The sequence below is a fragment of the Urocitellus parryii genome, unplaced genomic scaffold (assembly GCF_045843805.1).
Source record: "Urocitellus parryii isolate mUroPar1 unplaced genomic scaffold, mUroPar1.hap1 Scaffold_226, whole genome shotgun sequence".
Lineage (NCBI taxonomy): Eukaryota > Metazoa > Chordata > Mammalia > Rodentia > Sciuridae > Urocitellus > Urocitellus parryii.
In genome coordinates this window covers 23,258-95,346 of record NW_027552360.1, presented here as the reverse complement: position 1 = coordinate 95,346, position 72,089 = coordinate 23,258, and positions in this window count along the sequence as shown.

The following is a 72,089-nucleotide window of genomic DNA, read 5'->3' as shown; positions in this document are numbered from 1 at the left end:
AGTATGATATCTTTATAGCATCTAAAATTAACAATATCTGCTTAATTGCCTTAAGTTATATGATGCACAAACTATACCATCTGAAGCTGATATAATAGTTGCCCTATAACATTTAATATTAATATGAAATACACACTAGAGATCATCTAAATCTAATTTCTGCCATCTGATCCTTATACTAATTTCTGTACTATAGCATCTAAAATTAATAAAATAGCTTCCTGTGGTTATTAATAAAATGTCAATATTGTGGCCTCTAAATCTGAAATAATACCTGCCCTGTGGCCTTTTGACACTAATATTCATAATGTAGCATCTAAAACTAATAAAATAACTGACCTATGCAGTTTAATATTAATATTATAGCTATAATATCATTTTTAAAACTAATATAATTCCTCTACAGTAGCCTTTAATCGTAATACAATATCCATCCTATAACATCTAAAACTAACATAAAAGCTGTCCTGCGGCATTTAGTATTCACATGTTATTCATAATATAAAACATAAAGCTAGTGGGTCGGGGATGTGGCTCAAGCAGTAACGTGCTTGCCTGGCATGCGCGGGGCACTGGGTTCAATCCTCAGCACCACATAAAATAAAATAAAGATGTTGTGTCTGCTGAGAACTAAAAAATAAATATTGAAAAATTCTATCTGTCTCTCTATCTTAAAATAAAATAAAGCAAATATAATTGCTCACTATGGCCTTTAGTGCTTATATGGTACCCACACATAGCATCTAAAATAATACGATAAATCCCTTGTGAAATCTAATACTAGAATGTTATCCATATTGTGTCATATAAAAATAATACAAGTAGTACTGGAGTATTTAATATTAATGTAATACCATACTCTTATCATCTTAGAGTGATAAAATAGCTGCCCTGAGCCCTTTAGTTCTAATATAATATTCATATTATAGCATTTAAAACTAATATTATAGTTTCTCTATGGCTTTTGATCCTAATATGATACCCATACTCATATTTAGATGCCCTTAAAATAATATAATATTTATATAATAGCATCTAAAATAAATATAATAGCTGCTCTGTGGCCTTTAAATTCGATGTAATAGCAATTCTATAGCATGTAAAACTAATTTAATAGCTGTTCTATGTCTTTAATACTCAATAATATCCATACTATAGCATGCAAAATTAATAGCTGCCCTGTGGCCTTTAATGTTAATATAAATCCTTGTCATAACTTTGAAAACTAATGTAATAGTCCATGTAGTTTATTTGTGGTAAATGATATTCGTTATTGAGCTCAAGCTATAATATAGTTACACTGAGTTTTCAATACTAAAGTAATATCCTTAATATAGCATCTTAAACTAATATAATAGATGGTCTGTGAACTTTAGTATTAATTGAACATCTTAAACTAAATAGCATCTTAAACTAATATATGTCCTGTGGCTTTTAATATTAATATGACATTCTATATTAGTGAATCAAATACTAATATAATAAGTACCCAGTGGCTTCATTATTAATTGATATTTATACTATAGCATGTAAAATTAATATAAAACCTGCCTGGTGGCCATTAATATTAATGCAATAATATTATAAATGTTATATATATACTATATATATTATATATACTATATATACTATATATATTCAATACAACTGTATCTGTACCTAATATAATATCTACCCTGGGGCCTTTAATATTAGTATAATTGAGCATACTATAGTGTCTCAAACTGATACAATAATTACCCATTGGTTTTGCATACTAATGTAATATGCATAGTAAACCATCAAATATGAATATAATACCTGCCTGTGACGATTAATATTAATGTAATGTCCATACTACTACAACTGATACTTATATAATATCTGCCCTGTGGCCCTTATTATTAATGGAAATCCATACTATAACATCTTTTACATTTTAAAATATTTTTCTTAGTTGTAGATGAACACAAGACCTTTGTTTTATTTTTTTATATTTATGTGGTGCTGACGATCAAACCCAGTGCTGCACATGTGCTAGGTAAGTGCTCTACCACTGAGCTGCAAACCCAGCCTCTATAATATAATATCTTAAACTAATAAGATAGCTTTCTTGTGGCCTTTAATATTATTAATATATTAATATACATACATACATATTGTGACTTCTTCTAACAATAGAATAACTTGCCTGTGGCCTTCTATATTAATATTATATCCATACAGAAATATAATAGATCTCTTGTGGCCTTCAATATCAATGTAGCATTCCTACTACAGAATCTTAAAACTAATATACTCCCTGTCCTGTGCTCTTAGTACTAATATGGCATCCATAAAATAGCAACTAAATCTTATGTAATATCTGCTATGTGACCTTTAATACTAATGTAGCATACAAAACTAATATAATAGCTGCCCTGTGGCCTATAATAATAAGGTATTAATACTATAGCATCTAAAACTGAAAGAACAGCTGCCTTATGGCCTTTAGTACTCATGATATTCATATTATAGCATATAAAACTCATGTGATAGCTGCCTGTGGCATTTAATGCTGATATGGTATCCATATAAGAATATCAAAAACAGATAGATTTGCTGTGGGTTTAATATTAACATGATATCCATATGGTGGCCTCTAAAACTGAAATAATAGCTGCCTGGTGTCCTTTTAATACTAATCCAGTATCTAAACCTAGCATCTAAAACTGATATAATAGGTGCTTTGTGGCCTTCATTACTAATACATCTATAATTATAGCATCAGAATTTAATATAAATCTGCCCTGTGGCATTTAATACTAACATGATATTCATATTGTAGCATATAAAATTGATGTAAGTGCTGTGCTGTGGCCTTTTATACTAAAATGATATAGATAGTGTGGCACTAGCATGAATATAATGGCTGTTCAGTTGCCTTCAATACTAATACAGTATCAATACTGTGGCAGCTGAAACTAATAAAATATCTGCCCTGTAGCCTTAAAGACTATTATGTTATCTATATTATAGCTTCTATAGCTAATATATTGTTTGTTCTTTGGTATTTAATATTAATATGATATCCACATTACAGCTTCTAAAACCAATATAAAAATGGCCTGTTGCCATCTAACCCTAATATGAATATGATATCCATACTTTAGCCATAAAACTAAAATAACAACTGCCCTGTAGCATTTAATATTAATATAATATGCATTATTTGGCCTACAAAACTAACATAGTAGCAGCCATGTGGCCTTTAATATTAATATAATACATACACTGTGGCCTATAATCTAACATAATGGCTGTCTCATGGCCTTTGGTACTAACATGATATTCATACCATAGTATCCACAACTAATATCATAGTTTCCTATGAAATTTACAATTTATATAATACAGGTATTATAGATTTTAAAGTTAATGTAACAAGTGCCCTGTGACCTTTAATTTTAATATAATATCTATACTATAGTATCTAATACTAATATGATAGCTGCCCTATGATCTTTAATATCAACATGATATCTATACAATAGCATTAAAATTGATATACTAGTCCCCTGTGGCTTTAAACATTAATATAGCATCTTTAGTAGGGTGTCTAATACTGACATAATAGCTGCCCTGTGAACTTTCATGTTAATATGATGTAGATACTATAGCAACTAAAACGAATTAAATCACTGACCTCTTTCCTTTATTATTAACATAATATCCAAATACATTTTCTATGGCCTTTAACATTAATATGATATCCACAGTGTGGCCTCCAGAACCAATGTAATTGCCTCAATGTTGCTTTCATGCTAATATGATGCCCATAAAATAGCATCTACAACTAATGCAATAGCTGCACTGAGGCCTTAGCATGAATTTGATATGAATACCATGGCATCTGAAATGAATATAATATTTGACCTGTGGCAAGTAATACTAATATAATATTTATTACATAGTATCTAAAGCTAATATAATAATTAATCCTGTGTCCTTTAATATTACTTTGATATCCTGCTAGAATATCTAAAACTAAATGATAGCTACACTTTTTCTTTTATTTGTACTATTCATAGTGTAGCATCTGATACTAATATATTAATATTCATGTAACATTTTTATTTAGTATCTAAAATTAATATAATATCTGTACTGTGGCTTTTAAAGCTAATAGGATGTTAGTATCATAAATAGGTATTATAGCATCAAAAATTAATATGTATACTGTATCATCTAAATCTGACATAATATTTGTCCAATGGCCTTTAATAGTAATATAATATCCATACTAGAGCATATACAACTAATGTAATACTGCCTTGTGCCTTGTTACTATATCCATAGCACAATATCAAAACCTGATATCATAGCTGCACTGTGGCTTTTAACTCTAATATAATATCCATACATAGCATCTAAAATGAATGTAGTAGCTGATTTGTGGCCTTATTATTAATTTGATATCCATAGTGAAGCATGTAATACCAATATAATACTTGTCTTATTGCCTTAATACATGTTTTCCACATGTAGCACATAAAACTAATAAAATAGCAATGCAGTGGTGCTGAAGACTAATCTGATGTCCATAGTGTAGAATCTGTTACTAATAGATTTGATGCCCTCTAGCCTTTAATATTTAATATTATTATAATGTCTATACTATACTTTCTACAATTTATAAAATAGCTTCTCTGTCACTTTTTATGTTACAGGAATATCCATACTATTGCATCTAAAACTAATTTTATATCTTCCCTGTGGCCTTTAGTACTAATATTTTATCCACACTATAGCATTGAAAATTAATATAATAGCTCTACTGTGGACTTCAATATTAAAGCCAATCTTTAATCTCTAAAACTAGTATAACAATTGACCTGAGACCTTTAATATTAACATAATACCCATACTTTTGCTCTGAAACTAATATAATAGCTGCCACATGGCTTTAATGTTAATATAATATTCATACTGTGGCTTGAAAACTAATATAATGGCTACTTTTAATACTAATGTAATATACATAGTATAGAATAAAAAAACGAATAGCTGCCTGTGGCCTTTAATATTCATATTAATATTATCCATACTTTTGGCCTCTAAAATTTACATAATATCTGCCATGTAGCTTTTAATATTAATAGAATATACAAACTGTGACATATAAACTTATATAATGGCTGCCCTGTGGCCTCTGATACTAATATGACTTCTACATGTCATATCCAAGACTAACAAAATAGAGCCCTCTTGTTTTAGTCATCTTTTTTCATTGCTGTAACCAAAAGCACAATTGTAGAAGAGGAAAGGTTCATTTGGAGGCTCACAGTTTCAGAGTTCTCAGTCCACAGACAGCTGTATCCATTCCTTGTCTTTCAGGATGAGGCAGGACATCATGGTCGAAGAGTGTGGTGGAGGAAAGCAGCTCTCATGATGATCAGAAATCAGAGACAGAGAAAGAGATCTCCACTTGCCAGATACAAATATATCCCCAAAGACATGTTTCCAATGCCAAAGTTCTCCAGCCACAACTCACTGGCCTTCAGTTACCACTCAATCAATCCCATCAGGTGATTAATTTACTGATTGTGTTAAGACTATTACAACCCAATCTCTGAAACTTCTTGCATTATTTTATACATGAATACATAATTCATTCCTAAGAGTCCCCATAGTTTCAACAGTTCCAATATTGCTCAAAGTTCAAGTCCAAAGTAAAGGCAATATTGCATTTTGAGCTCCCATAAAATTAAAAGCAATTTACAAGTATCCAATATATAATGGTACAGAGCAAACATTTCCATTCAGAAAAATAGGGGCATAGAAAAAAGGGATAAGAACAAAGACTGAAATCCAGCTGGGAAAACAAGTTCTGTAGTTCCGTGATTTGCATCTGGAGCTCATAGCATCATGATGTTCTCCCCAAAGGGCTTGTGTAGATCTGCCCCTGTGGCCTTGTGGTTTGCAGCCAAGTGGCTTTCTGTTGGCTTGTCTCTGCTTGATTCCTGCAGCTTTCTTAGGATGGTGTCCCACATTACTGGCATTTCTTAATCTTGGGGGTCTCACACCTCCACACTTGGCCCTCTCAGGGGCTGCCTGCATGGACTCCAACCCTGCTGCACTTTGCCTGGTCTCCCAGGCCTTCCTTTGAAATCTTGGTGGAAATTTCTATGACCTCCTAATTCCAGCATCCTGCATTCCTGCAGAACTAGCACCACGTGGTTGGTGCCAATGTCTATTGCCATTCAAAGCAATAAGTGGTAAAGCCTTCAGGAACCTTGGATGCAACAGCCTCAGAGTGTCTGGTGGAAGCATGTTGAAAAAATTTATAGGCCCCCTTGTGCAAGAAGGATTCCCCAGGGCTGAGGATGTGGCTCAAGCAGTAGCGTGCTCGCCTGGCCTGCGGCCCGTGTTCCATCCTCAGCACCACATACAAACAAAGATGTTGTGTCTGACGAAAACTAAAAAAATAAATATTAAAATTCTCTCTCTCTCCCTCTCTCTCTTTAAAAAAAAGAAGAAGAAGAAGAAGAAGGATTCCCCATTGGTCTCCAAGAGAATTTTCACTTTTACTCCCTTGGGCCTGAGTTGGGTGTGGTCTTGCTAGCTCCTGAGATGCCCTCAAGCCATCTTTTTTATTGTCTGTGGGCAAAGTCTTTAGCATTTCAGTAGTAATGGTAAAGTCTTTCAAAACTGCAACTTCCTTGGTCCCAGTTTTATTCCCATCTTTCAAGTTCATGTTTTTCAAATTTGTTCTGCTTTCTGCTTCTGAATGTCAAAATAAACTTGGCTAAAAGCCACCAACAATACCCATGCCACTTCCTGAATTCTGTGCTGCCTAGACATTTCTTCTGCCAGGTTAAGATGGGTATCACTTTTAAAATCAGCCTCACAGAAAGTCTCGGGACATAAGCAAAATGCAGACAACTTCTCAGCCAGAACATAACATTAATGGCCTCTAGCCCACTTACCAATAGTATCCTCCTCTGAGCCCTCTCAAGCCCTGTCTTCACTGTTCTTGGTCCCATTGGCATTCTGGTCTTCTGAGCTCCCACAACAATTGGCCACTAAGTTCTGCTTACAATAGTTTAAACCATTTGCAGCTTGCACTGCTGAGCATCTCAAAATTTCTTGCACCAATTTCAAAAGAGCTCCAAAAGCTTCTGAACCATATGGTGAGGTTAGTCACAGCAGTGACTCCTCTTCTTGGTACTAATTTATTTTATTCAGATTCTTCACTGCTCTGACTAAAAGACCCAACCAGCAAGGTTATAGAGGAAGGAAGGTGATTTGAGGGCTCATGGTTTCAGAGGTCTCAATCTATTGTGGGTTCCATTCCTTGGAGCTCAAGGTGAAACAGTACATCATGGTGAAAGAGTGTGGTAGAGGGAAGCAGCTCTCATGATGATCAGAAAGGAGATATCTAGCTAGCTTACTAGCTCAATAGAGCTCCACTTGCTGGATACAAATATATATGTCAAAGGCTTACCCCAAATGCCCGTCTCCTCCAGTCACACCCCACTTGCCTCCAGTCACCACTCAATTAATCCAATCAGGAGATTAATTTACTGATTGAGTTAAGGCTCTTAAAGCCCCATAATTTCTTCTCTGAACCTTTTTGCATTGTCTCACACATGAACTTTGGGAGACACCTCACATAAAATCATAACACCTGTGGTGATTATAATTAATATGTTATCCTATTATAGATTCTAAAACTAATATAAGTGCTGTCCTATGGCATTTAATACTAACATGATCTCTATTCTATACAGTCCACCACTAATATAATAGCTACCCTGTGGCCTTTAATAATAATATAATACCCATACTATATCGTTCATATTATAGCTTCTAAAACTAATAAAATTTCTGCCCTATGACCTTTAATGCTAATATGATCTCCATATTATACAGTCTAAAACTATTGTAATAATTGCTCTGTGACATTGAATAATAAAATGATATTAGTACTATAGTATCTAAAAGTAATAAAATTAATAAAATATGACTAATTCCCCTTATCTAAAGACATCCATATAAATATATATATATATATATATATATATATATATATATATATTTATATATGACTCTCCTGTGGTCTTTAATAACAATGTAATATCTATACTATAGCATCTAAAACATGTAGTTACCATGTAGACTTTGATACTAATATTCATAATACACTATTTGTAGTAAATATAATAGCTGTGCTTTGGCATATATATATATATATATATATATATATATATATATATATATATATAACAAAGTGACTCTCTTGTGGTCTTTAATAACAATGTAATATCTGTAATAAGAGCTCTTCTATGGCCTTTAGTGTTATTATAATATGCATTCTAAACATAATAGAATAACTGTATTTTGGCCTATAATATTCTAAATATATCCATAGCACAGCCTCTAAAACTAGTATAATAACTGCCCTGTGGCTTTTAGTGCTAATATCATGTGCATACTATTGTGTGTAAAGCTAATATAATAGCTGCACTATTGCCTTCATTATCAATGTAATATCAATACTATAGCATATTAAACAAATATAGTACCTACCATGTGACATTATTATTAATGCGATAACTATACTGTAGCATCTGATTCTAATATAATGGCTGATTTGTGAACTTTAATATTAATAAACTATCACTAATACAGCACTTAAATAAATATAATAGCTGCCCTGCAGCCTTTAATGTTGATGTGATATCCATGCTACAGCATCATATACTAATATATTAACTTTCTTGTAATCTTTCATACTAGTGATATCCAACATATAATATCTAAAATATAATAACTGCCATGTGGTTTTAAAAAATACTATAGTATCAATAATATAGAATTTAAAATTTATATAATAGTTGCCATGTGACCTGTATATTTATATGATATCCAAACTATAACATCTGATACTAAAGTAATAGTGCCAGTAATATGATATTCATACTATAGCCTCTCAGTCTTACAGAATAGCTCTCCTGTGGCTTTTAATACCAATGTATATATACTGTCTTATGTAATCTAACTTAATAATAATAATCTAATATATATTCCCTGTGTCCTTTAACATTAAAGAAATATCCATATATATCACTACTGTGATATCCATATTATAGACTCTAAAACTGATAAAATAGCTGCCCTGTAACCTTTAATATTGGTGTACTATCTACACTATAGAATTCTGTACTAACATAATAGCTGGCTATAATTTTTTATAATAGTATATCTATTCTATCACTTCTCAAGCTAATAATAGATGCCCTGCATTTCTTAATATCAATGTAATAATTATATGGCACCATCTCTAACTAATATAATAGGTGCCTTGTGACCTTAAATATTAATATCATAATAATTAATATAATATTGATGTTATATTAATACATGTCCTGTGCCCTTAGTAATAATCACATATGATCTGACACTAGTATACTAGATATCTTATGGCCTTTAATATAATATGCTATCCATAGTATAGCATCTAAACCTAATATAATAGCTGTCTGGGTTCTTTAATATTAATATAATAAATATATCGTACTCAGTTTTGAATATATAATAGCTGCTCTGTGTCCTTTAATACTAAAATAAAATCTACATGATAGCATCTAAAGTAACAACTATCCTTTGGCCTTCATATCAATATAATATTCATAATATAGAGCCAAAAACTAATATAATGGCTTTCTTATGGACTTTAATACTTATATCCATATAATAGCATCTGAAAGTGATGCAATATCTTCTCTGTGGCCTTCAATACTAATGGTATGCATAGTGCAGTAAATAAAACTAACATAATGTTTGCCTTTACTGGACTTTACCACTAAGATAATATACAAAATATAGCATCTAAAACCAATATGATAGTTACCATGTAGACTTTGATACAAATATTCATAATATACTGTTTGAAATAAATATAATAGCTGTGCTTTGGCCTTTAATATGATATAACATTTGTACTATAGCATCTAAAACTCATATAATAGCTGCCGTGAGTCTTTAATACTATTATGAAATTCATAAGGCAGCATCTAATATTAATATAATAGTTGCTTTTGTAGCTAATATGCATTCTAAACATAATAGAATAACTGTATTTTGGCCTATAATATTCTAAATATAATAGTAAAATATCCATGCTATATCATCCAAAATGTAATAATTGCCCTGTAGGCTTTTTTAGTAAAATGATATCCATACTCTAGCATCTGAAGCTAATATAATAGCTGCCCTCTGGTAATTAGTAATAATGTAGTATTCATATTATTTCATCTTAAATTGATGTAATAGATATTCTGGACCTTTAACATTAATACAATATTTATGCTAGAATCTAAAACTAACATAAAATGTAACCCATGGTCTTTAATCTAACATAATAGTCACTCTAAAGCATCTTAAACTAATGTAATACGTCTTTGATCTTAAATAGTAATGTGATATTCATATTATAGCATTTGATACTAATATAATAGCTTCCCTTTGTCCTTTAATATTAAAATAGCATTTATACTATGCCATCTTTTTTAAAAAAAATTAGTTATACTTGGACATAATGTTTTTATTTTATTTTTACGTGGTGTTGAGGATAAAACCCAGTGCCTCATGCATGATAGGCAATTGTTCTACCTCTGAGCCACAACCCCAGCCCTATACTATGCCATCTTAAAATCATATAATATCTGTCCTGTGGCCTGGATTATTATATTAATGTAAGTTCATGTTACAGTAACTAAAACTATTATAATAGCTGCCCTGTGGCATTTAATATCAATAGGATATACCTTACTGAGTCCTCTAAAACTTGCTTAATAGCTTTCCTATGTCTTTTGTAACTAATATAATATCAACCCTGTAGCATCTAAAACTAAAAGGACAGCTGCATTGTAGCCATTTATATTCATATAATATCCATAGCAGCATCTAAAATTGATATAATAGCTATGGTGTATCTTTTAATATTAACATGATTTTTCACATTATAGCATCAAAAATGATATAGCTATCCTGAGGTCTTTAACACTAATATGAGATCCATATTTTAGCATCTAAACCTGATGTAATAGTTGCTCTGTGGCCTTTAATATTAATATGATGTCCCTACCGAGTCCTCTAAAACTCATTAGTTAGCTTCCATATGTCTTTTGTTACTAACATAATATCCATCCTATAGAATCTCAAACTAAAACAATAGTTGCCTTGTGGCCTTTTACATTAATGCAATACCTAAAATTGATAAAATATCTGGTCTTAAAAACTGATATCATATAGAAGCTATAGACACTAACATTATTATAACTGCTGCCTTGTGGTCTCTAAAACCAAGTGATGTCCACACTATAACATCTATAACTAATATAATATCTGTTATATGTCCTTTAATATTACGAAAATATTCATGCTCTAGCATCCTAAAGTAATAGCTTCCCTATGGCTTTCAGCACTAATATAATATCCATATAATTTTATCTAAAGCTAATATATATATATATATATATATATATATATATATATATATATATATATCTGACATCTAATACTAATAAAATATCCAAGTTGTGGTCTTTATAGTACTATAATATTCATAATATAGCATCTAAAATAACTATAATAGCTGCCTTGTGACCTTTTATATTAATTAATATCCATATTATAGCATCCTAAGCTAATATGATATATATTCTGTAGCCTTTAACACTAGTGTACTATTCACATATTAGTACCTAAAACTGATAAAATAACTGCCCTTTGGCCTGTAACATCGATGTAATATTCATACTTTGCTATCTCAAACTAATGTAATAGCTGACATGTGGCCTCTCATATTTATATTATGTCCATAGAATAGCATAAAAACTAATATGATAGCTGACATCTGGCCTTTGAGTTAATGTAATATTAATAAAATAACATCTTAAACTAATATAATGGGTAAACTTTGGTCCTTAATACTAATAGATGTTATAACATGTATACCACAGAATCATATACTAATATTTTATCTGCCCTTTGGCCTTTAGTTTTAATATAATATCCATAGTATAGCATTTGAAACTAATTTCAAAACTATTCTATGGACTTTGATATTAATATTATATTTGTGTTTTGGCATTATAAACTAATATAATAGCTGCATTATGATCTATAATGTAAGTGTAATATCTATACTAAATCCTTTTAAAACTGGCATAATAGCTGTTCTGTGGCCCTTAACAGTGATAAGATATCTAAACTATAGTATCTAAAATTAATGTAATAGCTGTACTGTGGCCCTGAATACTAATGTGATATACATACTATAGCATCTAAAACTAATATAATAGCTGCCCTGTAGTGTTCAATACTAATATGATATGTATATTATAGCCTCTAAAACCAATGCAATAGATGTAGTGTGACTTTTAATATTAATATACCATTCTTTCTATGATCTGTATATATTTCTATGACCAATATAATAATTTCCTGGTCAATTTTCATATTTATTTATTGTCCGTATTATAGCATCTAAAACAGATAAATAGATGCCCTGTGGCATTTAATATGAACATTATATCCATACTATTGCACTTTAAACTAATATATCTGCTTTATGGCTAATAACTAATATGATATTCCTATAATCTTATCTAAAATTAATATATTAACTGCCCTGTTGACTTTAATACTAATGTGGTATTCATACTCAAGGAACTAAAAGTGGCATAATTTTTACCTTTGGCCTTTAATACTAATATGGTATCTATATTAGAACATCTAAAACTGATCAAATGGCTGTAATACCAGTAACAAGTTCTGCTTCTTAACATGTTGACATATAACATTAGAGAAGCACACCAAAGCAAGCATATAAAACAGGATTTATTTAAAAAGGGGTAACAGACTTCTCCTTGGAGGGAGAAAGGGGCCATAGCTGGTATCCTGGAATTCCAAGAGCCATTTATTTTATTTTATTTTATTTTATTTAAATTTGTTTTAATTAGTTACACATGACAATATAATGATCTTGACATATCATACATTTGAATTAGATGGGGTATAATTTCTCATTGTTCTGAGTGTACAGGTTGCAGAATCCCATTGGTCATGCAGTCAAATATATACATACAGCAATAATAATGTCTACTTTATTCTGCTACACTTTCTTCTCCCCCTCCCCTCCCATCACTTCTCTCTACCCAATCTAATGTGACACACTTCTTTTTTTTTCTTTTTCCTCACCTGTAATGATGAGGGTCTCCTTCCATCTTCATGCAATTCCCCTTCTCCCTCCCTTTCCCTCCCACCTCTCTATCACCAAGAGCCTTTTTATATGTCTTAGGCTTCTTTTTTTTTTTTTGCTGTCTTCCCTTTATCTCTTTCCTTCTTGCATACAAGACTAGGCCCAGGAGATGCTCAGTGGGATGGCCAAAAGATGAGAAGCAGATGGGGTGGAGGGGCCAAAGTGGAGCATTTGGGCAGGAAGAAGGCCCAGGGTGAATTAACTACCAACTTTTACAGCTCCCTCTAGGGAAGGACAATTCCTGGACAGGTTACCTTAGCAACAAGTTGGAGCAGGGGCAGATTATCTTGATCAGGGTGGGGGAAGGGCTCTGAAGGCATTAGCATTTTAATCCCTCTCCAACATCTGGGACTAACTGTAATTGGCCTCCTTGATCTGATCTGACTCAATCTACCTATCTTTACTGACTGCCTAACTAATTTTGTGTTCAGTTGCACTTTGACCTTTGATATGAATGATAGCCGTAGTATAGTATTCAAAGCTAATATAATAATTGTACTGTGACATTTATAATTAATATCATTATTATAGATTTAAAACCAATATAATAGCTTTCCTGTGACATTTAATTTTAATAAAATATTGAAACTAGAGCATCCTATACTTATATTATAGCTGCTTGTGACATTTATGATTAATATAATCTCAGCATTATAGATTTTAAAACTAATATTATAGGTACTTTTTGATATTTAATTTAAATATAATATGCATACTATAGCATCTAACCTAACCCTAACCCGAACACTTACCCTAACCCTACCCCTAACCCTAACCCTAATCCTAATTCGAACCATAACCCTAAACCTAAACCTAACCCGAAACCGAACCCTAACGCTAACCCTAACCCTTATTCAAACCCGACCCGAACCATAACCCTAACCCTAATCATAACCAGAACCCTAACCCTAACCCGAAACCGAACCCTAACCTTAACCCTAAACCTATCCCTAACCGAACCAAAACCGTAACCCGAACCCTAAACCTAACCCGAACTCTAACACTAACCCTAAACCTTCCCTAACCCTAACCATAACCTGAACCGAACCCTAAACCTAACCCGAACTCTAACACTAACCCTAAACCTTCCCTAACCCTAACCATAACCTGAACCGAACCCTAAACCTAATCCTAAACCTAACCCTAACCCTAACCCGAACCCTAACCCTAACCCTAACCCTAATCCGAACCCTAACCCTAACCCTAACCCTAACCAAAACCCTATCCCTAACCCTAACACTAACCCTAACACTAACCCGAACCATAACCCTAACCTGAACTCGAACCCTAACCATAACCCTAACCCAAACACTAACCCTATCCCTAACCCTAAACCTAAACCGAACCCGAACCTGAACCCAAACCCTAACCTTAACCCAAACCCTAACCCTAACCCTAACAGTAAACCTAACTTCAACCCAAACCTTAACCCTAACCCTAAAACTAAACCTAAAATGAGCACGAACCTGAACCCGAACCCTAACCTGAACCCTAACCATAACCCGAACCCTAACCCTGACCCGATTCCGAACCCGAACCCTAACCCTAAACCTAACCCTAACCCTAACCCTAACCCTAACACTAACCGTCATCCTAACCCGAAAACTAACCCTAACCCGAACTCAAACCCTAACCATAACCCTAACCCAAACCCTAACCCTAACCCTAACCCTAACTCTAAAACGAAACCGAACCTGAACCCGAACCCTAACGCTAACCCTAACCCTAACCCGAACACTAACACTATCCTCAACACGAATCCTAACCCTAACCCTAAACCGAACCCGAAACAGAACCCGAACCCTAACCTGAACCTTAACCCTAACCCTAACCCTAACCCGAACCAGAACCCTAACCCTAAACCTAACCCTAACCCTAACACCAACCCTAAACCTAACACTAACCCGAACCCTAACCCTAACCCGAAATCGAACCCTTACCATAACCCTAACCCAAACCCTAATCATAACCCTAAACCTAAAACGAACACGAACCTGAAACCGAACACTAACCTGAAAACTAACTTTAACCCTAAACCTAATCCTAACCCGAACCCTAACCCTAAACCGAACCCGAAACTGAACCCTAACCCTAACCCAAACCCTAACCCGAACCCGAACACTAAACATAACCATAAACCTAAACCTAACCGGAACAATAAACCTAACCCTAACCCTAACCCTAAGCTATACCCGAACCCTAACCCGAACCTGAATCCGAACTGTAACACTAACCCAAACCCTAACCTTAACCCTAACCCGAAACCGAACCTTAACCCTAACCCTAACCCAAATCATAACCCGAACCCTAACCCTAACCCGAACCCAAAACCTAACCCTACCCCTAACACTACCACTAACCCTAAACCTTACCCGAACCCGTCCTGAACCCTAATCCTAAACCTAACCCTAACCCAAACCCTATACCTTACCTGAACCCTAACCCTAACCCTAAACCTAAACCTAACCCGAAACCTAACCTAACCCTAAACCTAAACCTAACCCAACCCTAACCCGATCCGAAACCCTAACAATAACACTAACCCGAAACCAAAACCGAATCCGAAACCTAACCCTAACACTAACCCGAACCCTAAACCTAACGCTAAACCTAACCCTAACCCTAACTCTAACCCGAACCCGTAACCTAACCCTAACACAAACCCGAACCTGAATCCGAACCCTAATCATAACCCGAACCCTAACACTAACACGAACCCTAATCCTAAACCTAACCCTAACCCTAACCAGAACCCTTACCCAAACCCTACCCTTAACCCTAACCCTATCCTAATCCGAACCCTAAACCTAACCCGAACCCGATCAGAACCATAGCCCTAACCCTAATCATAACCCGAACCCTAAGCCTAACAAGAACCCTAACCCTAACCCAAACCCTAAACCTAACCCTTACCCTAAACCTAACCCTAACCCTAACCCGGACCCTAACACTGACCCTAACCATAACCTGAACCGTAACCCTAACCATAGCCCTAACCCTAACCCTAACCCTAAATCTAACCCTAACCCGAACCCTAACCCTAACCCTAACCCGAACACTAAGGCTAACCCTAACCCTAACACTAACCCTAACCCTAAACCGAACCCGAACCTGAACCCGAACCCTATCCTGAACGCTAAAACTAACCCGAATCCTAACCCGAACCCGAACCCTAAACCTAACTCAAACCCTAAACCTAACCCTAACCCTAACCCAAACCCTTACCCTAACCCTAACCCTAACCCTAACCCTAATCCTAATCCGAACCCCCAACCCGATCCTTAACCATAACCCTAATCCGAACCGAACACTAAACCTAATCTTAAACCTAACACTAACCCTAACCCGAACCCGAACTCTAACCCTAACAATAACCCTAACCCTAACCCTAATCTGAGACCTAAACCTAACCCTAACCCTAACCTGAACCCGAACCCTTACCCTAACCTTAACCTAACCCTACCCTTACCCGAACCCGACCCAAACCATAACCCTAATCCAAATCATAACCCGAACCCTAACCCTAACCCGAACCCGAAACATAACCCTACCCCTAACACTACCACTAACCCTAAACCTTACCCGAACCCATCCTGAACCTAATCCTAAACCTAACCCTAACCCAAACCCTATACCTTACCCTAACCTTAACCCTAACCCTAAACCTAAACCTAACCCGAAACCTAAACCTAACCCTAACCCTAACCCTAAACCTAAACCTAAACCAACCCTAACCAGAACCCTTACCCAAACCCTACCCTTAACCCTAACCCTATCCTAATCCGAACCCTAACCCTAACCCTAACCCGAAACAGAAACCGAAACCTAATCCTAACCCTAACCCTTACCCGAACCCAATCAGAACCATAGCCCTAACCCTAATCATAACCCGAACCCTAAGCCTAACAAGACCCCTAACTCTAACCCAAACCCTAAACTTAACCCTTACCCTAACCTAACCCTAACCCGAACCGAACCCTAAACCTAATCCTAAACCTAACCCTAACCCTAACCCTAACCCTAACATGAACCCTAACCCTAACCCTAACATAACCATAAACCTAAACCTAACCTAACCCTAATCCAAACCCTAACCCTAACCCTAAACCCTAAGCAGAACCCTAACCATGACCCGAACTCAAACCCTAACCCTAACCCTAACCCTAACCGTAACCCCTACACTAACCCTAACTTCAACCCGAACCCTAACTCTAACTCTAACACTAAACATAAAACCGAACCCGAACCTGAACCCGAAACCTAACTTGATCCCTAACCCTAACCCTAACCCTAAACCGAACCCGAACCCTAACCCTAACCATAAACCTAAAACCTAACCGGAACACTAAACCGAACCCTAACCCTAACCCTAAACCTAACTTGAAACCGAACCTAACCATAACCCTACCCGAAACCGAACCCGAACCCTAATTCTAATGCGAATCATAACCCTAACTCTAAAACTAACAATAACACAAACCCTAACCCGAACCCTAACCCGAACCCTATCGCGAACCCTAACCCTAACCCTAACCCTAACCCAAACCTAACTGAACCCTAACACTAACACTAACACTAACCCTAAGCATAACCCAACCCAAACCTAACCCCAAACCCTAACCCAAACCCGATCCCTAAACCTAACCCGAACCCGAAACAGAACCCTAAGCCTAACCGTAACCCTAACCCTAAACCGAACCCCAAACTGAAACCGAACCCTAACCTGAACCTAACCCTAACCCTAACCTAACCCGAACCCGAACCCTAACCCTAACCCGAACCTGAACCAGAACTCTAACCCTAACCGTAACCCGAAAACAAACCCTTCCCCTAACCCTAACCCTAACCCGAAACCTAACCCGAACCCGAACACTAACCCTAAACTAAAACGAAACCTCACCCTAATCCTAACCCTAACCGTAAGCCTAACACTAACCCTAACTCGAACACAAACTCGAACCTTAACCCTAACCCTAACCCTAACCCTAACCGTAACCCGAACCCGAACCTGAACATGTACCCTAACCACAACCAGAACCCTAACCCTAACCCTAAACCTAACCAGATCCCAAACTCGAACCCTAACTTTAAACCGAACACTAACCCTAACCCTAAGCTTAACCCTAACCCTAACCCTAACCTGAATCCTAAACGTAACCGGAACCCGAACCCGAAACCGAACCCTAACCCTAACCCTAACCCTAATCCTAATCTTAACCCGAACCAGAACCCTGACCCTAACCCGAACACTAACCACAACCCTAACCGTAACCCTAATACTAACCCGAACCAGAACACTAACCCGAACCCTAAACCTAATAATAACCCGAAACTGAACCCGAACCCGAAACCTAACCCTAACCCTAACACTAACCCGAACCCTAACCCTAACCCTAATCCTATCCTTAACTCGAACCCTAACCTTAAAACTAACTCTAACCCGAAACCTAACTGTAACCCTAACTGTAACCCTAACCCTAACCCGAACCCGAACACAACCCTAACCCTAACCCGAACCCTAACACTAACCCTAATCCCAACCCTAACCCTAACCTGAACCCTAAACCTAACCGTAACCCTAAACGTAAACCTAAACCTAAACCCGAACCGAACCAAATCTAACCGTATCCCTAACCCGAACACTAACCCTAACCCCTAACCCTAACCCTAATCGAACCCGAACCCTAACTTAACCCTAACCCTAACCGTATCCGGAACCCTAACCCTAACACTAAACCGAATCCGAACCCTAACACTAACCCTAACCAGAACCCGAACCCTAACCCTAACCCTAACCCTAACCGAAACCGTAACCCTAAACCTAACTCTAACCATAACGCTAACCCTAAACCTAATCCGAACCCGAACCCAACCCTAACTGTAACCCAAACCCGAACCTGAACCCGAACCCTATCCTGTACCCTAACCCTAACCCTAACCTAACCCGAACCAGAACCCGAACCCTAACCCTAATCCTAACGCTAACCCTAAGCCTTACCCTAAACCGAACTCTAAACCTAACCCAAACCTAACTGAACCCTAACCCTAACACTAACCCTAACCCTAAGCCCTAACCTGAACCCGAACCCTAACCCTAACCCTAATCCTAACCTGAACCCTAACCCTAACCCTAACCCTAACCCAAACCAGAACCCTAACCCTAACCCTAATCCGAAAACAAACCCTTGGGCTGGAGATGTGGCTCAGCGGTAGCGCGCTCGCTGGCATGCGTGCGGCCCGGGTTCGATCCTCAGCACCACATACCAACAAAGATGTTGTGTCCGCTGAAAACTTAAAAAAATAAATAATTTAAAAAAAAAAAAAAGAAAACAAACCCTAACCCTAAACCTAACCTGAACCCTAACCCGAACCCCAACACTAACCCTAACCCTAAACCGAATCCTAAACCTAACCCTAACCCTAAACCTAACCGTAAGCCTAACTCTAACCCTAACCCTAACCCGAACACGAACACGAACCCTAACCCTAATCCTAACCCTAACCCTAACCCGCACCCGAACCCGAACCACAACCTGAACCCTAACACTAACCCTAACCCGAACCCTAACCCTAAACCTAACACTAACCGGAACCCTAAACCTAACCCTCACCCTAACCCTAATCCTAACCTTAACACAAATTATAACCCTAACCCTACACCGAACCATAACCGTAACCATAACCGTAAGCCTAAACCTTACCCGAACCCTCACCCTAACCCAAATCCTAACCTTAACACGAACCTTAACCTAACTCTACCCCGAACCCTAACCCTAAACCTAACCCGAACCCTAACCTTAACCAGAACTGAACACTAACCCGAAACTGAACCCTAACCCTAAACCGAACCCTAACCCTAATCCTAACCCAAACCCTAACCCTAACCCTAACCCGAACCCAAACCCTAACCCTAATCCTAAACCTAACCCTAAACCTAACCCAACCCGAACCCTAACCCTAACGCTAACCCTAACCATAACCATTATCCGAACCCCAACCCTAACCCGAACCCTATCCCGAACCTTATCCCTAAACCTAACCCTAACCCAATCCCTAACCTGAAACCTAACCCTATCCCGAACTCGAACCCTAACCATAACCCTAACACAAACACTAACCCTAACCTTAACCATAAACCTAACCCGAAACCGCAACCTAACCCTGCCCCTAACCATAACTTAAATCCCTAACCCTAACCTAACCCTAAACCTAACCCTAACCCTAACCCTAAACGGATCCTGAAACCTAACATTAACCCTAAACCTAACCCTAACCCTAACCCTAACCCAAACCCTAACCCTAACCCTAACCCTAACCCAAAACCTAAACCTAACCCTAACCCTAACCCTAAACCTAAACCGAACCTGAACCCTAAACCTAACACTAACCCGAACCCTAACCCAAAACCGAATGCTAAACTTAACCCAAACCCTAAACCTAAACCTAACCCTAACCCTATCCCTAACCTGAACCCTAACCCGAACTCGAACCTAACAATAACCCTACCACTAGCACTAAACCGAACCCGAACCTGAACACGAACCATAACCTGAACCCTAACCCTAACCCTAAAACTATCCCCAAACCAAAACCTAAACCTGACCCTAACCATAACCTGAACCCTAACCCTAACCTAACCCTTACACTAACCCTAACCCTAATCCTAATTCGAACCCTAACCCTTTCCCGAAACCGAACCCTAACCCTAAACCTAACCCTTACCGGAACCCGACCCGAACCCTATCCCTAAACCTAACCATAACCCGAACCATAACCCAACCCTAAACCGAGGCCTAACCCTAAACCTAACACTACCCGTAACCCAAACCCTAACCCGAACCCGAACCTTAACCTAACCCTAAACCGAACCCTAAAGCTAACCCTAACTGAAACTGAAACCTAACCCAAACCCTAACCCTAACCCTAACTTGAACCCGAAACCTAACCCTAATCTTAACCCTAACCCTAACTCTAATCGGAACCCTAACCCTAACCCTAACACAAACCCTTACCCGAACTCTAACCCTAAATCGAACCCGAAATGTTAAACCGAAACCTAACCTGAACCCTAACCATAACCTTAACCCTAACCTGAATCCGAAACCTAACCCTAACCCGAAACCGAACCAGAACACTAACCCTAAACCTAACCCGAAAACAAACCCTAACCCTAACCCTAACACTAACCCGAAACCTAACACGAACCCGAATACTAACCCTAATGCTTACCCTTACCCGAACCGTAACCCTAAGCCTAACCCTAAGCCTAACTCGAACTTGAACCCGAACCCTAACCTGAACCCTAACCCGAATCCTAACCCTAACAGTAACCCTAACTCTTACCCTAACCCGAAACCTAACACTAACCCTAACCCTAAACAAACCCTAACCCTAACCCTAACCCTAACCCTAACCCTAACCCTAACTCGAACCTGAACCCTAACCCTAATCATAACCCTAACCCTAACTATAATCGGAAACCTAACCCTAACCCTAACCCTAACTCGAACCCTAACCGAACTCTAACACTAAACCGAACAAGAAAATTAAACCCAACCCTAACCTGAACCCTAACAATAACCCTAACCCTAACCCGATCCCGAACCCTAACCCTAACCTGAAATGGAACCAGAACCCTAACCCTAACCCTAAACCTAACCCTAACCCTAGCCCTAACCCTAACCCAAACCCGAACACTAACCCTAAACCTAAACCAAAACCTAACCCTAACCCTATCCCTAAACCTAACCATAAGACTAACCCTAACCCTAAACCTAACCCTAACACGAACCCTAACCCTAACCCTAACTCTCATGCTAAAACGATCCCGAACTCGAACCCTAACTTTAACCCGAACACTAACCCTAACCCTAACACTAACTCGAACCCTAACCCTAACCCGAATCCTAACCCTAACTGGAACCCGAACCGGAACCCTAACCCTAACACTAATGCTAATCCTAATCCTAACCTTAACCAGAACCAGAACCCTAACCCTAACCCGAACCCTAACCCTAACCCTAACCGTAACCCTTTCCCTAACCCGAACCCGAACCCAACCCTAACCCTAACCCGAACCCGAACACTAACCCTAACCCTCACCCTAACCCTTACCCGAAGCCGAACCCAAACTAGAAACCTAACCCTAAACCTAACACGAAACCGAATCCTAACCCTAACCCGAACCCTAACCCGAACCCTAACCCTAACCCTCACCTTAACCCGAATCCTAACCTTAACCCGAACCAGTACCCTAACCCTAACCCGAACCCTAACCGTAACCCTAACCATAACCCTAACCCTAACCAGAACCCGAACCCAACCCGAACCCTAACCCGAACCCGAACCCTAATCCTAAACCGAACCGTAACCCTAACCCTAACCCAAACCCTAACCCTAACCCTAACCCGAACCGAACACTAATGCTAAACCTATACCTAACCCTAAACCTAACCCTAACCTGAACCCTAACCCTAATGCTAACCCTAACCCAAATTCTAAATAGAACCCTAACCATAACACTAACCCTAACCCGAACCCTATCCCTAACCCTAACCCTAATCCGAACCCGAACCCAAAACCTGACCCAAACCCGAACTCAAAACCTAACCATAACCCGAAACCAAACACTAACCCTAACCCTAACCCTGACACTAAACCGACCCGAACCTTAACCCAAACCCTAACCTGAACCCTAACCCCAAACCGAACCCGAAACTTAAACTAAAACCTAATGTGAACCCTAAATATAACCTTAACCCTAACCTGAATCCGAACCCTAACCCTAACCCGAAAACAAACCCTAACCCTAACCCTAAACCTAAGTCGAACCCAAACCCGAACCCTAACACTAACCCTAACGCTTACCCTTACCCAAACAATAACCCTAAGCCTAACCCTAACCCTAACTCGAACCTGAACCCGAACCCTAACCTGAACCCTAAACCCAATCCTAACTCTAACCATATCCCTAACTCTTACCCTACCCCAAAACCTAACACTAACCCTAACCCTAACCGAACCCTAACCCTAACCCTAACTCTAACCCTAACTCGAACCCGAACCCTAACCCTAATCATAACCTAATATAACTCTAATCGGAACCCTAACCCTAACCCTAACCCTAACTCGAACCCTAACCCGAACTTTAACACTACACCTAACCCGAAAATTAAACCGAACCCAAACCTGAACCCTAACCATAACCCTAAACCTAACCCGAACCCGAACACTAACCCTAACCCTAAACCAAAACCTAACCCTAACCCTATCCTTAAATCTAACCTTAAGCCTAACCCTAATCCTAAATCTAAAAATGACACAAACCCGAACCCAACCCTAACCCTAAATCTAACCCGAACCCGAACCCGAATCTGAACCCCAACCCTAAACATAACCCGAACCCGAACCCGAACCCGAATCTGAACCCCAACCCTAAACATAACCCGAACCCTAACCCTAACCCTCTCACCCTAACGCGATCCCAAAATCAAACCCTAACTTTAACCCGAACACTAACCCTAATCCTAACCCTAACCCTAACCCTAACCCTAACCCGAATCCTAACCCTAACCGGAACCCGAACCCGAACCCTAAACCTAATCCTAACCCGAATCCTAACTCTATCTCGAACCCGAACCCGAAAGCTAACCCTAACCCAAACCCTAACACTAACCCTAACCCTAACCCTAACCCTAACACTAACAAGAACCCGAACCGAAAACCTAACTCTATCCCGAACCTTAACCCTAAACATAACGCTAAAACTAACACTAACACTAAACCGAACCCGAACCTGAAACCGAACCCTAACCTGAAGCCAAACCCTAAACCTAAACCTAACCCGAACCCGATCCCTAACCCTAAACCGAACCCGAATCCTAACCCTAACCTAAACCAAACCCTTACCCTTACCCTAACCCTAAACCTAACCCTAACCCGAACCCTAAACCTAACCCTAAACGGAACAATAACCCTAAACCTACCCATAACCCTAAAAGCCGAACACGAACCATAAGCCTAATCCTAACACGAACATGAACTCTAACCCTAAACCTAGCACTAACCCTAACCTGAACCCGAACCCTAAACTTAACTCTAAACATAACCCGAATCCTAACCCTAACCCTAACCCTAACTCAAAACGGAACCCGAAACCTAACCTTAACCCTAACCCTAACCTTAAACATAACCATAACCAGAACCCTAACCCTAACCCGAACCCGAACCCGAACCCTAAACCTAACACTAACCCGAACCTGAAACCTAACCCTAACCCTAACCCGAACACTAAACCTAACCCTAACCCTAAACCTAACCCTAAACCGAACCGTAACCCTAACCCTAGCCCTAACCCCAACCCTAACCATAACCCTAAACCTAACACTAAACCTAAACCTAACCCTAAACCTAACTCGAACCATGACCCTAACCCTAACCCTAACCGTTACCGTTACCCGAACCCTAACCCTAAGCCTAACCCTAACCCCAAACAAAACACTAACCCGAATGCTAACAATAAACCTAACCCTACTCTTACCCTAAACCGAAACCAAATCCTAACCCTAACCCTAACCGAACCCTAACCCTAACCCTAACCCTAAACCTAACCCTAACTCGAACTCGAACCCTAACCCTAATCCTAACCCTAACCCTAACTCTAATCGGAAACCTAACCCTAAGCCTAACACAAACACTAACCCGAACTCTAACACTAAACCGAACCCGAAACTTAAACCAAAACCTAACCTGAACCCTAAATATAACCTTAAACCTAACCTGAATCCGAACCCTAACCGTAACCCGAAACCAAACCAGAACACTAACCCTAACCCTAACCCGAAAACAAACCCTAACCCTAACCCGAACCCGAACACTAACCCTAAACCTAAATCGAAACCGAACCCTAACCCTAACCCTAACCCTAACCCGAACCCGAACACTAACCCTAACCCTAAATTGAAACCGAACCCTAACCCTAACCCTAACCCGAACCCGAAACCGAACCTGAACCCGAACCCTAACCATAACCCAAACCCTAACCCTAACCCTAAACCTAACCCTAACCCTAACCCGATCCCGAACTTGAACCCTAACTTTAAACCGAACACTAAACCTAACCCTAACCCTAACCCTAACCCGAATCCTAACCCTAACCGGAACCCGAACCCGAACCCTAACCCAAACCCTAATCCTAACCCTAATCCTAACCTTAAACAGAACCAGAACACTGACCCTAACGCAACCCTAACTGTAACCCTAACCATAACACTAACCCTAACCCGAAACCGAACCCAATCCTAACCCTAACACGAACCCGAACACTAACCCTAACCCTAACCTTAACACTAAACCGAACCCGAACCTGAACCAGAACCCTAAGCTGAACCTTAACACTAACCCTAAACCTAACCCGAACCCGAAACCTAACCCTGATCCTAACCATAACCTGAACCCTAACCCTAACTTCACCCTAACCCAAACCCTAACCCTAACCCTAAACGGAACCTGAAACCTAACCCTAACCCTAACCCTAACACTAACCCAAACCCTAACCCTAACCCTAACCCTAACGCTAACGCTAATCCTAACCCTAAACCAAACCCGAACCTAAACCCGACCCTAACATGAACCCTAAACCTAACATTAACCAAAACCCTCACCCTAACCCGAACCCGAACCCTAACCCGAACCCGAACCCTAACCATAACCGTAAGCCTAACACTAAACCTAACCAAAACCCAAACCCTAACCCTAACCCGAACCAGAATCCGAACCCTAACCCTAACCCAAACCCTAACCCTTACCCTAACCCTAAACCTAACCATAACCCGAACCCTAACCCTAACCCTAAACCGAACAATAACCCTAACCCTACACATAACCCTAACCCTAAGCCTCACTCTAACCCTAAGCCTAAGCCTAACAGGAACCCGAACTCTAACACTAACCCTAGCCCTAACCCTACCCCGAACCCGAATCCGAACCCTAACCTTAACTCTAAACATAACCCTAACCCTAACCCTAACACTAACCCTAATTCTAAACGGAATCCGAAACCTAACTTTAACCCGATCCAGAACACTAACCCTAACCGTAACCATAACCAGAACCATAACCCTAATCGGAACCCGAAACCGAACCCTAACCCTAACCCTAACCTGAACCCTAACCCGAATGCGAACCCTAAACCTAACCCTAACTCTTACCATAAACCGATACCTAACCCTAACCCTAACTCTAACCGAACCCTAAACCTAACCCTAACCCTAAACCTAACCCTAACTCGAACCCGAACCCTAACCCTAATCCTAACCAAAACCCTAACTCTAATCGGAACCCTAGCCCTAACCCTAACCCAAACCCAAACCGAACTCTAACCCTAAACCGAACCCCAAACTTAAACCAAAAGCTAACCTGAACCCTAACCATAACATTAAGCCTAACCTGAACCCTAACCCTAAGCCTAACCCGAAAACAAACCCTAACCCTAAACCTAACCCTAACCCGAACACTAACCTGAACCCGAACACTAACCCTAACCCTAAACTGAACCCTAACCCTAAGCCTAATCCTAACCCTAAACGTAAGCCTAAACCTAACCCTAACCCTAACCCGTACACGAACCCGAACCCGAACGCTAACCATAACCCAAACCCTAAGCCTAACCCTAACCCTAACCCGATCCCGAACTTGAAGCCTAACTTTAACCCGAACACTAACCCTAACCCTAACCCTAACCCTAACCATAACCCTAACCCTTACCTGAATCCTAACCCTAACCGGAACCCGAACCCGAACCCTAACCCTAAACCTAACCCTAACCCTAACCCTAACCGGAACCCGAACCAGAATCCTGACGCTAAACCGAACCCTAACCGTAACCCTAACCGTAACCCTAACCTGAAACCGAACAAAGCCTAACCCTAACACGAACCCAAACACTAACCCTAACCCTAACCCTAACCCAAACCCAAACCCGAACCCTAACCCTAACCCTAACCCTAACCTGAACCCGAACCCGAACCCTAACCCTCACTTAACCCTAATCCTAAACTTAACCCGAACCATTACCCTAACCCTAACCCGAACCCTAACCATAAACCTAACCGTAACCCTACCCTAACCTGAACCCTAACCCAACCCTAACCCTAACCCGAACCTGAACACTAACCCTAAACACAACCCTAAGTCTAACCCAAACCCTAACCGTAACCCTAACCGTACCCCTAACCCTAACCCGAATCCGAACCCAACCCTATCCCTATCCCGAACCCAAACACTAACCCCAACCCTAACCCTAACACAAAACCGAACCCTAACCCTAAGCCTAAGCCTAATCCGAACCCTAACCCTAACCCTGACCCTAACCCTTACCCTAACCCTAACCCTAACTTGAACCCAAACCCTAACCTTAACTCTAACCCTAACCCGAACCCTATCACTAACCCTAACCCTAACCCTAAACCTAACCCGAACCATAACCCTAACCCGAACTCGAACCCTAACCATAACCCTAACCCAAACACTAACCCTAACCCTAACACTAACAGTAATCCAAACCCGAACCTGAACCCGAACCCTAACCTGAACCCTAACCCTAACCCTAAACCTAACCCGAACCCGAAACCTAACCCTGACCCTAACCATAACCTGAACCCTACCCTAACCTAACCCTAACCCTAACTCTAACCCTAACCCTAAACCGAACCTGAAACCTAACCCGAACCCTAACCCTAACACTAACCCTAACACTAAACCTAAACCGAACCCGAAACCAAACCCTAAACCTAACCCAAACCCTAAGGCTAACCCTAACCCTAATCCTAACCCTAAACCTAACCCTAACCCGAACCCTAACCTTAAACATAACCCTAACCCTAACCCTAATTCTAATTTGAACCCCAACCGTAACCCTTTCATGAAACCGAACCCTAATCCTAACCCTAACCCTTACCAGAACCACACGCGATCCCTAACTTTAACCATAACCCGAACCCTAACTCTAACCCAAAACTGAACCCTAACCCTAACCCTAACACTACCCGTAACCCAAACTCTTACCCGAAACCGACACGAACCCTAATCCTAATTCTAACCCTAACCCTAACCCAAAACCTAACCCGAAACCGAAACCTAACCCTAACCCTAAAGATAACCCTAACTCTAACCCTAATCCTAACCCAATCCCATACCGGAACCCTAACCCTAACCCGAATCCGAAACCGAACCCGAACCCTAACCCTAACTCTAACCAGAACCCTAACCCTAACCCTAAAGCTAACCCTAACCCTAACCCTAATCCTAATCCGAAACCAAAACCTAACCCTAACCCTAAACCTAACACTAACCCTAACCTAACCTGAAACCGAAAACTAACCCTAACACTAACCATAACCCTAACCCTAAACCGAACCCGAACCCGAAACCTAACACTAACCCTAACCGAAACGAAATCCTAACCCTAACCCTAACTCTAACCCTAACAGTAACCCTAAACCTAACCTTAACGCTGAACCTAATCTAATCCGAACCCTAACCCTAACCCTAACCCTAACCCTAACCCTAACCCTAACAATCACCCTAAACCTAATCCTAACCTTGACACAAACCAATACCCTAACCCTAACCCGAACAGTAACCGTAACCCTAACCTTAACACTAACCCTAACCCGAACCTGAACCCAACCCTAAGTATAACCCGAACCCGAACACTAACCCTAAACCTAACCCTAACCCTAACCCGAACCCTAACCGTAAGCCTAATCCTAACCCGAACCCGAACACAACCCTAACCCTATCCCGAACCCGAACAATAACCCTAACCCTAACCCTAACACAAACCGGAAACCGAACCCGAAACCTAACCCTAACCCAAAACTGAACCCTAACCCTAAGCCTAATCCTAACCCGAAACCTAACACTAACCCTCAACCTAACCCTTACCCTAAACATAAGCCTAACCCGAACGCGAAACCTAACCCTAACTCTAACACGAACCCTAACCCTAACCAAAACACTAAAGCACACGCTAACCCTAACCGTAAACTGAACCCTAACCCTAACCCTAACCCTAACCCTAACCCTAACCTGAACGCTATCCCTAACCCTAAGACTAAACCTAACCCTATCCCTTACCAGAACCACACCCGAACCTTCACCCTAACCGTAACCATAACCCGAACCCTAAACCTAACACGAAACCGAACCCTAAACCTAAACCTAGCACTACCCCTAACCCAAGCGCTTACCAGAACCCAACCCAAACCCTAATCCTAACACTAACCCTAACCCAAAACCTAACCCGAAACCGAACCCTAATCCTAACCCTAAACCTAACCCTCAGCTGAACCCTAAACCTAACCCTAACTCTAACCCTAACCCTAACCCTAACCCGATCCGAAACCTTAACCCTAACCATAACCCGAATCCGAACCCGAACCCAAACCCGAACCCTAACCGTAACCGGAACTCTAACCCTAACCCTAACCGTAACCCTAATCCTAATCTGAACCCAAAACCTAACCCTAACCCTAAACCTAACACTAACCCTAACCCTAACCTGAAACCGAAATATAACCCTAACCCTAACCCTAACCCTGCCCTAAACAGAACCTGAACCCTAACCCTAACCCTATCCGAACCGAAATCTTAACCCTAAAGCTAACCCTAACCCTAAATGAAACCCTAAACCTAACGCTAACGCTAAACCTAACCCTAATCCTAACTGTAACCTAACACTAACCCTAACCCTATCCCTAAACCGAACCCGAACCAGAACCCTAACCCTAACCCTAACACGAAAACAAACACTAACCCTAACACTAACCCTAACCCGAACCCTAAACCAAACCCAAACACTAACCGTAAACCTAAACCGAAACCTAATCCTACCCCTAACCCTAACCCTAACCCTAACATGAACCCGAACCCTAACCCTAACACTAACCCTAACCGTAACCCGAACCCGAAACTGAACCCGAACCCTAACCATAACCCAAAACTTAACCCTAACCCTACCAATAACCCAAACCAAAACCTGATCCAGAACTCGAACCGTAACTTTAACCCGAACACTAACCCTAACCCTAACCCTAACCCTAAACCTAACCCTAACCCGAATCCTAACCCTAACCGGAACCCGAACCCAAACCCTAACCCTAACACTAACCCTAACCTCAACATGAACCAGAATCCTAACCCGAACCCGAACCCATTCCTAACCGTAACCCGAACCCGAACCCGAACCCGAACCCTAACCCTAACCCAAACCCTAACCCGACGCGAAACCGAACCCGAACCCTAACCATAACCATAACCCGAACCCGAACTCTAAACCAAACCCTAACCCTAACCCGAACACTAACCCTAACCCTCACCCTCACCGTAATCCTAACCTTAACGCCAACCAGTACCCTAACCCTAACCCGAACCGTAACTGTGACCCTAACCGTAACCCTACCCCTTACGCGAACCCAAACACAACCCTAAACCTATCCCGAACCTGAACAATAACCCTGACACTAACCCTAACCCAAATAAGAACCTGAACACGAACCCTAACCCTAACCCTAACCCTAACCCTAACCTTAACCCTAAACCTAACCAGAACCCGAACCCATTCCTAACCGTAACCCTAACCCTAACCCTAACCCTAACCCTAACCCTAACGTGAACCCTAACCCGAACCCGAACCCTAACCCAAACCCTAACCCGAACCTGAAACCGAACCGTAACCTGAACCATAAACCTAACCCTAACCCAAACCCTAGCCCGAACCCGAACCCTAACCCTAACTCAAACCCTAACCCTAACCCTAACCTTAATGGTAACCCTAACCCTAACCTGTACCCTATCCTGAACCCGAAAACCAACCCTAACCCTACGCCGAACCCTAAACATAACACTAACCCGAAACCTAACACTAACCCTCAACCTAACCCTTACCCTAAACATAAGCCTAACCCGAACGCGAAACCTAACCCTAACTCTAACCCGATCCCTAACCCTAACCCTAACCGGAACTCGAAACCTAACCGCAACCCTATCCCGAACACTTTCCTTAACCCTAATCTGAACCCTAACCATAACCCTCACCATAACCCTAACCGTAACCTGAACCCGATACCGAAACCTAACCCTACCCCTAACTCGAAACCTAACACTAAACCTAACCCTAAACATAACCCTAACCAGAACTCTAACCCTAATGCGAACCCCAACCCTAAACCTAACCCTAACCCTAACACTAACACTAACCCTAACCCTAACCCGACGCCGACCCCGAACCCGAACCTGAACCGTAAAACTAACCCTAACACTAACCCCTTACCGTAACCCCTAACTCTAAACCTAACCCTAACCCTAAACCTAACCCTAACCCGAACCCTAACCATAACACTAACCCTAACCTAATCCGAACCCTAAACCCAACCCTAACCCTAAGACTAACCCGAACACGAAGACTAATTCTAACCCGAACCCGAACTCTAACCATACCCCTAATCCTAACCTGAACCCCTAACACTAACCCCTAAACGTAACCCTAACCCTAACCATAACCATAACAATAACCCGAACCCTAAACCTACATCTAACCCTAACCCGAACCCTATCCTAACCCTTACCCTAACCCTAACTCTAACCCTAAACCTAACCCGAACACTAACCCTAACCCTAACCCTAACCCTGAACCATACCTGAACATGAACCCTTACCCAAAACCTAACCCTAACCCTAAACCTAACCCTAATCCTAACCCTAATCGTAACCCTAACCCTAACCCTAACCCTAACCCTAACACTAACCCTAAACCTCACCGTAACCCTAACCATAACCCTAACCCTAACCCTAACCCGAAACGGAACCCGACTCCGAACCCAAACCTTAACCCTAAACCTAACCCTAACCCTAACCCCAACCCTTAACCCTAATGCCTAACGCTAACACAAAGCCTAACAGTAACCATAACCCTTAACCTAAACCGAAACCTAACCCTAACACTAACCCTAACCCTAACAGATAACCCTAAACCTAAACCGAACCTGAAACCTAATACTAACCCTAACCCTATCCCTAACCCTAACCCCTAATCCAAACCCTAAACCTATCCCTAACCTGAACCCAAACCCTAGACCTAACCCTAGCCTGAACCCACACCAAAACAGAACCCGAAATCTAACCATAACCCTAACACTAACCCTAACCCGAACCAGACCCAGAACCCTAACTCTAACTCTAACCCTAACCCTAACCCGAACCCGAACCCTAAACCTAAACCTAAACCTAATCCGAACCCTAATCCAAACCCTAAACCTAACCCTAATCCTAACCCTAACGCTAACCCTAACCCGAACCCTAACCCTAACCGTAACCCCAACCCTAACCCTAAGCATAACCCGAACCCTAACCCCAACCCTTACCACAACCCTAACCCTAACCCTAACACTAACCCTAATCTTAATCGAATCAGAACCATAACCCTAACCCTAACCATAACCCTAACCCAAAACCTAACCCGAAACCTAAACCTAACCCTCACCCTAACCCTAACCCTAACTCGAAACCTAAACCTAACCCTAAACCTAACCCTATCCCTGACCTGAACGCGAACCCTAACCCTAAACCTAACCAGAACCTGAACCCGAACCCGAACACAAACACAAACCCTAACCCTAACCCTATACCTAACCCTTACCCAAACCCTAACCCTAAGCCTAACACTAACCCTAAACCGAACCCTAACCCGAATCCGAACACTAACCCTAACCCTAACCCTAACCCTAACCCTAACTCTAACCCTAACCTTAACCTTAACGCTAACCCGAAACCTAACCCTAAACATAACCCGAACCCGAACACTAACCCTAACCCGAACCCGAACTCTAACCCTAACCGGTACCTGTACCCGAATCGTACCCTAACCCTAACACTAACCCGAAACCTAACTCTAACCCTAACCCTAACCCTAACCCTAACACTATTCCAAACCCTACCCCTAACCATAACATTAAACCTAACCCAAGCCCTAACCCTAACCCTAACCCGAACTTGAACCCTAACCCTAAACTTAACCCTCACTGAAACCTAACCCTAACCCTAACCCTAAATTGAAACCTACCCTAACCCGAACCCTAACACTAACCCTAACCCGAACCCTAACACTAGCCCGAACCCGAACCCGAACCCTAACCCTAACCCTAACCCGAACTTAAAACTAATGATAACCGAAACACAAACCCTATCCCTAACCCTAATCCGAAACATAAACCATAACACCAACCCTAATCCTAACCGTGACCCGTACCCGATACCGAAATCTAACCCTAACCCTAACTCGAAACATAACCCTAAACCTAACCCTAACACTAAACCTAACCGGAAACCGAACCTGAAACCGAACCCTAACCTGAACCCTAACCCATCCCTAACCCTAACCCTAAACCTAACCCTAAACATAAACCTAACCAGAACCTGAACCGTAACCCTAACCCTAACCCTAATGCGAACCCTAACTCTAACCCTAAGCCTAAACCTAACTCTAACCCTAACACTAACCCTAACACTAACCCTTACTGTAACACTAAACCTAACCCTAAACCTAAACCTAACCCTAACCCGAAACCTAACCCAAACACTAACGCTAACCCTAACCCGAACCCTAACCCTAACACAAACCCTAATCCGAACCCTAACTGTAACCCTAACACTAACCCTAACCGTAACACTAAACCTAACCCTAACCCTAAACCTAACCCAAACCAGAACCCTAACCCTAACACTAACGCTAAACTACCCCGAACCCGAACCATAACCCTAACCCTAACCGGAACCCCTAAACCTAACCCCTAACCCTAAACCTAACCAAAATCATAACCATAACAATAACCCTTATCCTAACCCTACCCCTAACCCTAACCTGATCAAGAACACTAACCCTAACCCTAACCCTAAAAATAACCCTAACCCTAACCCTAAACCTAACACGAACACTAAACCTAACCCTAACACTAACCCTGACTGGAACCCGTACACGAACCCGAACAATAACCAAAACCCTAACCCGAACCCTAACCCTAACCCGAACCCGAACCCGAAGCCTAACCCTAACCATAACCCGAACCCTAACCCTAAACCTAATCCTAAACCTAACCCTATCCGGAAGCAGAACCCGAACCCAAAGACTAACCAAACCCTTACCCAAACCCTAACCCTAACCCGAACCCGAAGCCGAACCCGAACCCTAAACCTAACCCTAACCCTAAACCTTACCCTAACCCAAACCCTAACCCTAATCCTAACCAGAACCGGAACCCGACCCCGAACCCAAACCTTAACCCTAAACATAAACCGAACCCTAAACCTAACCCTGAACCTAATGCGAACCCTAACCCAAACCCTAACCCTAACCCTAACCCGAACCCTAACCCTAACCCTAACCCTAACCCGAACCAGAAACTGAACCCTAACCCTAAACCTACCCCTAAACCTAACCCTAACCCTAACCCTAAACCTAACCCTAATCCGAAACCAACCCCAAAACCGAACCCGAACCTTAACCCAAAATCTAACCCTAACCCTCACCCTAGCACTAAATCTAAATATAAACCTAACCCGAACCCGAACCCTAACGCTAACCCGAACCCTAACACGAACCCTAAACTGAAACCTAACCCTAACCCTAACCCTAACACTTACCCGAAACCTAACCCTAACTCTAACCCTAATCCTAATCCTAACCCTAATCCTAACCCTAACCCGACTGCGACCCCTAACCCTAACACAAACCCTAACCCAAACCTGAACCTTAACCCTAACACTCACGTGAAACCAAACCCTAACCATAACCCTAAACTGAACCCTAAACCTAACCCTACCCCTAACCCTAATCCGAACCCCAACCTGATTCCTAACCCTAACCCTATCCCGAAACCTAACCCTAAACCTAACCCTAACCCTAAGCCTAACACGAACCCGAACCCGAACTCTAACCCTAAACCTAAACCTAACCCTAACCCTAAACCTAAACCTAACCCTAACCCTATCCCTATCCTGAAACCGAAACCTAGCCCTAACCCTAACCTGAACCCACCCTGAAACCGAACCCAAAATCTAATCCTAACCCAAAACCTAATCCTAACCCTAACCCTAACCCTAACCCTAACCCTAACCGTAAACCTAACCCTAACCATAAACCGAACCCTAACCCGAACCCTGACACTAAACCTAAGCCTAAACCTAACCCTAAATATAATGTGAACCCTAACCATAACTCGGACCCTAACCCTAACCCTAACCCTAACCAGAACTCTAAACCTAATCCTAAACCTAACCCTAACCCAAACCCAAACCCGAACCCTAACACTGACCCTTAACCTAACCCTAATCTCAACCCGAACTCTAAACCTAACCCTATCCGTAACCCTAACACTAACCCTAACTCGAACACTAAACCTAACCTAAACCTAACGTTAACCCTGACCCTAACCTGAAAACGAACCCTAACCCTAACCGTAACCCTAACCCTAACCGTAACCCTAACCCTACCTCGATCCCGAACCCAAACCCTAATACTAACCCTAATCTGAACCCTAACCATAAGCCTAACACTAACCCTAACCCTAACCCTAAACCGAACCCGAACCCGAACCCTAACCCTAACCCTAACCGGAACCCTAACCCTAACATTAACCCTAACCCTAATCCGAACCCGAATCTGAACCCGAACCCTAACCTGAACCCAAACCCTAAGCCCAACCCTAACCCTAAACCTAACCCGAACCTGAACCCCAAACCTAACCCAAACCCAAAACCTATCCCCAACCCTAACCCTAACGTTAACCCTAACCGAACCCTGAACCTAACAAAACCCTAAACCGAACCCGAACCCTAACCCTAACCGTAACCGTAACTCTAACCCTAACAATAACCCGAACCGAAACCCTAACCTTAACCCGAACCCTAACCCTAAACATAACGCTATACCTAACCCTAACACTAAAACAAACCCGCACTTGATTCCGAATCCCTAACCTGAACCCTAACCCTAAGCCTCAACCTAACCCGAACCCGAACCTGAACCCTAACCCTAACCCTAACCCTAATCCTAATCCAAAAAAAACCTAACGCTAAAGCTAAACCTAACGTTAACCCTAACCCAAACCTGAAAACGAACCTTAACCCTAACCCTAACCCTAACCATACACCTAATCCGAACCCAAAACCTAAACCTAACCCTAACCCTAACCCTACCTCGATCCCGAAACCAAACACTAACCCTAACCCTAATCCGAACCCTAACCCTAAGCGTAACCTTAACCCTAACCCTAAACTGAACCCGAACCCGAACCCTAACCCTAACCCTAAACCGAACCCTAACCCTAACCTTAACCCTAACCGAACCCTACCCTAACACTAACCCTAACCCTAATCCGAACCCGAATCTGAACCTGAACCCTAACCTGAACCCCAACCCTAAGCCCAACCCTAACCCTAACCCTAACCCGAACCTGAACCCGAACCCTAACCCCAACCCAAACCCTATCCCCAACCCTAAACCGAACCCTAACCCTAACCTTAACCCTAACCGAACCCTAACCCTAACAAAATCCTAAACCGAACCCGAACCTGAACCTGAACCCTAAACCTAACCGTAACCCTAACCCTAACCCTAACAATAACCCGAACCGAAACCCTAACCCTAACCAGAACCCTAACCCTAAACATAACGATAAACCTAACCCTAACACTAAAACAAACCCGCACTTGAACCTGAATCCCTAACCTGAACCCTAACCCTAAGCCTAAACCTAACCCGAACCCGAACCCTAACCCTAACCCTAAACCTAAACCTAACCAGAACCATAAACTTAATCGCAACCCGAACCCGAACCGAAACCCTAACCCTAACACTAACCCTAATCCTAAAGTTAACCCGAACCTGAACCCTAACTCTAACCCGAAACCGAACCGCAACCCTAACCCTAACCCTAAACAGAACACTAACCCTAACCCTAACCCTAACCCTAACCCTAAACCTAACCCGAACCCGAACCCTAACCCTAACCCTAACCCGAACCTGAAACCTAACGCTAACCCAAACCCGAGCCCTAACCCTAACCCTAAACCTAACCCTAACCCTAACCCGAACCGTAACCTTAAACCTAACCCTAACCCTAAACCTAACCCTAACACGAAAGCTAACCCTAACCCTAACTCTAACCCTAACCCACACCCTAATCCTAACCCTTATCCTTACCCGAACCCTAACCCTAAGCCTAACCCTAACCCTAACCTGAACCTGAACCCGAACCCTAACCCTAACCCTAACCCGAACCTGAAACCTAACCCTAACCCAAACCCGAGCCCTAACCCTAACCCTAACCCTAACCCTAACCCGAACTGTAACCTTAACCCTAACCCTAAACCTAAACCTAACCATAAGCCTAAACCTAACCCTAACACTAAAGCTACCCTAACCCTAACTCTAACCCTAACCCTAACCCTAATCCTAACCCTTATCCTTACCCGAACCGTAACCCTAAGCCTAACCCTAACCCTAACCTGAACCTGAACCCGATCCCTAACCTGAACCCTAACCCGAATCCTAACCCTAACCCTAACCCTAACTCTTACCCTAACCCGAAACCTAACACTAACGCTAACCCTAACCGAACCCTAACCCTAACCCTAACCCTAACTAGAACCCGAACCCTAACCCTAATCCTAACCCTAACCCTAACTCTAATCGAAACCCTAACCCTAACCCAAACCCGAAATTTAAACCGAACACTAACCTGAACCCTAACCATAACCCTAACCCTTACCCGAACCCGAACTTTAACCCTAACCCGAAAGCGAATCAGAACCCTAACCCTAAACCTAAAACTAAACCTAAACCTAACCCTAACCCGAATCAGAACCCTAACTCGAACCCGAACACTAACCCTAACCCTAAAACGAAACCTAACACTAATCCTATCCCTAAACCTAATCATAAGCCTAACCCTAACCCTAAACCTTACCCTAACACGAACCCAAAACCGAACCTGAACCCGAACCCTAAACATAACCCGAATCCTAACCCTAACCCTTAACCTAACCCTAACCCTATCCCAAACTCGAACCCTAAGTTTAACCCGAACACTAACCCTAACCCTAACCCTAACCCTAACCCAAATCCTAAACGGAACTCTAACCCTAAACCGAACCTGAAATTTAAACCGAACCCTAACCTAAACCCTAACCTAAACCTTACCCGAACCTGAACTTTAACCCTAAACTGAAAGCGAACCAGAACCCTAACCCTAAAAATAAAACTAACCCTAAACCTAACCCTAACACGAACCCGAACCCTAACTCGAACCCGAACACTAACCCTAACCCTAAACCAAAACCTAACACTAATCCTATGCCTAAACCTAATCGTAAGCCTAACCCTAACCCTAACCCTAAAATGAACCCAAACCTGAACCTGAACCCGAAGCCTAAACATAACCCGAACCCAAACCCTAACCCTAAACCTAACCCTAACCCGATCCCAAACTCGAACCCTAAGTTTAACCCGAACACTAACCCTAACCCTAACCCTAACCCTAACCCTAACACTAACCCGAATCCAAACCCTACCTGGAACCCAAACCCGAACCCTAACCCTAACCCTAAATCTAATCCTAAACTTAACCCGAACCAGAACACTAACCCTAACCCGAACCCTAACCGTAACCCTAACCGTACCCCTAACACTAACCCGAACCTGAACCCAACAGTAACCCTAACCTGAACCTGAACCCCAACCCTAACCCGAACCCTAAACCTAACCCTCACATTAACCCTAATCCTACCTTAACCCGAACCATTACCCTAACCCTAACTCGAAACCTAACCGTAACCCTAACCATAACCCTAACCCTAACCCGAAGCTGAACCCTAAAACTAAACCGAACGCTAACCCTAACCCTAAACCAAACCCTAAACCTAAACCTAACCCGAACCCTAACCGTAACGTTAACCCTAACACTAACGCTACTTCGAACCCTAACCCTAACCCTAAACCTAAACCGAACCCAATCGCTAACCCTAACCCTAACCCTAACTCTAACGCGAACACTAAACCAAACCCAAACTCGAACCCTAACCATAACCCTAAACCAAACACTAACCCTAACCCTAACCCTAACAATAAACCGAAACCGAAACTTAACCCGAACCCTAACCTGAAACCTAACCCTAAACTAACCCTAACCCTAATCCTAACCCTAATCCTAATTCAAACCCTAAACCTAATCGTAAGCCTAACCCTAACCCTAACCCTAAAATGAACCCAAACCCGAACCTGAACCCGAAGCCTAAACATAACCCGAACCCTAACCCTAACCCTAAACCTAACCCTAACCCGATCCCAAACTCGAACCCTAAGTTTAACCCGAACACTAACCCTAACCCTAACCCTAACCCTAACCCTAACACTAACCCGAATCCAAACCCTACCTGGAACCCAAACCCGAACCCTAACCCTAACCCTAAATCTAATCCTAAACTTAACCCGAACCAGAACACTAACCCTAACCCGAACCCTAACCGTATCCCTAACCGTACCCCTAACACTAACCCGAACCTGAACCCAACACTAACCCTATCCTGAACCCGAACCCGAAACCTAACCCGAACCCTAAACCTAACCCTCACCCTAACCCTAATCCTACCTTAACCCGAACCATTACCCTAAACCTAACTCGAAACCTAACCGTAACCCTAACCATAACCCTAACCCTAACCCGAAGCCGAACCAAACCCAAACCCTAACCCGAACCCGAACCCTAAAACTAAACCGAACGCTAACCCTAACCCTAAACCAAACCCTAAACCTAAACCTAACCCGAACCCTAACCGTAACGTTAACCCTAACCCTAACGCTACTTCGAACCCTAAACCTAACCCTAAACCTAAACCGAACCCAATCGCTAACCCTAACCCTAACCCTAACTCTAACGCGAACACTAAACCAAACCCAAACTCGAACCCTAACCATAACCCTAAACCAAACACTAACCCTAACAATAAACCGAAACCGAAACTTAACCCGAACCCTAACCTGAAACCTAACCCTAAACTAACCCTAACCCTAATCCTAACCCTAATCCTAATTCAAACCCTAACCCTAACCCTTTCCCAAAACCGAACCCTTTCCCTAACCCTAAGCCTTACCCGAACCCGACCTGAACCCTAACCCTAAACTTAACCATAACCCGAACCCTAACCCTAACACGAAAGCAAACCCTAACCCTATCCCTAACACTACCCCTAACCCAAAACCTTACCCAAACCCTAACTCAAACCCGAACCCTAACCCTAACCCGAATCCGAACCAGAATCCGAACCCTAACCCTAACCCCAACACTAACCCTAACCCTAATCCTAATCCGAACCCAAAACCTAACAAAAACTCTAATCCTAACCCTAACCCTAACCCTAACCCTACCTCGATCCCGAACCCAAAAACTAACCCTAACCCTAATCCGAAACCTAACCCTAAGCCTAACCCTAAACCGAACCCGAACCCTAACCTTAACCCTAACCCGAATTCTAAACCTAACCATAACCCTAAACCGAACCCGAACCCGAACCCAAACCCTAACCCTAATCCTAACAATAACCCGAACCAAAACCCTAACCCTAACCCTAACCCGAACCCTAACCCTAACCCTAACCATAACCCTAATCCGAAACCGAATCTGAACCCGAAGCCTAACCTGAACCCCAACCCTATCCCAACCGTAACCCTAACCCGAACCTGAACCCGAACCCTAAGCTTAACCCTAACCCTATCCCCAACCCTAACCCGAACCCTAACCCTATCGTTAACCTTAAACGAACCCTAACCCTAACCATAACCCTAAACCGAACCCGAACGGGCACCCGAACCCTAAACCTAATCCTAACCCGAACCCGAACCCGAAAGCTAAGCCTAACCCAAACTATAACACTAACCATAACCCTAACCCTAACCCTAACCCTAACAAGAACCCGAACCGAAACCCTAACTCTATCCCGAACCCTAACCCTAAACATAACGCTAAACCTAACCCAAACACTAAACCGAACCCGAACCTGACCCCAAACCTTAACCTGAAGCCTATCCCTAAACCTAAACCTAACCCGAACCCGATCCCTAACCCTAACCCGAACCCGAATCCGAACCCTAACCCTAAACCAAACCCTTACCCTTACCCTAACCCTAACCCTAACCCTAACCTGAAACCTAACCCTAACCCTATACCGAACAATAACCCTAACCCTACCCATAACCCTAACCCTAAGCCTAACTCTAACCCTAAGCCTAAGCCTAACACGAATCCGAACTCTAACCCTAAACCTAGCCCTAACCCTAACCCGAACCCGAAGCCGAACCCTAACCTTAACGCTAAACATAACCCAAATCCTAACCCTAACCCTAACCCTAACTCAAACCAGAACCTGAAACCTAACCTTAACCAAACCCTAACCCTAACCCTAACACTAACCATAACCAGTACCATAATCCTAATCGGAACCCGAACCCGAACCCTAACCTAACCCTAACCCTTATCCTAACATTAACCAGAACCAGAACCCTAAACCTAACCCTAACCAGAACCGCAACCCTAACCCTAACCCTAACCAGAACCCTAACCCGAACCCGAACACGAACCCTAACCCTAACACTAACCCGAACCTGAAACCTAAGCCTAACCCTAACCTGAACATTAAACCTAACCCTAACCCTAAACCTAACCCTAACCCGAACCGTAACCCTAACACTAGCCCTAACCTTAACCCTAACCATAACCCTAAACCTAACCCTAAACCTAAACCTAACCCTAACCCTAACTCTAACCATAACCCTAACACTAACCCTAACCCTTACCTTTACCCGAACCCTAACCCTAAGCCTAACCCTAACCCTAAACTAAACCCTAACACGAATGCTAACCCTAACCCTAAAACTAACTCTAACCCTAACCCGAAACCTAATCGTAACCCTAACCCTAACCGAACCCTAACCCTAACCCTAACCCTAACCCTAACTCTAACTCGAACCCTAACCTTAATCTTAACGCTAACCCTAAGTCTCATCGGAACCCTAACCCTAACCCTATCCCAAAGACTAACCCGAACTCTAACCCTAAACCGAACCCGAAACTTTAAACTGAAACCTAACCTGAACCCTAACAATAATCTTAACCCTAAACTGAATCCGAACCCTAACCCTAACCGGAAACCGAACCAGAACACTAACCTTAAACCTAACCCGAAAACAAACCCTAACCCTAACCCTAACCCAAACACTAACCCAAACGCTTACCCTTACCCAAACCCTAACCGTAAGCCGAACCCTAACCCTAACTCGAAACTGAACTCGAACCTTAACCTGAACCCTAACCCTAACCCTAACCGTAACCCTAATCCGAAACCGAATCTTAACCCGAAGCCTAACCTGAACCCCAACCCTAACCATAACCGTAACCCTAACCCGAACCTGAACCTGAACCCTAAGCTTAACCCTAACCCTATCCCGAACCCTAACCCGAACCCTAACCCTATCGTAAACCCGAAACGAACCCTAACCCTAACCCAAACCCAAAACCAAACCCGAACCCGCACCCGAACCCTAAACCTAATCCTAACCCGAAACCTAACCCTAACCCGAACCCGAACCCTAACCCTAACACTAACCCGAACCTGAACCCTAAGCCTAACCCTAAAATGAACATTAACCCTAACCCTAACCCTAAACCTAACCCTAACCCGAACCGTAACCCTAACCCTAGCACTAACCCTAACCCTAACCATAAGCCTAAACCTAACCCTAAACCTAAACCTAACCCTAACTCTAACCATAACCCTAACCCTAAACCTAACCCTAAACCTTACCGTTACCCGAACCCTAACCCTAAGCCTAACCCTAACCCTAAATTGAACCCTAAAACGAATGCTAACCCTAACCCTAAACCTAACTCTTACCCTAACCCGAAACCTAATTCTAATCCTAACCCTAACCGAACCCTAACCCTAACCCTAAACCTAACCCTAACTCGAACTCGAACACTAACCCTAATCTTAACCCTAACCCTAACTCTAATCAGAACCCTAACCCTAACCCTAACCCAAAGCCTAACCTGAACTCTAACCCTAAACTGAACCCGAAACTTTAAACCGAATCCTAACCTGAACCTTAACCATAACCTTAACCCTAACCTGAATCCGAACACTAACCCTAACCCGAAACCGAACCAGAACACTAACCCTAAACCTAACACGAAAACAAACCCTAAACCTAACCCGAAAACAAACCCTAACCCTAACCCTAACCCTAACCCTAAACCTAACTCGACCCCAACCCTAACCCTAAACCGAACCGTAACCCTAACCCTAACCCTAACACATATCCTAACATTAACCCGAACCAGAACCCTAAACCTAACCCTAACCTGAAACCGAACCCTAACACTAACCCGAACCTGAACCCTAACCCTAACCCTAACCCAAACACTAACCGTAACCCTAACCCTGAACCTAACCCTAACCCGAACCATAACCCTAACCCTAGCCCTAACCCTAACCCTAACGATAACCCTAAACCTAACCCTAAACCTAAACCTAAGCCTAACCCTAACTCTAACCATAACCCTAACACTAACCCTAACCCTTACCATTACCCGAACCCTAACCCTAAGCCTAACCCTAACCCTAAACTGAAACCTAACCCGAATGCTAACCCTAACCCTAACCCTAACTCTTACCCTAACCCGAAACCTAATCCTAACCCTAACCCTAACCGAACCCTAACCCTAACCCTATGCCTAACCCTAACCCTAACTTGAACCCGAAACCTAACCCTAATCTTAACCCTAACCCTAACTCTAATCGGAACCCTAACCCTAACCCTAATCCAAACCCTAACCCAAACTCTAACCCTAAATCGAACCCGAAATGTTAAACCGAAACCTAACCTGAAACCTAACCATAACCTTAACCCTAACCTGAATCCGAAACCTAACGCTAACCCGAAACCGAACCAGAACACTAACCCTAAACCTAACCCGAAAACAAACCCTAACCCTAACCCTAACCCTAACCCGAAACCTAACACGAACCCGAACACTAACCCAAACGCTTACCCTTACCCGAACCGCAACCCTAAGCTTAACCCTAATCCTAACTCGAACCTGAACACGAACCCTAACCTGAACCCTAACCCGAATCCTAACCCTAACTCTTACCCTAACCTGAAACCTAACCCTAACCCTAAACAAACCCTAACCCTAACCCTAACCCTAACCCTAACTCGAACCCGAACCCTAACCCTAAACATAACCCTAACCCTAACTATAATCGGAACCCTAACCCTAACCCTAACCCTAACTCGAACCCTAACCGAACTCAAACACTGAACTGAACAAGAAAATTAAACCCAACCCGAACCTGAACCCTAAGCATAACCCTAACCCTAACCCGATCCCGAACCCTAACCCTAACCTAAAACGGAACCAGAACCCTAACCCTAACCCTAAACATAACCCTAACCCTAGCCCTAACCCTAACCCGAATGCGAACACTAACCCTAACCCTAAACCAAAACCTAACCCTAACCCTATCCCTAAACCTAACCTTAAGACTAACCCTAACCCTAAACCTAACCCTAACACGAACCCTAAGCCTAACCCTAACTCTCATGCTGACACGATCCTGAACTCAAACCCTAACTTTAACCGGAACACTAACCCTAACCCTAACCCTAACTCGAACCCTAACCCTAACCCTAATCCTAACCCTAACCGGACCCGAACCGGAACCCTAACCCTAACACTAATGCTAACCCTAATCCTAAACTTAACCCGAACCAGAACCCTAACCCTAACCCTAACCCGAACCCTAAACCTAACCCTAACCGTAACCCTTACCCTAACCCGAACCCGAACCCAAACCTAACCCTAACCAGAACCCGAACACTAACCCTAACCCTCACCCTAACCCTAACCCGAAGCCGAACCCAAACTGGAACCCTAACCCTAAACCTAACACGAAACCGAATCCTAACCATAACCCGAACCCTAACCCGAACCCTAAACCTAACCCTCACCTTAACCCGAATCCTAACCTTAACCCGAAGCAGTACAATAACCCTAACCCGAACCTTAACCGTAACCCTAACCATAACCCTAACCCTAACCAGAACCCAAACCCAACCCTAACCCTAACCCGAACCTGAACCCTAATCCTAAACCGAACCGTAACCCTAACAATAAACCCAAACACTACCCCTAACCCTAACCCGAACCGAACCCTAATGCTAATCCTATACCTAACCCTAAACCTAACCCTAACCTGAACCCTAACCCTAACGCTAACCCTAACCCAAATCCTAATTTGATCCCTAACACTAACACTAACCCTAACCTGAACCCTATCCCTAACCCTAACACTAACCCTAACCCGAACCCTATCCCTAACCCTAACTCTAATCCGAACCCGAACCCGAAACCTAACCCAAACCCGAACTCGAAACCTAACCATAACCCAAAACCAAACACTAACCCTAACCCTAACCCTGACACTAAACCGACCCGAACCTGAACCCGAACCCTAACCTGAACCCTAACCCTAAACCGAACCCGAAACTTAAACCAAAACCTAACGAGAACCCTAAATATAACCTTAACCCTAACCTGAATCTGAACCCTAACCCTAACCCAAAACCGAACCAGAACACTAACCCTAACCCTAACCCGAAAACAAACCCTAACCCTAACCCTAACCCTAAGACAAACCCTAACCCGAACCTGAACACTAACCCGAATGCTTACCCTTACCCAAACAATAACCCTAAGCCTAACCCTAACCCTAACTCGAACCTGAAGCCGAACCCTAACCTGAACCCTAACCCGAATCCTAACTCTAACCCTATCCCTAACTCTTACCCTACCCCGAAACTAACCCTCACCCTAACCAAACCCTAACCCTAACCTTAAACCTAACTCGAACCCGAACCCTAAACCTAATCATAACCTAATATAACTCTAATCGGAACCCTAACCCTAACCCTAACCCTAACTCGAACCCTAACCCGAACTTTAACACTACACCTAACCCGAAAATTAAACCGAACCCAAACCTGAACCCTAACCATAACCCTAACCCTAACCTGAACCCGAACCCGAAACCTAACCCGAAACCGAACCAGAACCCTAACCCTAATCCTAAACCTAACCCTAACCCTAACCCGAACCCGAACACTAACCCTAACCCTAAACCAAAACCTAACCCTAACCCTATCTTTAAACCTAACCTTAAGCCTAACCCTAAACCTAAACCTAAAGCTAACACAAACCCGAACCCCAACCCTAACCCTAACCCAAAACCGAACCCTAACCCTAAGACTAAGCCTAACCCGAACCCTAACCCTAACCCTGACCCTAACCCTTAACCTAACCCTAACCCTAACCTGAACCCAAACCCTAACCCTAACACTAACCCTAACCCGAACCCTATCCCTAACCCTAACCCTAACACTAATCCTAACCCAAACCATAACCCTAAACGGAACTCGAACCCTAACCATAACCCTAACCCAAACACTAACCCTAAACCTAACACTAACAGTAAACCAAACCCAAACCTGAACCCAAACCCTAACCTGAACCCTAACTCTAACCCTAAACCTAACCCGAACCCGAAACCTAACCCTGACCCTAACCATAACCTGAACCCTACCCTAACCTAACCCTAACCCTAACTCTAACCCTAACCCTAAACCGAACCTGAAACCTAACCCTAACCCAAACCCTAAACCTAACCCGAACCTTAACCCTAACACTAAACCTAACACTAAACCTAAACCGAACCCTAAACCGACCACGAACCCTAACCCTAACCGTACACCGAACCCTAAACCTAACCCTAACCCAAAAACTAACCCGAACCCTAACCTGAAACCAAACCCTAAACCTAACCCAAACCCTAACGCTAACCCTAACCCTAACCCTAACCCTAACCCTAACCCGAACCGTAACCCTAAACCTAAACCTAACCCTAACCCGAACCCTAACCTTAAACATAACCTTAACCCTAACCCTAATTCTAATTCGAACCCGAACCCTAACCCTTTCACGAAACCGAACCCTAATCCTAACCCTAACCCTTACCAGAACCACACGCGTACCCTAACCCTAACCATAACCCGGACCCTAACTCTAACCCGAAACTGAACCCTAACCCTAACCCTAACATTACCCCTAACCCAAACTCTTACCCGAACCCTAATCCTAATTCTAACCCTAACCCTAACCCAAAACCTAACCCGAACCTGAAACCTAACCCTAACCCTAAAGCTAACCCTAACTCTAACCCTAACTCTAACCCGATCCCGAACCCTAACCCTAACCCTAACCCGAATCCGAACCCGAACCCGAACCCTAACCCTAATCCTAACCGGAACCCTAACCCTAACCCTAAACCTAACCCTAACCCTAACACTAATCCTAATCCAAAACCAAAACCTAACCCTAACCCTAAACCTAACACTAACCCTAACCTAAGCTGAAACCGAAAACTAACCCTAACCCTAACCATAACCCTAACCCTAAACCGAACCCGAACCGGAAACCTAACCCTAACCCTAACTGAAATAAAATCCTAACCCTCACCCTAACCCTAACCCTAAACCTAACAGTAACCCTAAACCTAACCCTAACGCTGAACCTAACCTAATCCGAACCCTAACCCTAACCCTAACCCTAACCCTAACCTTCACCCTAACCCTAATCCTAACCTTAACACAAACCAATACCCTAACCCTAACCCGAAGAGTAATCGTAACCCTAACCTTAACACTAACCCTAACCCGAACCCGAACCCAACCCTAAGTGTAACCCGAACCCTAACACTAACCCTAAACCTAACCCTAACCCTATCCCGAACCCTAACCGTAAGCCTAACCCTAACCCGAACCCGAACACAACCCTAACCCTATCCCGAACCCGAACAATAACTCTAACCCTAACCCTAACCCAAACCGCAAACCGAACCCGAACCCTAACCCTAACCCAAAACTGAACCCTAAACCTAAGCCTAAGCCTAACCTGAAACCTAACACTAACCCTCACCCTAACCCTTACCCTAAACCTAAGCCTAACCCGAACCCGAAACCTAACCCTAACTCTAACCCGAAACCTAACCCTAACCAAAACACTAAAGCAAACGCTAACCCTAACCCTAAACAGAACCCTAACCCTAACCCTAACCCTAACCTGAACCCTATCCCTAACCCTAACACTAACCCTAACCCTATCCCTTACCAGAACCACACCCGAACCTTCACCCTAACCCTAACCATAACCCGAACCCTAACCCTAACATGAAACCAAACCCTAAACCTAACCCTAACACTATCCCTAACCCAAGCCCTTACCGAACCCAACCTGAACCCTAATCCTAACACTAACCCTAACCCAAAACCTAACCCGAAACCGAACCCTAAACCTAACCCTAAACCTAACCCTCAGCTGAACCCTAAACCTAACCCTAACTCTAACCCTAACCCTAACCCTGACCCGATCCCGAACCTTAACCCTAACCCTAACCCGAATCCGAACCCGAACAAAAACCCGAACCCTAACCCTAACCGGAACTCTAACCCTAACCCTAACTGTAACCCTAATCCTAATCCGAACCCAAAACCTAACCCTAACCCTAAACCTAACCTTAACCCAGCCCTAAACAGAACCTGAACCCTAACCCTAACCCTATCCGAACCGAAATCTTAACCCTAAAGCTAACCCTAAACCTAAACGAAACCTTAAACCTAACCCTAACGCTAAACCTAACCCTAATCCTAACTGTAACTCTAACCCTAACCCTAACCCTATCCCTAACCCGAACCCCAACCAGAACCCTAACCCTAACCCTAACAAGAAAACAAACACTAACCCTAACACTAACCCTAACCCGAACCCTAAACCGAACCCGAACACTAACCCTAACCCTAAACCGAAACCTAATCCTACCCCTAACCCTAAACCTAACCCTAACCCTAACCATAACCCAAACCCTAACCCTAACCCTAACCCTAACCCTAACCCAAACCAAAACCCGATCCCGAACTCCAACAGTAACTTTAACCCGAACACTAACCCTAACCCTAACCCTAACCCTAACCCTAACCCTAACCCTAACCCTAACCCGAATCCTAACCCTAACCGGAACCCAAACCCAAACCCTAACCCTAACACTAACCCTAACCCTAATCCTAACCTCAACATGAACCAGAACCCTAACCCGAACCCGAACCCATTCCTAACAGTAACCCGAACCCGAACACTCACCCAAACCCTAACCCAAACCCTAACCCGAACCCGAAACCGAACCCGAACCCTAACCATAACCATAACCCGAAATCTAAACCAAACCCTAACCCTAACCCGAACCCTAACCCTAACCCGAACCCTAACCGTAATCATAACCTTAACACCAACCAGTACCCTAACCCTAACCCGAACTGTAACTGTGACCCTAACCGTAACCCTACCCCTTACCCAAACCCAAACACAATCCTAACCCTATCCCGAACCCGAACAATAACCATGACACTAACACTAACACAAATAAGAACCCGAACCCGAACCCTAAACCTAACCCTAACCCTAACCCGAATCCTAACCCTAACCGGAACTCGAACCCGAACCCTAACCCTAATGCTAACCCTAACCCTAATAATAACCTTAACCAGAACCAGAAACCTAACCCTTACCCGAACCCTAACCGTAACCCTAACCTTAACCCTAACCCTAACCCTAACCCGAACCCATTCCTAACCGTAACCCGAACCTGAACACTAACCCTAAACCTAAACCTAACCCTAACGCTAACCTGAACCCGAACCCGAACCCTAACCCTAACCGAAACCCTAACCTGAACGCTAACCCTAACCCTAAACCTCAACCTAACCCTAATCCTAACCTTAACACAAACCAGTACCGTAACCCTAACCCGAACCGTAACCGTACCCAACCTTAACCCTAACCCTAACCCGAACCCGAACCCAACCCTAACCCTAACCCGATTCCGAACCGTAACCCTAACCGTAACCATTACCCTAACCCGAAGCCGAACACACCCCTAACCCTATCCTGAACCCGAACAATAACCCTAACCCTAACCCTAACCCAAACCCGAACCTGAATCTGAACCCAACCATAACCCTATCCCGAACACTAACACTAACCCTAACCCTAACCCTAACCCAAACCCAAACCCAAACCCGAAACCTAACCCTAACTATAACCCAAACCCGAACCCTAACCCTAGCCTAAACTGAACCCTAACAGTAACAGTCACCCTAACCCTTACGCTAACGCTAACCCTAACCCGAACCCGAACCCTAACCCTAACTCTAACCCAAACCCTAACCCTAACCCTAACCCTAACCCTAACCATAAACCTAAACCTAACCCTGACCCTAAACGTAACCCTAACCCTAAAAAGAAACCGAACCGAAACCCTACCCCTAAACATAACGCTAAACATAACCCGAACCCTAACCCTAACCCTAACCATAACTCGATCCGGAACCCAAAACCTAACCTTAACCCGAACCCTAACCCTAATCCTAACCCTAGTCCTAAGCAGAACTATAACCCTAATCAGAACATGAAAACGAACCCTAACCCTAACACTAACCCTAACCCTAATCCTAATGATAACCCGAACCAGAACCCTATACCTAACCCTAACCCGAACCGCAACCCTAACCTTAACCCTAACCTAACACTAACCAGAACCCTAACACTAACCCTAAACCGAACCCAAACCCTAACCCTAACCCTACTCCGAACCTGAACCCTAACCCTAACCCAAACCCGAACCCTAACCCTAACCCTAACCCTAAACCGAACCGTAATCCTAACCCTAAACCTAACCCTAACCCTAACCATAACCCTAAACCTAACCCTAACTCTAAACCTAACCCTAACGCTAACTATAACCCTAATCCTAAACCTAACCCTTACCCTTACCCGAACACTAACCCTAAGCCTAACCCTAACCCTAACTCGAACCTGAACCCGAACCCTAACCTAAACCCTAACCCGAAACCTAAACCTATCCCTAACCCTAACTCTTACCCTAACCCGAAAACTAACCCTAACCCTAAACCAAACCAAACCCTAACCCTAACTCGAACCCGAACACTTACCCTAATCCTAACCCTAACCCTAACTCTAATCGGAACCCTAACCCTAACCCTAACCCGAACACTAACCCGAACTCTAACCCTAAACCGAACCAGAAACTTAAAATGAAACCTAACCTGAACGCCTACCATAACCCTAAACCTAACTGGAAACCCAACCAGAACCCTAACCCTAAACCTACCTGAAAACAAACCCTAACCCTAACTCTAACCCAAACCCGAACCCTAACCCGAACCCGAACACTAACACTAACCCTAACCCTAACCCTAACCCGAACCTTAACCATAACCCTAACCCTAACCCAAACCCGAATCCAACCCTAAGCCTAAGCCTAACCCGAACCCTAACCCTAACCCTCACCCTAACCCTTACCCTAACCCTAACCCTAACCTGAACCCGAACCCTAACCCTAACTATTACCCGAACCCTAACCCTTAACCTAACCCTAACTCTAACCTTAAACCGAACTGAACCCGAACCCGAAACCGAACCCTAACCCTAAATCGAACCTTAACCCTAATCCTAAGCCAAAACCTAACCCTAACCATAACCCGAAACCGAAACCTAACCCTAATCCTAAACGTAACCCTAAACCTAACACTAAACCGAACCCTAACCCTAACGCTAACCCTAACCTTATCTCTAATCCGAACCCTAACCCTAACCCTAAACCTAACCCGAACCCTATCCCTAACCCTAAAACTAACCCTAACCCGATCCCGAACCCTAACCCTAACCCGAACTCGAACCCTAACCATAACCCTAACCCAAACACTAAACCTAACCCTAACTCTAACACTAAACCGAACCCGAACCTGAACCCGAACCCTAACCTGAACCCTAACCCTAACCCTAAACCTAACCCGTACCCGAAATCTAAACCTCACCCTAACCATAACCTGAACCCTAACCTAACCCTAACCCTAACTGTAACCCTAACCCTAACGAAAAGACTAACCCTAAACCTAACCCTAACCCTAACCCTAATCCTAACCCTAAACAGAACCCGAACCTGAACCCGAACTCTAACCTGAACCCTAAACCTAACCCTAACCCGAACCCTAACCCGAAACATAACCCGAACCAGAAACCTAACCCTAACCCTAACCCTAACCCAAACCCTAACCCGAACCCTAACCCTAAACCTAAGCGATCCCTAACCCTTACCCTAAACCTAACCCTACCCGAACCCTAACCTTTACCCTAACCCAAACTCTAACCCGAATCCTAATTCGAACCCTAACCCTAACCAGAAATCTGGAACTCCAAATCCAATGCGGTTTGTCCTAGCTCCTTGAAACTTGGCACTATAAAGTAGTTCCAAGTTTTATCGGAATGGTTTGTTTCCTATTGATGTAGCACTAAGCAGAGACTGGCGAAAATCACTTTCATTGAAAGGGGTTACCAAGCTTCCAAAAAACTACGAGTTTCCAGAAATCTCAGCAAACTGGCGAAAATCACTTTCATTGAAAGGGGTTACCAAGCTTCCAAAAAACTACGAGTTTCCAGAAATCTCAGCAAACATTTTTTCACCCAATCTTGATGATAGTTGCAGGTAATGAGCAGTACAGCAATCCCACTTGGCTCACCAAATTTCCTTTTTCTAGGTTAAACCGTTCCTTTGCAGTACCAGTTTTCATTTTAAAGTTTCACTCTGTTTTCTCCTATATGGATAAATGTAGATTGAAATATAAATCAAACAGGGTTTGTGTTAGCTCTTTGAAACTTGGCACAATAATGTAGTTCCAAGTTCTATTTCTTTGGTTTGTTTCCTATTGATGTAGCCCTAAGCAGAGACTGGCGAAAATCACTTTCATTGAAAGGGGTTGCCAAGCTTCCAAAAAAACTACGGTTTTCCTGAAATCTCGGCAAACATTTTTTCACCCAATCTTGATGATACTTGCAGATAATGATGACTACACCAATCCCACTTGGCTCACCAAATTTCGTTCTTCTAGGTTAAACCGTTCGTTTGCAGTAACCGTTTTCATTTTGAGGTTTCACTCTGTTTTCTCCGATATGGATACATGCAGTTGGAACTCTAAATCAAACGCGGTTTGTGCTAGCTCTTTGAAACTTGGCACAGTAGTGTAGTTCCAAGTTTTATCGGTATGGTTTGTTTCCTATTGATGTAGCCCGAAGCAGAGACTGGCGAAAATCACTTTCATTGAAAGGGGTTGCCAAGCTTCCAAAAAACTACGGTTGTCCTGAAATCTCTACAAACATTTTTTAACCCAATCTTGAAGATACTTGCAGATAATTATGACTAGACCAATCCCACTTGGCTCACCAAATTTCGTTCTTGTAGGTTAAACCGTTCGTTTGCAGTAACCGTTTTCATTTTTAGGTGTCACTCTGGTTTCTCCTATATGGATACATGTATTTGGAACTCTAAATCAAACACGGTTTTTCCTAGCTCCTTGAAACTTGGCACAATAAAGTAGTTCCAAATTCTATCTCTATGGATGGTTTCCTATTGAAGTAGCCTCAGTCAGAGTAGGACGAAAATTACTCTCATTGAAACGGGTTGCCAAGCTTCCAAAAAACGACGAGTTTCCTGAAATTTCAGCAAACATTTTTTCACCCAATATTGAGGATACTTGCAGGTAATGATGACTACATCAATCCCACATGGCTCACCAAATTTCGTTCTTCTAGGTTAAACCGTTCGTTTGCAGTAACCGTTTTCATTTTGAGGTTTCACTCTGTTTTCTCCTATATGGATACATGCAGTTGGAACTCTAAATCAAATGCGGTTTGTGCTAGCCTTTTGAAACTTGGCACAATCGAGTACTTACAAGTTCTATCTCTAGGTTTTGTTTCCCATTGATGTAGCCCTAAGCAGAGACTGGCGAAAATCACTTTAAATGAAAGGGGTTGCCATACTTCCAAAAAACTACTGTTTTCCTGAAATCTCAGCAAATATTTTTTCACCCAATCTTGATGATACTTGCAGGTAATGATGACTACACCAATCCCACTTGGCTCACCAAATTTCGTTCTTCTAGGTTAAACCGTTCGTTTGCAGTAACCGTTTTCATATTGAGGTTTCACTCTCTTTTCTCCTATATGGATACATGCAGTTGGAACTGTAAATCAAATGCGGTTTGTGCTAGCTCTTTGAAACTTGGCACAATAATGTAGTTCCAAGTTTTATCGGTATGGTTTGTTTACTATTGATGTAGCCCTAAGGAGAGACTGGCGAAAATGACTTTAATTCAAAGGGGTTGCCAAGCTTCCAAAAAACTACGAGTTTCCTGAAATCTCAGCAAACATTTTTTCACCCAATCTTGATGATATTTGCAGGTAATGATGACTACACCAATCCCACATGGCTCACCAAATTTCGTTCTTCTAGGTTGAACCTTTCGTTTGCAGTAACCGTTTTCATTTTGAGGTTTCACTCTGTTTTCTCCTATATGGATACATGCAGGTGGAACTCTAAATCAAATGCGGTTTGTGCTAGCCTTTTGAAACTTGGCACAATCAAGTACTTACAAGTTCTATCTCTAGGGTTTGTTTCCCGTTGATGTAGCCCTAAGCAGAGACTGGCGAAAATCACTTTAAATGAAAGGGGTTGCCATACTTCCAAAATACTACTGATTTCCTGAAATCTCAGCAAACATTTTTTCACCCAATGTTGATGATACTTGCAGGTAATGATGCGTACACCAATCCCAAATGGCTCACCAAATTTCGTTCTTCTAGGTTAAACCGTTCGTTTACAGTAACCGTTTTCATTATTAGGTTTCACTCTGTTTTCTCCTATATGGATACAGGCAGTTGGAACTCAAAATCAAACACAGTTTGTGCTAGATCTTTGAAACTTGGCAGTATAAAGTAATTCCAAGTTTTATCGGTATGGTTTGTTTCCTATTGATGTAGACCGAAGCAGAGACTGGCGAAAATCACGTTAATAGAAAGGGGTTGCCAAGCTTCCAAAAAACTACGAGTTTCCAGAAATCTTAGCAAACATTTTTTAACCCAATCTGGAAGATACTTGCAGATAATTATGACTAGACCAATCCCACTTGGCTCACCAAATTTCGTTCTTCTAGGTTAAACCGTTCCTTCGCAGTAACCGTTTTCATTTTGAGGTTTCACTCTGTTTTCTCCTATATGGATACATGCATTTGGAACTCCAAATCAAATGCGGTTTGTCCTAGCTCCTTGAAACTTGGCACTATAAAGTAGTTCCAAGTTTTATCGGAATGGTTTGTTTCCTATTGATGTAGCACTAAGCAGAGACTGGCAAAAATCACTTTCATTGAAAGGGGTTACCAAGCTTCCAAAAAACTACGAGTTTCCAGAAATCTCAGCAAACATTTTTTCACCCAATCTTGATGATAGTTGCAGGTAATGAGCAGTACAGCAATCCCACTTGGCTCACCAAATTTCGTTTTTCTAGGTTAAACCGTTCCTTTGCAGTACCAGTTTTCATTTTAAAGTTTCACTCTGTTTTCTCCTATATGGATAAATGTAGATTGAAATATAAATCAAACAGGGTTTGTGTTAGCTCTTTGAAACTTGGCACAATAATGTAGTTCCAAGTTCTATTTCTTTGGTTTGTTTCCTATTGATGTAGCCCTAAGCAGAGACTGGCGAAAATCACTTTCATTGAAAGGGGTTGCCAAGCTTCCAAAAAAACTACGGTTTTCCTGAAATCTCGGCAAACATTTTTTCACCCAATCTTGATGATACTTGCAGATAATGATGACTACACCAATCCCACTTGGCTCACCAAATTTCGTTCTTCTAGGTTAAACCGTTCGTTTGCAGTAACCGTTTTCATTTTGAGGTTTCACTCTGTTTTCTCCGATATGGATACATGCAGTTGGAACTCTAAATCAAACGCGGTTTGTGCTAGCTCTTTGAAACTTGGCACAGTAGTGTAGTTCCAAGTTTTATCGGTATGGTTTGTTTCCTATTGATGTAGCACTAAGCAGAGACTGGCGAAAATCACTTTCATTGAAAGGGGTTGCCAAGCTTCCAAAAAACTACGGTTTTCCTGAAATCTCTGCAAATATTTTTTTCACCCAATCTTGAAGATACTTGCAGATAATTATGACTAGACCAATCCCACTTGGCTCACCAAATTTCGTTCTTGTAGGTTAAACCGTTCGTTTGCAGTAACCGTTTTCATTTTTAGGTGTCACTCTGGTTTCTCCTATATGGATACATGTATTTGGAACTCTAACTCAAACATGGTTTTTGCTAGCTCCTTGAATCTTGGCACAATAAAGTAGTTCCAAATTCTATCTCTATGGATGGTTTCCTATTGAAGTAGCCTCAATCAGAGTAGGACGAAAATTACTCTCATTGAAACGGGTTGCCAAGCTTCCAAAAAACGACGAGTTTCCTGAAATTTCAGCAAACATTTTTTCACCCAATATTGATGATACTTGCAGGTAATGATGACTACATCAATCCCACATGGCTCACCAAATTTCGTTCTTCTAGGTTAAACCGTTCGTTTGCAGTAACCATTTTCATTTTGAGGTTTCACTCTGTTTTCTCCTATATGGATACATGCAGTTGAAACTCTAAATCAAATGCGGTTTGTGCTAGCCTTTTGAAACTTGGCACAATCGAGTACTTACAAGTTCTATCCCTAGGTTTTGTTTCCCGTTGATGTAGCCCTAAGTAGAGACTGGCGAAAATCACTTTAAATGAAAGGGGTTGCCATACTTCCAAAAAACTACTGTTTTCCTGAAATCTCAGCAAACATTTTTTCACCCAATCTTGATGATACTTGCAGGTAATGATGACTACACCAATCCCACTTGGCTCACCAAATTTCATTCTTCTAGGTTAAACCGTTCGTTTGCAGTAACCGTTTTCATATTGAGGTTTCACTCTGTTTTCTCCTATATGGATACATGCAGTTGGAACTGTAAATCAAATGCGGTTTGTGCTAGCTCTTTGAAACTTGGCACAATAATGTAGTTCCACGTTTTATCGGTATGGTTTGCTTCCTATTGATGTAGCCCTAAGGAGAGACTGGCGAAAATGACTTTAATTCAAAGGGGTTGCCAAGCTTCCAAAAAACGACGAGTTTCCTGAAATCTCAGCAAACATTTTTTCACCCAATCTTGATGATATTTGCAGGTAATGATTACTACACCAATCCCACTTGGCTCACCAAATTTCGTTCTTCTAGGTTAAACCGTTTCTTTGCAGTAACCGTTTTCATTTTGAGGTTTCACTCTGTTTTCTCCTATATGGATACATGCAGTTGAAACTCTAAATCAAATGCGGTTTGTGCTAGCTCTTTGAAACTTGGCACAGTAGTGTAGTTCCAAGTTTTATCGGTATGGTTTGTTTCCTATTGATGTAGACCGAAGCAGAGACTGGCGAAAATCACTTTCATTGAAAGGGGTTGCCAAGCTTCCAAAAAACTAAGGTTTTCCTGAAATCTCTGCAAACATTTTTTTCACCCAATCTTGAAGATACTTGCAGATAATTATGACTAGACCAATCCCACTTGGCTCACCAAATTTCGTTCTTGTAGGTTAAACGGTTCGTTTGCAGTAACCGTTTTCATTTTGAGGTTTCACTCTGTTTTCTCCTATATGGATACATGCATTTAGAACTCCAAATCAAATGCGGTTTGTCCTAGCTCCTTGAAACTTGGCACTATAAAGTAGTTCCAAGTTTTATCGGAATGGTTTGTTTCCTATTGATGTAGCCCTAAGCACAGACTGGCGAAAATCACTTTCATTGAAAGGGGTTACCAAGCTTCCAAAAAACTATGAGTTTCCAGAAATCTCAGCAAACATTTTTTCACTGAACCTTCATGATAGTTGCAGGGAATGAGCAGTACAGCAATCCCACTTGGCTCACCAAATTTCGTTCTTCTAGGTTAAACCGTTCGTTTGCAGTACCAGTTTTCATTTTAAAGTTTCACTCTGTTTTCTCCTATATGGATACATGTATTTGGAACTCTAAATCAAACACGGATTGTGCTAGCTCCTTGAATCTCGGCAAAATAAATTAATTCCAAATTCTATATCTATGGATGGTTTCCTATTGAAGTAGCCTCAATCAGAGAAGGACGAAAATTACTCTCATTGAAACGGGTTGCCAAGCTTCCAAAAAACTACGAGTTTCCTGAAATCTCAGCAAACATTTTTTCACCCAATCTTGATGATAGTTGCAGGTAATGAGCAGTACAGCAATCCCACTTGGCTCACCAAATTTCGTTCTTCTAGGTTGAACCATTAGTTTGCAGTAACCGTTTTCATTTTGAGGTTTCACTCTGTTTTCTCCTTTATGGATACATGCATTTGGAACTCCAAATCAAATGCGGTTTGTGCTAGCTCCTTGAAACTTGGCAGTATAAAGTAATTCCAAGTTTTATCGGTATGGTTTTTTTCCAGTTGATGTAGGCATAAGCAGAGACTGGCGAAAATCACTTTCATTGAAAGGGGTTGCCAAGCTTCCAAAAAACTACTGTTTTCCTGAAATCTCAGCAAACATTTTTTCATCCAATCTTGATACTTGCGGGTAATGATGACTACACCATTCCCACTTGGCTCACCAAATTTCGTTCTTCTATGTTAAACCTTTCGTTTGCAGTAACCGTTTTCATTTTTAGATGTCACTCTGTTTTCTCCTATATACATTCATATAGATTGAAATCTAAATCAAACACGGCCTTTGCTAGCTCTTTGTAATTTGGCAGAATAATGTAGTTCCAATTCTAACTCTATGGTTTGTTTCTTATTGAAGTAGCCTCAATCAGAGAAGGACGTAAATTACTCTCATTGAAACGGGTTTCCAAGCTTCCAAAAAACTACGAGTTTCCAGATATCTCAGCAAACATTTTTTACCCAATCTTGATGATACTTGCAGGTAATTAGCAGTACAGCAATCCCACTTGGCTCACCAAATTTCGTTCTTCTAGGTTAAACCGTTCGTTTGCAGTAACAGTTTTCATTTTCAGGTTTCACTCTGTTTTCTCCTATATGGACACATGTAGATTGAAATATAAAACAAACAGGGTTTGTGCTAGCTCTTTGAAACTTGGCACTATAGGGCTGGGATGTGGCTCAAGCGGTAGCGTGCTCGCCTGGCATGCGTGCGGCCCGGGTTCGATCCTCAGCACCACATACCAACAAAGATGTTGTGTCCGCCGAGAACGTAAAAATAAATATTAAAAATTCTCTCTCTCACTCTCTCTTTAAAAAAAAAAAAGAAACTTGGCACTATAATGTAGCTCCAAGTTCTATCTCTTTGGTTTGTTTCCTATTGAAGCAGCCCCAAGCAGAGACTAACGAAAATCACTTTCTTTGAAAGGGGTTGGGGTTCGGTGTCGGGTTCGGGTTCGCTTTAGGGTTAGGGTTAAGGTTAGGGTTAGGGTTCGCATTAGGGTTAGGGTTAGGTTTAGGGTTTGTGTTAGTGTTAGGGTTCGGGTTTGGGTTCGGTTTAGGGTTAGGGATCGGGTTACGGTTAGGGTTAGGCTTAGGGTTCAGTTTAGGGTTCGGTTTCAGGTTTGGGTTCGGTTTAGCGTTAGGGTTAGGGTTATGGTTAGGATTAGTGTTCGGGTTAGGGTTGGGGTTAGGGTTCGTTAAAGGGTTAGGGTTAGGTTTCGGGTTCGAGTTAGGGTTCGGTTTAGGGTTAGGGTTAGGGTTAGGGTTCGGGTTTGGGGTAGGGTTACTTTTTGGGTTCGTGTTAGGGTTCGGTTTAGGGTTAGTGTTAGGGTTAGGGTTAGGGTTATTGTTAGGTTTCGGGTTAGTATTCAGGTTTGGGTTCGGGTAAGGGTTAGGGTTAGTGTTAGGGTTCGGTTTAGGGTAGGGTTAGGGTTCCGGTTTGGGTTAGGGTTAAGGTTAGGGTTAGGGTTAGGGTTCGGGTTAGGTTTAGATTTAGTGTTAGGGTTAGGGTTAGGGTTCAGTTTCGGGTTCGGGTTAGGGTTCAGGTTACGGTTAGGGTTAGTGTTAGGGATAGGGTTAGGGTTAGGGTTAGAGTTAGGGTTCGGGTTACGGTTAGGGTTCGGGTTCGGGTTAGGGTTAGGGTTAGGGTTAGTGTTAGGTTTAGGGTTAGGGATAAGGTTAGGGTTAGGGTTCTGGTTCGGGTTAGTGTTAGGGTTAGTGTTTGGATTAGGATTAGGGTTAGATTTAGGGTTCGGGTTCAGGTTAGGTATGGTTAGATTTCGTGTTCGGGTTCGGGGTCGGTTCTGGTTAGGGTTAGGGCTAGGGTTCGGTTTCAGATTAGGGATAGTGTTAGGGTTAGGGTTAGGGTTCGGATGAGGTTTAGGTTTAGGGTTAGGCTTAGGGTTAGGGTTCGGGTTAGGGTTAGGTTTCGGGTTCGGGTTCGGGTTAGTGTTAGGGTTAGGGATCAGGGTCGGTTTAGGGTTAGGGTTAGGATTAGGGTTAGAGTTAGGGTTAGGTTTCGCGTAAGGGTTAGAGTTAGGTTTAGGGTTAGGGTCTGGGTTAGGGTTAGTGTTAGGGTTTGGGTTTCGGTTAGGGTTCGGTTTAGGGTTAGGGTTAGGTTTAGATTTAGTGTTAGGGTTAGGGTTAGATTTTGGGTTAGGGTTCGGGTTCGGCTTCGGATTAGTGTTAGTGTTAGGGTTAGGGTTAGATTTTTGGTTAGGGTTCGGGTTCGGCTTCGGATTAGTGTTAGTGTTAGGGTTAGGGTTAGGGTTAGGGTTACGGGTAGGGTTAGGGTTAGAGTTCTGTTTTTGGTTTGGATTAGGGTTAGGGTTAGGGTTAGGGTTGGTGTTTGGGTTAGGGTTAGGGTTAGGGTTACGGGTAGGGTTAGGGTTAGAGTTTGGTTTTTGGTTTGGATTAGGGTTAGTGTTAGGGTTAGGGTTGGTGTTTGGGTTAGGGTTAGGGTTTGGGTTCGGGTTCGGTTTAGGGTTAGAAATCGGCATACGGTTAGGGTTAAGTTTAGGGTTAGGGTTCATTTTAGGGTTCGGGTTCAGGTTTGGGTTCGGTTTAGTGTTAGGTTTAGGGTTATGGTTAGGGCTCGGGTTAGGGTTAGGGTTAGGCTTAGAGTTACGGTTAGGGTTCGTGTTCAGGGTCGGGTTTGGGTTCGGGTTAGGGTTCGGGTTTGGGTTCGGTTTAGGGTGAGGGTTTGGGTTAGGGTTATGGTTAGGATTCAGGTTCTGTTTCGGATTAGGGTTAGGGTTAGGGTTATGGTTAGGGTTAGGTTTCGGTTTTGGGTTAGGGTAAGGCTTGGGGTTAAATTTAGTGTTACGGTTAGGGTTAGTCGTAGGGTTACGGTTAGGATTAGGGTTAGTGTTAGGGTTAGGGTTAGGGCTAGGGTTAGGGTTAGGGTTTGCGTTAGATTTAGGGTTAGGGTTAGGGTTAGGCTTAGGGTTAGGTTTCAGGTTAGTGTTCAGGGTCGGGTTCGGGTTCGGGTTAGGGTTAGGGTTAGGGTTCGGGTTCAGGTTCAGTTTAGGGTTAGAGTTGGGGTTCGGTTTTGGGTTCGCGTTAGGGTTAGGGTTAGGGTTAGGGTTAGGTTTCTGTTTCGGTTTCGGGTTAGGGTTAGGGTTAGGGTTAGTTTTAGGGTTACGGTTAGGTTTAGGAGTAGGGTTAGGTTAGGGTTAGGGTTCGGGTTCGGGTTAGGGTTAGAGTTAGGGTTAGGCTTAGGTTTCGGTTTTGGTGAGGGTTAGAGTTCGGGTTCGGGTTAGGTTCCAGGTTAGGGTTAGGCTTACAGTTAGGGTTAGGGTTAGGGTTTGGGTTAGTGTTAGTTCTAGGGTTAGTGTTAGGGTTAGGGTTTGCGTTAGGTTTCGTGTTAGGGTTAGGGATAGGGTTTCAGGTTAGGGTTAGGGTTAGTGTTTGGGTTAGGGTTAGGGTTCGGGTTCGGTTTACGGTTCAGGTTCAGGTTCGGATTCGGTTTAGGGTAAGGGATAGGGTTATGGTTAGGGTTAGGGTTCGAGTTAGAATTAGGGTTAGTGTTCGTGTTCATGTTAGGTTTCGGATTTGGGTTAGGGTTAGGGTTAGGGTTCGGGTTAGGGTTAGGGATAGGTTTAGGGTTAGGTTTAGAGTAAAGTTACGGGTTAGTGTTAGGTTTCGGGTTCGGGTTAGGGTTAGGGTTCGGGTTAGGGTTAGGGTTAGGGTTAGGTTTAGGGTTAGGGTTACGTTTAGGTTTAGGATTAGTGTTAAGGTTAGGGTTAGGGTTAGGATTAGGTTTCGGGTTCGGGTTCGGGTTAGTGTTAGGGTTGGGGTTCGGGTTAGGGTGAGGTATAGGGTTAGGGTTAGGATTCGGGTTAGGGTTAGGGTTTGGTTTCGGGTTTGTGTTAGTGTTCGGTTTATGGTTAAGGTTAGGGTTAGTGTTAGGGTTAGGGTGTGGGTTAGGGTTAGCGATATGCTTAGGGTTAGGGTTAGAGTTAGGGTTCGGGTTCGGGTTAGGTTTCGGGTTCGTGTTAGGGTTAGTTTTCGGGTTAGGATTAGGGTTAGGGTTAGGCTTACAGTTAGGGTTAGGGTTAGGGTTTGGGTTAGTGTTAGTGCTAGGGTTAGGGTTAGGGTTAGTGTTAGGGTTATGGTTCACGTTAGGTTTCGGGTTAGGGTTAGGGATTGGGTTTGGGTTCGGGTTCGGGTTCTAATGATGGTTCGTGTTCGGGTTAGGGTTGGGGTTAGGGTTCAGGTTCGGGTTAGGGTTAGAGTTAGAGTAAGGGTTAAGGGTTAGGATAAGGGGGTAGGGTTAGGGTTAGAGTAAGGGTTAAGGGTTAGGGTTAGGGGGTAGGGTTAGGGTTAGTGTTAGGTTTAGGGTTAGGGTTAGGGCTTTTGTTAGTGTTCGGGTTAGGTTTAGGTTTAGGGTTCTGGTTAGGGTTACATTTGGGTTAGGTTTAGGGCTAGGGTTAGTGTTAGGGTTAGGGTAAGGTTTAGGGGTCGGCTTAGGGTTAGGGTTCTGGTTAGGCCTCGGGTTCGAGTTCGGGTCAGGGTTAGTGTTAGTTGTTATGGTTAGGGTTCGTGTTAGGGTTCGGGTTCGGGTTAGGGTTAGGGTTAGGTTAGGGTAAGGGTTCGGTTTAGGGTTAGGGTTCGGTTTAGGGTTCGGTTTAGGGTTAGGGTTAGGGATAGGGTTAGGGGTTAGGGTTCGGGTTCGGGTTAGGGTTAGGTTATGGTTAGGGTTCGGGTTCGGGTTCGGGTTCAGGTTAGGTTTAGGGTTAGGGTTAGGGTTCAGTTTAGGGTTCGGCTTAGGTTTAGGGTTCGGGGATAGTGTTCCGGTTAGGGTTAGGGTTAGGGTTAGGGATTGGGTTAGGGTTAGGATTCGGATTCGGGTTAGGGTTAGATTTAGGGTTAGGGTTCCGGGTTCTGGTTTGGGTTAGGTTTAGGGTTAGGGTTAGGTTTAGGGTTCGGGTAAGGGTTACGGTTAGGGTAAGGGTTAGGGTTAGGTTTCAGGTTCGGTTTAGGGTTAGGGTTCGGGTTTGGTTTAGGGATTAGGGTTAGGGTTCGGGGTCGGGATCGGGTTAGGTTTAGGGTTAGGGTTAGGGTAGGGTTAGGGTTAGGGTTAGGGTTAGTGTTAGGTTTCGGGTTAGGCTTAGGGTTATGGTTACGTTTAGTGTTTGGGTTAGGATTAGGGGTTAGGGTTAAGTGTTAGGGTTAGGGTTAGGTTTAGGGTTAAGGTTAGGGCTTGGGTTAGGGATAGGGTTAGGGTTAGGGTTAGGGTTCGGTTTAGGGTGAGGGTTAGGGTTCGGGTTCCGGTTAGGGTTTGGGTTAGTGTTAGCGTTAGGTTTAGGGTGTGTTTGGGTTAGGTTTGGGGTTCAGGTTCGGGTTCGGTTTATTGTTTGGTTTCAGGTTCGGGTTCGGTTTAAGGTTAGGGTTATGGCTAGGGTTAGGGTTAGGGTTAGGATTAGGGTTAGGGTTCGGGTTTGTGTTATAGTTCGGTTTAGGGTTAGGGTTAGGGTTAGGGTTAGGGTTCGCGTTAGATTTATGGTTAGGGTTAGGGTTAGGATTAGGGTTAGGGTTCAGGTTAGTGTTCAGTGTCGGGTTCGGGTTAGGGTTAAGAATTCTGTTAGGTTTAGGGTTAGGCTTAGAGTTAGGGTTAGGGTTAGTGTTCAGGGTCGGGTTCGGGTTCGGGTTCGGTTCTGTTTAGGGTTAGAGTTCGGGTTCTGTTTCGGGTTCGGTTTCGGTTTCGGGTTAGGGTTAGGGCTAGTTTTAGGGTTACGGTTAGGGTTAGGGGTAGTGTTAGGGTTAGGGTTAGGGTTCGGGTTCGGTTTAGGGTTAGAGTTAGGTTTAGGCTTAGGGTTCGGTTTTGGTGAGGGTTAGAGTTCGGGTTCGGGTTAGGTTTCGGGTTAGGGTTAGGGTTAGGGTTAGGGTTAGGTTTAGTGTTTGGGTTAGGGTTAGGGTTGGGGTTCGGGTTCGGTTTAGGGTTCAGGTTCAGGTTCGTATTCGGTTTAGGGTAAGGGATAGGGTTATGGTTAGGGTTAGGGTTCGGGTTAGAATTAGGTTTAGTGTTCGTTTTCATGTTAGGTTTCGGATTTGGGTTAGGTTTAGGGTTAGGGTTAGGGAAAGGGTTAGGGTTAGGTTTAGAGTAAGGGTATGGGTTAGGGTTAGGTTTCGGGGTAGGTTTAGGGTTCGGGTTAGGGTTAGGGTTACGGTTAGGTTTCGGGTTAGGGTTACGTTTAGGGTTAGGATTAGGGTCAAGGTTAGGGTTAGGGTTAAAGTTAGGGTTAGGGTTAGGGTTAGGGTTCAAGTTCGGGTTAGTGTTAGGGTTAGGGTGAGGTATAGGGTTAGGGGTTAGGATTGGGGTTAGGGTTAGGGTTAGGTTTCGGGTTCGTTTTAGCGTTCAGTTTAGGGTTAAGGTTAGGGTTAGGGTTAGGGTTAGGGGTTAAGGTTAGGATTCGGGTTAGGGTTAGGGATATGCTTAGGGTTAGGGTTAGAGTGAGGGTTCGAGTTAGGGTTAGGTTTCGGGTTCTTGTTAGTGTTAGTTTTCGGGTTAGTGTTAGTGTTAGGGTTAGGGTTTGGGTTAGTGTTAGTGTTAGGGTAAGGGTTAGGGTTAGTGTTAGGTTTAGTGTTCGCGTTAGGTTTCGGGTTAGGGTTAGGGATCGGGTTCGGGTTCGAATTATGGTTCGTGTTCGAGTTAGGGTTGGGGTTAGGGTTCGGGTTCGTGTTAGGGTTAGGGTTAGGGTTAGGGTTTGGATTTGGATTAGGGTTAGGTTAGGGTTAGAGTTTAGAGTAAGGGTTAAGGGTTAGGGTTAGGGGGTAGGGTTAGGGTTAGTGGTAGGTTTAGGGTTAGGGTTTAGGGCTTTTGTTAGTTTTCAGGTTAGGGTTAGGGTTCGGGTTCAGGTTCGGGTTACGATTAGGGTTAGCTTAGGGTTTGGTTTAGGGTTCGGCTTAGGTTTAGGGTTCTTGATAGTGTTCTGGTTAGGGTTAGGGTTAGGGTTAGGGATTGGGTTAGGGTTAGGTTTCAGGTTCGGGTTAGGGTTAGGTTTAGGGTTAGGGTTAGGGTTCGGGTTTGGGATAGGTTTAGGGTTAGGATTAGGGTTAGGGTTAGGTTTAGGGGTTAGGGTAAGGGTTAGGGTTAGGTTTCAGGTTCGGTTTAGGGTTAGGGTTCGGGTTATGTTTAGGGTTAGGGTTAGGGTTCGGGTTCGGGTTCGGGTTAGGTTTAGGGTTAGGGTTAGGGTAGGGTTTAGGGTTAGGGTTAGGGTTAGGTGTCGGGTTTGGCTTAAGGTTATGGTTAGGTTTAGGGTTTGGTTTAGGATTAGCGGTTAGGGTTAAGTGTTAGGGTTAGGGTTTTGTTTAGGGTTAAGGTTTGGGTTCGGGGTCGGGTTCCTATTCAGGTTAGGGTTAGGGTTAGGATTAGGGATAGTGTTACGCTTAGGGTTAGGGTGAGGTTTAGGTTTAGGGTTAGGTTTAGGGTTCGGGTTCGGGTTCGGTTTAGGGTTAGGGTTAGGGTTAGGTTTTGGGTTAGGGTTATTGTTAAAATTACGGTTCTGGTTAGGGTTAGGGTTAGGGTTCGTGTTCGGGTTCGGTGTCGGGCTCGGTTTAGGGTTCGGGTTAGGTTTAGGGTTAGGGTTACGGTTCAGGTTCGGGTTAGGGTTAGGTTTAGGGTTCGGTTTAGGGTTAGGGATCGCATTAGGTTTAGGGTTAGGTTTAGTGTTAGGGTTAGAGTTAGGGTTCCGTTTAGTCTTAGGGATCGGGTTATGGTTAGGTTTAGGGTTAGGGTTAGGGTTCATTTTAGGGTTCGGTTTCAGGTTCGGGTTCTGTTTAGGGTTAGGGTTAGGGAAAGGGTTAGGGTTAGGGTTTGGGAGAGGGTTCGGTTTAGGGTTAGGTTTAGGGTTAGGGTTAGGGTTCGGGTTAGGCATAGGGTTAGGTTTAGGGTTAGAGTTAGGGTTTGGGTTAATGTTAGGGTTCGGGTTCGGGTTAGGGTTAGGATTAGGGTTAGGGTTAGGGTTAGGGCTAGGGTTAGGTTTAGGGTTAGCGTTAGTGTTAGGGTTAGGGTTATTGTTAGGTTTCGGGTTAGGGTTAGGGTTAGGATTCAGGTTCGGTTTCGGGTTACGGTTAGGGTTAGGGTTAGGGTTAGAGTTAGGGTTAGGGTTAGGGTTAGGGTTCGGGTTCGTTTTAGGATTAGGGTTTGGTTTCGGGTTAGTGTTAGGGTTAGTGTTAGGGTTAGGGATCGAATTCGGGTTAGTGTTAATGTTAGGGTTAGGGTTAGGTTTCGTTTTAGGGTTAGTGTTTGGGTTCGTGTTAGGGTTAGGGTTCGGGTTAGGGTTCGGATTTGGATTAGGGTTAGAGTTAGAGTAAGGGTTAAGGGTTAGGGTTACGGGGTAGGGTTAGGGTTAGTGGTAGGTTTAGGGTTAGGGTTAGGGCTTTTGTTAGTTTTCGGGTTAGGGTTAGTGTTCGGGTTCAGGTTCGGGTTACGATTAGGGTTAGGCTTATTGTTTGGTTTAGGGTTCGGCTTAGGTTTAGGGTTCGGGATAGTGTTCTGGTTAGGGTTAGGGTTAGGGTTAGGGATTGGGTTAGGGTTAGGTTTCAGGTTCGGGTTAGGGTTAGGTTTAGGGTTAGGGTTAGGGTTCGGGTTTGGGATAGGTTTAGGGTTAGGATTTGGGTTAGGGTTAGGTTTAGGGGTTAGGGTAAGGGTTACAGTAAGGGTAAGGGTTAGGGTTAGGTTTCAGGTTCGGTTTAGGGTTAGGGTAGGGTTATGTTTAGGGTTAGGGTTAGGGTTCGGGTTCGGATTCGGGTTAGGTTTAGGGTTAGGGTTAGGGTAGGGTTAGGGTTAGGGTTAGGTTAGGGTTACGGTTAGGGTTAGGGTTAGGATTAGGGTTAGGGTTAGGTTTAAGGTTCGGATTCGGGTCCGGTGTCGGGTTCGGTATAGGGTTAGGGTTAGGGTTAGGGTTAGGGTTAGGTTAAGGGTTAGAGTTAGGGTTCGGGTTAGGTTTACTGTTCGAGTTAGTGTTAGGGTTAGGGTTTGGTTTAGGGTTAGGCTTAGGGTTATGGTTAGGTTTAGGGTTTGGTTTAGGATTAGGGGTTAGGGTTAAGTGTTAGGGTTAGGGTTAGATTTAGGGTTAAGGTTTGGGTTCGGGGTCGGGTTCCTATTCGGGTTAGGGTTAGGGTTAGAATTAGGGTTAGTGTTATGGTTAGGGTTAGGGTGAGGTTTAGGGTTAGGGTTAGCGTTAGTGTTAGTGTTAGGGTTTTTGTTAGGTTTCGGGTTAGGGTTAGGGTTAGGATTCAGGTTCGGGTTCGGGTTAGGGTTAGGGTTAGGGTTAGGGTTAGGGTTAGAGTTCGGCTTTGGGTTAGGGTTAGGGTTCGGGTTCGTTTTAGGATTAGGGTTTCGTTTCGGGTTAGTGTTAGGGTTAGTGTTAGGGTTAGGGATCTAATTCGGGTTAGTGTTACTGTTACGGTTAGGGTTAGGTTTCGTTTTAGGGTTAGTGTTTGGGTTTGTGTTAGGGTTAGGGTTCGGGTTCGTGTTAGGGTTATGTTTAGATTTAGTGTTAGGGTTAGGGTTAGGGTTAGGTTAAGGGTTAGAGTTAGGGTTCGGGTTAGGTTTACTGTTCGAGTTAGTGTTAGGGTTAGGGTTTGGTTTAGGGTTAGGCTTCGGGTTATGGTTAGGTTTAGGGTTTGGTTTAGGATTAGGGGTTAGGGTTAAGTGTTAGGGTTAGGGTTAGGTTTAGGGTTAAGGTTTGGGTTCGGGGTCGGGTTCCTATTCGGGTTAGGGTTAGGGTTAGGATTAGGGTTAGTGTTATGGTTAGGGTTAGGGTGAGGTTTAGGGTTAGGGTTAGTGTTAGTGTTAGTGTTAGGGTTATTGTTAGGTTTCGGGTTAGGGTTAGGGTTAGGATTCAGGTTCGGGTTCGGGTTAGGGTTAGGGTTAGGGTTAGGGTTAGAGTTCGGCTTAGGGTTAGGGTTAGGGTTCGGGTTCATTTTAGGATTAGGGTTTGGTTTCGGGTTAGTGTTAGGGTTAGTGTTAGGGTTAGGGATCTAATTCGGGTTAGTGTTACTGTTCGGGTTAGGGTTAGGTTTCGTTTTAGGGTTAGTGTTTGGGTTCGTGTTAGGGTTAGGATTCGGGTTCGGGTTAGGGTTATGTTTAGATTTAGTGTTAGGGTTAAGGTTAGGGTTATGGTTATGGTTAAGGTTCTGGTTCGGGTCCGGGTTTGGATTCGGGTTAGGGTTAGGGTTAGGGTCAGGGTTCGGTTTAGGGTTAGTGTTAGGGTTCGTGTTAGGGTTAGGGTTCGGGTTAGGGTTAGGGTTAGTTTTAGATTTAGTGTTAGGGTTAGGGTTAGGGTTAGGGTTAGGTTTAAGGTTCGGATTCGGGTCCGGTGTCGGGTTCGGGATAGGGTTAGGGTTAGGGTTAGGGTTAGGGTAAGGTATCGGGTTAGGTTTAGGGTTAGAGTTAGGGTTCGGGTTAGGTTTACTGTTCGAGTTAGTGTTAGGGATAGGGTTTGGGTTAGGGTTAAGTTTAGGGTTAGGGTTGGGGTTAGGGTTAGGGTTCGGGTTCTGGTTCGTTTAGGGGTAGGGTTAGGGTTAGGGTTAGAGTTCGGTTTAAGGTTAGTGTTAGGGTTCGTGTTAGGGTTAGGGTTCGGGTTAGGGTTAGGGTTAGTTTTAGATTTAGTGTTAGGGTTAGGGTTAGGCTTAGGGTAGGTTTAAGGTTCGGATTCGGGTCCGGTGTCGGGTTCGGGATAGGGTTAGGGTTAGTGTTAGGGTTAGGGTAAGGGATAGGGTTAGGTTTAGGGTTAGAGTTAGGGTTCGGGTTAGGTTTACTGTTCGAGTTAGTGTTAGGGTTACTGTTTGGGTTAGGGTTAGGGTTAGGGTTAGGGTTAGGGTTAGGGTTAGGGTTGGGGTTTAGGGTTAGGGTTCGGGTTAGGGTTAGGAATAGGGTTAGGGTTAGGGTTCGGGTTAGGTTTAGGCTTAGGGTTTGGGTTCGTATTAGGGTTTGGTTTAGCGTTAGGTTTAAGGTTAGGGTTAGGGTTCCGGTTCGGGTTCGGGTTCAGGTTAGGGTTATGGTTAGGGTTTTTATTATGATTAGGGTTAGGGTTAAAGTTACATTAACGTTTCGGGGTTAGGGTTAGGGCGTAGGGTTAGGGTTATGGTTAGTGTTCGGATTGGGGTTAGGGTTAGGGTTAGGGTTCGGATTAGTGTCAGAGTTAGTGTTAGGGTTAGGGTAACGGTTAAGGGTTGGGTTTGGGTTAGGGTTAGGGGTTAGGGTTAGGCGTTAGGGGTATGGTTAGGGTTAGGGTTAGGGTTCCGGTTCGGGTTAGAGTTAGGGTTAGGGTTAGCTTAGGGTGATGGTTCGGTATCCGGTTCGGGTTCGGGTTAGGTTTAGGGTTAGGGTTAGTGTTCGGGTTTGTTTTAGGGTTAGGGTTAGGGATAGGGTTAGGGTTAGGGTTAGGGTTCGGGTTATGGTTAGGGTTAGGGTTACGGTTAGGGTTAGGTTGAGGGTTAGGTTTAGGGTTAGTTTTAGGGTTAGGTTAGGGTTAGGGTTCGGGATCGGGTTCTGGTTAAGGTTAGGTTTAGGGTTAGGGTTAGGGTTCGGGTTTGGGTTAGAGTTAGGGTTAGGGTTCGGGTTAGGGTTAGGGTTCGCATTAGGGGTAGGTTTAGGTTTAGGGTTAGGGTTAGGGTTAGTGTTCGGGTTATGGTTATGGTTAGGGTTATGGTTAGGTTTAGGGTTAGGGTTATGTTTGGCTTTAGGGATAGGGTTATGGTTAGGGTTTGGTTTACGGTTAGGGTTAGGGTTAGGGTTAGGGTTAGTGTTAGGGTTCGGGTTCGGGTTAGGTTTCGGGTTAGGGTTAGGGTTAGGGTTAGGTTTAGATTTAGTGTTAGGGTTCGGTTAGGGTTAGGGTTAGGTTTAGGGTTAGGGTTACGGGTAGGATTAGTGTTAGGGTTCGGTTTCTGGTTCGGGATAGGATTACGGTTAGTGTTAGGGTTAGGGTAGGGTTATGTTTATGGTTAGGGTTAGGGTTTGTGTTAGGGTTAGGGGTTATGGTTAAGGGTTAGGGTTAGGGTTAGGTTTAGGGTTAAGGTTTAGGTTCGGGGTCGGGTTCCGGTGCGGGTTAGGGTTACGGTTAGGGTTAGGGTTAGGTTGACGTTTAGGGTTAGGGTTAGGTTTAGGTTTCGGGTTCGGGTTCGGGTTTGGGTTAGGGTTAGGGTTAGGGTTTGCGTTAGGGTTAGGGTTAGTCTCGGGTTCGGGTTCTGCCTCCGGATAAGGTTAGGTTTAGGATTAGGGTTAGGTTTAGGGTTAGGGTTCGGGTTAGGTTTAGGGTTAGGGTTCGGGTTCGGTTTAGGGTTAGGGTTTGGGTTAGGGTTAGGGTTAGTGTTAGGGTTCGGGTTCGGGTTAGGTTTCGGGTTAGGGTTAGGGTTAGGGTTAGGTTTAGATTTAGTGTTAGGGTTCGGGTTAGGGTTAGGGTTAGGTTTAGGGTTAGGGTTACGGGTAGGATTAGTGTTAGGGTTTGGTTTCTGGTTCGGGATAGGATTACGGTTAGTGTTAGGGTTAGGGTAGGGTTATGTTTATGGTTAGGGTTAGGGTTTGTGTTAGGGTTAGGGGTTAAGGGTTAGGGTTAGGGTTAGGTTTAGGGTTAAGGTTTAGGTTCGGGGTCGGGTTCCGGTGCGGGTTAGGGTTACGGTTAGGGTTAGGGTTAGGTTGACGTTTAGGGTTAGGGTTAGGTTTAGGTTTCGGGTTCGGGTTCGGGTTTGGGTTAGGGTTAGGGTTAGGGTTTGCGTTAGGGTTAGGGTTAGTCTCGGGTTCGGGTTCTGCCTCCGGATAAGGTTAGGTTTAGGATTAGGGTTAGGTTTAGGGTTAGGGTTCGGGTTAGGTTTAGGGTTAGGGTTCGGGTTCGGTTTAGGGTTAGGGTTTGGGTTAGGGTTAGGGTTCGGATTAGGGTTAGGGTTCGCATTAGTGTTAGGGTTAGGTTTAGATTTAGGGTTAGAGTTAGGGTTCGGGTTTGGGTTAGGCTTAGGTTTAGGGATCGTGTTACGGTTAGGGTTAGGGTTAGGGTTAGGTTAGGGTTATGGTTAGGGTTAGGGTTCGGGTTCGGGTTAGGGTTAGGGTTCGGGTTCATGTTAGTTTTAGGTTTAGGTTTAGGGTTAGGGTTAGGGTTCGGGTTAGGGTTAGGGTTAGGGATAGGGTTAGGGTTATGGTTAGAGTTAGGGTTCGGGTTAGTGTGAGGGTTAGGTTTAGTGTTCAGGTTAGCATTAGGGATA